The 72,089-nt window shown below is 38.5% G+C and overlaps 2 protein-coding genes across 2 annotated transcripts; both read left to right on the forward strand.

Annotated features, from left to right (window-relative positions):
• Positions 1-1,243: 1,243 nt before the first annotated feature.
• Positions 1,244-39,673, forward strand: LOC144001621 (general transcription factor II-I repeat domain-containing protein 2-like). The gene is made up of 4 exons (XM_077496108.1): positions 1,244-3,126; positions 38,321-38,511; positions 38,777-39,065; positions 39,590-39,673. Exons 1-4 carry the CDS (start codon positions 1,663-1,665, stop codon positions 39,671-39,673), a joined length of 2,028 nt encoding a protein of 675 aa, XP_077352234.1. The 5' UTR covers positions 1,244-1,662.
• On the forward strand, positions 38,794-41,605 carry LOC144001765 (transmembrane protein 121). Its single transcript, XM_077496318.1, has 2 exons — positions 38,794-39,767; positions 39,891-41,605. Exon 2 carries the CDS (start codon positions 40,063-40,065, stop codon positions 41,011-41,013), a length of 951 nt encoding a protein of 316 aa, XP_077352444.1. The 5' UTR covers positions 38,794-39,767; positions 39,891-40,062; the 3' UTR covers positions 41,014-41,605.
• Positions 41,606-72,089: the final 30,484 nt, after the last annotated feature.

A 72,089-nucleotide genomic window follows, 5' to 3' on the forward strand; every position in this document is an offset into this window, starting at 1 on the left:
TCCACTGCAGGGTGTGAAAACTGCTGCTGAACAGCAGTAAGTAAATATGATGCAAGCCTTATTCAGTCTTGCAGTGAGTCAACCAAGATATAATATTGTAATATTCTTAGATATAAACAACGCTTCACAATTGTGAGGTTCAGGGTTTAATACCTGTTCCGGTATCATGTGCATGGATCGCTATGACAACAGTGTGATTGGCATACACAGGCCTAAAGAATTGGCATTCTGATTTGGCTGACGGGATTTTATGTGACATTATAGGTGTATTTTGGAATTAAACCATCCCAGGTTCATTCAACTTACAATGGTTCACTATGTTTCAAATTGACTACTAATACCACTACTGCTGGTGCTGTCAGATAAAGTAAAAGTTAAATGCCCTACACAGACTGCAGCTGCTGCACAGACTGCCAAGTTCACCACTATCATTTAATCTTATCGGATGTGTCCGGTCTCTTTGCAGCCATGTGTTTGGAGTAGTGGCCAAATGAGCCTTTAACATAAAACATGTCCTCAATGCTCCCTCCATCGTGTAAGCAAGACCTCGAAAAGAGCTGACTGCTGCAGCCATTTCAAAGACTTTATCGCCGAGGTCGCGCCCTTATATCAGAACAAGGATGTTTGATGGGCAATGCTGAAAGAAAAATGGATTCGGAGTTAATTTCAGACAGAGCTGCAACTCTGCTACGATCTTAACTCATTTTACTCCCAAAAACGTATAAATACGTTCTATTTTAAATATTACCATGCTCCCAAATATGTAATTATAGGTTTTGGCTTTGATGCAACCTCTGAACTGAAGAGAATGCTTGAAACAATGGTAGTTATTCCAAAAACGGCCAGCAGATGGCAGCAGAGTATAAGAGATCAAAAAGCTCTTTTCCCCACTATTTTAAACAGATTTGTGAATAATGATGAAACTTAGCCATGTTCTAATGCTAATTGATCCAAAATGGAAACAGCTAGAAATAAATGATTGCTGAAAGATTTTCTCAAGATGACACTTGATGCAGGCACTGGGGAGACCTATTTGTGAACAAGCCATTAAAAAGTCAATTTCCCATGTATCCCTTTTAAAATGGGTTCACTGAAAACACAGGTAAATTAGGTTTTTATTAGTCTGCCTACAAGGATGACTGCATTCCAGTATCCCTGTGTTTTCCAAACGCAAGCAAGCACAGTAATATTAATCCTGCTGCTGCTTGAGGAACCATGAGCTATCCTAGACATGGGCATACTACGGCCCGCGGGCCATATACGGCCCGTTGGTCTTTTTAATCCGGCCCGCCAAACATCTCCCAGTTATATCAAAATATACCGGCAAACCTTGTTCATTTACTTTCCCCTGTAATGCCCACATTTCCCCAATAGATGGCGCGCTTGAGCATTTGCCCCCTTTTCTTCGCGGTTAAGCTTTTCCCAGGAGAAGCACTCTCCTCTGTTTCTGCGGTAAAGCTTTCCCCCTTCTAAAAACAAACATGAGTTTATCAAAGAAAAGAAAAGTCGACAGTGAGTGCCGAGTGTTTAAAACAGAATGGACAACAAAATATTTTTTCAAAGAAGTCCGATCAAAGGCTGTATGCTTGATATGTCAAGAAAGTGTCGCGGTTTTTAAGGAGTACAATATTAGCTGTCACTTTGCTACAAAGCATTCTAATTATGCCAGCAAGCTGTCGGCGCAAGAACGGGCAGCTACGGCTGAGAGGATGGCAGCCAATTTACTGTCCCAGCAAAAAAAATTTTCACCGACAAACTGCGCTTCAGGAGTCAACTACCAAGGCAAGCTTTTTGCTGGCATTCAAATTAGCAGCAGCTAGCAAGCCTTTCTCCGAAGGTGAGTTTTTGAAAGACTGCATGGTGGAGACTGCAGGTGTTCTGTGTCCGGAAAGTCAAGGCAAGTTCGAAAAAATCAGTTTGTCACGTCGGACTGTGACTCGCCGTGTGGAACTAATTGATGAACATATAGCTAGCCAGCTAAACAAAAAGGCAGAGTTCTTTCAGTTATATTCACTTGCACTGGATGAAAGTAATGACGTCAAAGACACAGCGCAGCTCCTAATTTTTATCCGAGGAATAAATGACAGCTTTGAGATAACGGAGGAGTTTTTGACCATGGAGTCCCTGAAGGGAACAACGCGGGGAGAGGATTTGTATGACAAGGTGTCTGCTGCAATCGAGAAACATAAACTACCTTGGAGTAAACTTGCCAATGTCACGACGGATGGATCACCAAATTTAACAGGAAAAAACGTTGGGCTGCTGAAACGAATCCAGGATAAAGTAAAAGAGGAAAACCCTGAACAGGATGTTATTTTCCTTCACTGTATCATCCATCAGGAATCACTTTGCAAGTCTGTATTGCAGCTTAACCATGTTGTGAATCCAGTTGTAAAACTTGTGAACTTTATACGCGCAAGGGGACTACAGCATCGTCAGTTCATCACATTCCTGGAGGAAATTGATGCGGATCATCAGGACTTACTTTACCACTCTCGTGTCCGGTGGTTAAGTTTGGGCAAAGTGTTTCAACGCATTTGGGACCTGAAAGAGGAGATCTGCGCATTTTTAGAGTTCAATGAGAAATCTGACGAATTTCCTGAGCTACGAGACCAGAAATGGCTTTGTGATTTTGCGTTTGCTGTGGACGTATTTTCACACTTGAATGAGCTGAATGTCAAACTGCAGGGGAAAGATCAGTTTGTGCACGACATGTACAAACATGTTACAGCGTTCAAATCTAAGCTCATTGTCTTCTCCAGACAAGTTGCAAACACATCATTCACTCATTTCGCCACACTTGACACTCAGAAAGAGGCGACGCGATACGCAAAGAAATACAGCAAATCACTGGATGACCTGCACAGAGAATTCAGTCGCCGGTTCTCTGATTTTGAAAACATTGATGAGTCACTTCAGCTCGTGTCTTGTCCCTTCTCACAAGACCCTGAAACAGTACCACATGAGGTGCAATTGGAACTGATCGATCTTCAGTCTGACGCCACCTTGAAGGAAAAGTTCAACACTCTTAAACTTAACGACTTTTATGCTTCACTGAACGAAGCCACCTTTCCAAACCTACGGAGGACGGCACGGAAGATGCTGGCCTTGTTTGGCTCGACCTATGTATGTGAACAGACATTCAGTGTTATGAACATGAACAAAGCCCGTCACAGATCCAGGATAACTGACCAACACCTCGGATCTATCCTGAGAATCGCCACAACAAAACTTACTCCAGACTTTGATGCACTGACAAAACAGGGAGATCAACAACACTGTTCCCACTGAAACTGATGGTGAGTTTTCCTGCTGTGTTTATTCAACTGAAATGTAATTAAATTAATCATTAATCATTAATAGGTCAAATCCTGTATGTAATTTATATAACACTCAATCCATCTGTTTTTGGCTCGGCCCCTCTGTCAAATTTTAGAACTCATTGTGGCCCGTGAGTCAAAAAGTTTGCCCACCCCTGAGCTATCCTCTCTATGACGATACTATACTATTGTTTTTAGTATTCAGTTCAAAGGTTTCATGGTAGTGAGACAACAAATGGAAGCGCAACAACCTGCCTCGCTTTGATGAGCACATTTTCACAGAACCAATGTCAGATTACGTTCCATCTATTCTCGACAGAAGGATTCGTGATATATCAAATCTGTAACCAGGAGCCTCACATGTGCAGATAAGGGATTCTGCTAAAGCCGCTGAAACAAAGCAGATTTTCTCCGCCGCTGAGCAGGAAATGTATGTGTAGGCTGGATAAAAAGTTCCCTTGATAGAAGCTTGAATGCATTCAGCAGGGGGTGGTCACAGCCCAATGTGGTTTTATGCACAGGAATGAGAAGAAGATGTCAAATACAGAGCCACTGCTGGGGCATGATTTCGCATAATTACTTTATATCATGTCGCTTAACTGGTTGTTGAAAAGTCCCCCAAAATGTTGAGTACACGTCTTTTCATATCTATTGCCATGTGCAGCACTTATACTACTACATTTAGCCTGTACCAATGCAGGTGTTTTTGTGGTAAATTCGACAATATGATCACTGTAAATGTACACGAGGAGACTGATCCGAGTTTTTTATTGTATTGTACAATATAATTACGATAAGGTTGATTAAGTATAGCTACTTATTACTTAAAAATCCTTAAAATAATTTAAACCTATAAAAGATGTTTAAATATACATAGTGCTCCATATTCTGATCTATTTACTGATCACTGATCGATGAAAAAAAAAAAAATCTTAATCGTGTAAAGCCCAATTTTCATCAACATTTTGATTTGTTATGCTACTGTATTTTATCCATCCATCCATCCATCCATCCATCCATTTTCTTGACCCCTTATTCCTCACAAGTGTCACGGGGGGTGCTGGAGCCTATCTCAGCTGGCTTTGGGCAGTAGGCGGGGTACACCATGAACTGGTTGCCAGCCAATCGCAGTACTGTATTTTAATGTTGGTCATTATGTTGCGACTTGGAGTGGTCAGTAATTAGGTGGTATCTGGTGTCAACGTTTTGAGTATGAGTGATTTAGATCTTTGCATTTAACCAGACATTGCATTATTTCATACATGCCCAAAATAGTCTACTTGATCAAATAAACTATGATCATTTTTAAATATTTGCTTTAATACACTCACCTGATGAAATTCAACTGCCGGACATGGAAAATCTCGAAATGAAAAAAAAACAAAAAAAACAAAAAACAACAACAGTAAATGTTGCAAAGGTTTCCTGATAAGATTGAAGCACCTTTATGAGATGAACACTTGGCCCTGCTGTTGAAGAATAAATTGAAACATAAAAATCCCCTTGGGGAAAAATGACACACAGTACACACAGACACACTCAGACACAAAGACCACTGCCCACCAGTGAGGGGGGAGAAGAAAAAAAAACAACACTGAATTGTGTTGGATCAATATTTCTGTTCAAATCTATCCTGATATTCCTCTCAGGCAGTGTCGGCAAAGAGTAGTTAGCGCTGCTGCCTTGAAGCAAAAAAAAAAAAAAAAAGACACTTAATTGGTCATGTACATTTACAACGAAATCGATTTTCTACATTCAACCCATTCCTGAAGAGCAGGGATATCGTGCCAGCACTTTTGTCATGGGACTAACTTTTTCTTTTTTTTTTAGGAAGAAAGCAAAACTACCTGGAATGTATGTATGAAGATTGCATTGATTCTCTCCAATCCTTCACTGGCTATCAATAAAATAGGAGGCGTGGAAATGGATCTTCCCATCACAGAGAAGAATACCGTCAAAAATTCGTAGAACACAGAGAGCTTGAACACAACAGGCAGAGATTTGACAGCCAACATTCTAAATCTTTAACTTTATTGATTTCTGATCCAGTTTGAAGAAGAGTGGTTGAGATTTTGAATGGCACGAGAATGGATGACCATACACACAACATATTTCGTAAATCCTCCTTCCTTTCTTAAAATCCAAATATTAATACCAAAACCGTAACTACAAGAGCACTCTGTCAAAGCTCCGAAGCCAAAAAAGTCATGTTTACAATCTAGTCCAGCTGTGCTTTGAGATACACGATATCGTTAAGCTGATTTTTTGAGATGCGAGCGACATATGATGGCAGTGAACTCTGCTCACTTCTCAACAGGCAGCTGTTTGGCAGATATTGAACAAATCTCCAAAAAGAAGATTCAAGCGGTTCAGTTTCTGCCAGTTGAGGTATACTGTCAAAATAAACATCAAAACAATTTTACATGCATTTAAGAGAGTGACATACTGTCGCTTCACTTTAGCTCTGCTTAGCTTAATTGTTAGCAAACGATAACAATATAGATGGGACAATTAACAGCAGCTATGTGGTGGTGTATTAATGCTTAAATCAATTGATGTTTCTGCGATTGGCTGGCAACCAGTTCAGGGTCTACTGCCTGAAGCCAGCTGGGATAGGCTCCAGCACCCCAGCGACCCTTGTGAGGAACGAGCGGTTAAGAAAATGGATGGATGGATGGAATTCATGTTCGAACATAAACACATGTAGACATTAGGGATGCAACGGTTCTCGGTCTTAAACCGCCCTGCACGGGACAGTACGCCCTTATGGACCGAGGGTTTTCGCAACAAATTTTGTATTGACGCTTACACACCACTGTGTGTGTGCATGCCTGTCCAGTGTCCACAAGTGGAGACAGCCTGCTGCAGAAAAGCCCTCCCCGTGAGGTAATGTCAGATCAATGTTGCGGTTCCGCCCACTCACCCCTCCACACAGAAGCGGAAAAACAAAATTGCAAGTGTGAGCTGCGGAGTTGACAGACTAAAGTTTGAAAAAGTGGTGTGGAATAATTATGGCTTCGTTATCAAATACAATCCCAGTTTGAGCCTGACATGCGGTGGCGCCCATGTAAGACTCTGCACAGCTGCTGCTCATCAGCAATTATGTCTTGTATATTTAAGAGTCAGCTTCTGATCATGTCATTTTACTATTCACTTGCTCGTGTCAGTCCAACATAGCATCGACTCCTAGACCTTGTTTACGACCTCGACTTTGATCTTGCCTTCCCTTCTTGAAGATTTTTGTTGTACTTTGCCTTGATGCTGGACTGGCTCAAGTGTGTTTACTGTTGTAAATTCACTTATTTGTCTGTGTTTTGGGATCCACTTGAAAACCTCACACTATGTTTGAGAAACCTACATTGTAGGAGAAATGTTAGCTTAGCAACTATCAGAGTTGTTGCTTTGGGGCCATATAGTTTGACTTTGGTGGAATTCACAATAATCTTCACATACGGCAACTTATTGGCAAATTCCATTCATAAAAAGATGTTAGAAAGGCTGCATACAATCAAACATCATTATCCCATGAGATCTGGCGTGTAAAGGTTGATGCATCTACAAGAAGAATATTAATGAGGCTTCTTCACTGATCCCGTGCCAAGGTGGGGTCAATTAAGTGTATATTTGATGTCCTTAGGCTGTTGGTCTAAATGTGCTGCGTGATTGGCTAGCGGCCAGTCCATGGTGTATCCCGCCTCTCGCCTAAAGGCAGCTGGGATCGGCTCCAGCACACCCACAACTCGAAGTTGCCTCAGAACTACATAATTATTGTCAGCTCGTAAAAAACTGTGGGAGACACTGACCATTCGCAAGCACCATCGTTATATTTTCGGTGTCTGTCAACCGCTCGCAACTAACAATTTAATGCAACATTAATTCAGCTCACGCACAAGACGATAGTAGTGTTTCAAATCGAATAAAGTGCTTTATATTTGTATATGAAAAACATTAAGATTACGTTCAATTTGCATTTGCTTTTTTTTTTTTTTTTGTCAGCTCAAACAGAGATAATTATATCCTCCACCTTGAGCACCTTGCGCTTGATAAAGATATTGACCAGACAGTTGTCTAATGAATCACATGATTGGCACATAAGAGCACAAGTCATTAAAATGTTAATGTATGCATATATAGGAGTTGGCATGCAGTATGTGGGCTGTGGCTCAAAGCTTTTAAACTGCTCAATATTCATCGTGAAAACTTGTTACCAATCTACACAAAACAAAAACAAGCATAGTTGTCAGAAGTGTCAGAATGTATTAGAATAAAATATATACATAAATTGAACATTGATAAAACAAATGGCAGAACATTAGAAGTGCGTGCAGATTTGAGAAAGAGATTCATTTCACTGCGCAAGAACAGAGAATGAGGCTAAAAGAGGATTAGCAAATGAGTTGTTACGTCAGAACAATGTCATTCAACATTTTTTCCAATGGATTGTTTTCGAAACAGGTCACTGATCTAAATGGTGACCTTGTGTTGAGTGAGCTTTGCTGAGTACAAAAAATAAAGACAATTAGGAATGCACACTCACACAGGAAACTATTGAGAACAACAAAAGTCTATTTAGAATTCGTTAAGAGCCGCATGACAACTTGAGAGCTTGGTAAGTGAGGAAGGCTTTATTGTCGAGAAAAGTCAAATAGAAAAAGCAATTCTTGTAGAAACAGGGTGAACGAACGGTATGGCCGTGTTGGAATGCCAAAGAACGAAATGATTTCAGCATGACATTGCTGGTTAATGTCGCAGCATATCATAGCACACCGCGTTAACACACAAATATGCCCCCTGGTGATGACATCAAAAAGACGTCTGAAACGGTCGACCCCGCTTTGATCATGCTTTGATATTCCGGACAAAGACTTGAACTGAGGTCTAATATGCTGGTTAATGCATCACAGCAGATGATATGTAGCATCAAAGGATTAGCTTGGCATGTTTGGCTTTTTCTTTGGCTTTTTGTGAGTTTTTGAAAAACATTCATTACAAAAGAAAGAGCCTCAACAGAAGATGTTAAAAGAAGAACGAACCTGATACAAAGAATAAAATATGGTCTGAAATGTGGTTTGATATTCAAAGTAATATACAGTAGATTCTTTGAATGTCACACGTGAAGTTGCAAATGCTTTGCAACATTCATTTATGTCCAATTCTCTGCTGTTTCTGACATTGTAAATTGCTTAAGTCAGGATGTCATGTCCATACGCATTGTGATGGGTCTTTTTTAGAATAGTCTCGCCCTCACTGCATTTACATGCAAAAAAAAAAAAAATGGTTGAGCACGTTGTAGGGCTGCAACTATGAATCAATAAAAATGATAAAAGTGTGGCCAACAAATTCATTATTGATTCGTTGTGTCACTTGATTATTATGTCAGTCACCCACTCCGTTGCTGTGTGGTAGTGGTGTGCAATAGTGAATATTTTGGTGTCTATCTGATACCAAGTAATTACAGAGCCAGTATCGCGACACCAGTACCAATTTTTTTTTAGTTTTTCTCAGTTGCTTTGGGACATTTCTCAGATCAGAAATGAAATTGAGTAATAATTAAGGTTATGCAGTGCTTCTCAATTATTTTCTGTTATACCCCCCTACGAAGAAGAAAACATCTCACCCCCCCCCCCATACGCTTCGTCATATTTCCTCGTCTTAGCTTTCGGGTGACTTTCGTTTGTCTCTTTATCTACGTCTCTCTCCGCCTGTCTTCTCATCCCTGTTATAATTTTTTTCATGGTGTCACTTGAGGGTCTGCAACACTTCGTGCCTACACCTCATACTCTGTGCTGTGTGCAAACAAAACCCCTACACCACCGAGCGAATGCTCCCTGCGCACACTCTGCCAATGAGCGCCACTGCCCCCTAATGAAGTGGAGGTGCAATTGCACTTTATTCTAAGACAGTAAAAAAAAAAATATATATATACATATATATATATATATATATATAAAGCCTTGCATCCCCCTGGGGGGACCCGCCCCACTATTTGAGAAGCACTGGGTTGATGCATCATCAATTTGCTAAATCTCAGTTCATTTTCATGACCTTGAAGTTCTCTTTTTCCATTTCCCTTTTTCATTATTTAACAGTAAAACAAAAAAACAAAAAAATGATAACAATATATATATATTAAAGTAAAAAACTGGGGGAAAAAAAAAAGTTAAAATGCAAATCTGTGGGTTCCAAACCGAAAGTATGCGGGGTCCACATGACTATTAAGTAATGACTGTCACTGTCATATCCAGAATCGAAACAAGCAATGAAACAAGTACTTTACATTCTGGTAACACTGACATTGACATTTCATTGCTCAGTGACACTTATTTACTTTTGAGAGATGATAAGGGATTTTGAGCAAAATACTGCATTGTGCAGGTAATTCATGATTCATGAGAAAACTGTAATAAATGGGTTCATGGGTCGACAGTGCTAAAGCCATAAAAATCAATTGCCCAGGGTACACTTTAATACTCCTGCAAAGTGACATTCTTGAGAACACAACTTTTATATCATGCTTTCACAACAGCTGCGGCTCTAACAAAGCAATTTATAGAACACATGACACAAAACATCAACCAATAATACACTCCATAACAAGCCAACAAAATCTTTTTATCAATTTTCAGACACTAGGAGCACCTCGACTTTTCTCTGGGCTACAGAGGGAACATGAAGAGACAAAGTAATTGCCATTCATCTTTCCACGGCGATTCACAGATGGAACAGACTAACTCATTTATAAGTGTACTTGTATTTTGGCACACTGCTTTCTTTATGTTGCTCTCAATTGTGACAAAAACAATAAATACATAATAAAAAAGTTCATCATAAAACATCATTACACTATACCACTGGGGGAAAAAAAACATTTATACATTTTCTATACTATTTACAATATTGGGTGAATCACGATACACGGATGGATAGATAGATAGATAGATAGATTTTTTTGTCATTAGGGAGCAAGTCAAACATGTCAGATGAAATCACTGCAGGAGCTATGGATCTTTGCAGCGTATCAGATGAGAAACCCGTCGCCAAGCCAACAGTGCAGACGGTGGATGAATGTTTGATTTAAATAGCGAAGGGGGAGAAAGGTATGCTCTTCTCTAAAAGATGAGAAGATATGGAAATGATGTAACACGAACCAAACAGAGGGAGCAGTTTTAGTATTAAGTTGGGTGTGATAGAAGCTTTCGAGTGCAAAAAAAATCAGGACAAGTGTATTACAATGTAGGCGTGAGACTGACTTGATCATCTTTCAACATTGTGATTTTTTTTTTTTTTTTTTTTAATAAGCACTTAGCGCAGAACCGCATGCAAACAATAAAAGACAAGATGCTATGACAGGAGAGTGCATCAACTGAGTCAATAGAAATGTTACCATATTACAGTCGATAAAAATGTGTTTTTTTTTCCCAAGGTAATTTGTTTCAACAAACAATATGTATGACAACGAAATACTAAAAAATATATCAGATCTATTATGCATTATAGGATACGAAGATAAATGCAAATGAAGCATGAATTAATATAAAAGGCAGTTTATTTACTACAATTACAGGTCTAAACTTACTAAATACTTTGACGTGCAGTTTAAGCGTTCACCATGACAACATACAGTAATTCTGCCACACAGGTGTGCTGTAAACATAACGACATACTATACTGTAAATCAGTAAGACACAAACTACAGTGCAGATTACAACAATAATATGAACAAATGTATGGCTTTACCACTTCCTACATAAGACTAAAGTTTCGTGAAACACGAAATGTAAACTTGGACTGCACCTCTTCATCATTCAACTTATCATAGTGAGACTAGAGACAGATGAATAAATAAAACATTATAAAGCTTACCAATCTCCAGCCAGTAACATCACACGTTAAGTACATAACATCTGTTACCATAACATCTATTTTGATAAGCATCCGCAGGCATTACAACTTGGCAGTATCTCATCGGTTAAGTGAGTAGTAACAAATTTTATCTTAGTCTGTCTTTCGTTTCATTAATGAAACATGTAGTCAAATTTAGCCTCTTAACTCATTCACTCCCAGCCATTTTCACAGAAGCAATCCCGTTCGCTCCCGGCTGTTTTACTGGATTTTGACTGATTTTGCAAGGCTCACAGAATATTGTGTTCTATTGCTATAAAAGCATGGAACCTACCAAAAGAAAGATTAAAGTCTCTTCTTTCATCAGGAAAAAAAAGTATGTTTCTATCTGTTTCCGTTTTGCAGCAATTAGTATTAGAAGAGAGCTAAGTTTCATCAGTTTTCACAAATCTATTTAAAATTGTAGGTAATTTAGCTTTTTTTCCTATATGGCCCTGGTTGATCTCCTTTGCTCTGCTGCCACCTTCTGGCCGTTTGTGGAATAACTACCATTTCTGCAACCATTCTTTGCAGTTGAGAGGCTGCATCAAAGCCTTCTGTATGCTCTAGCATAAAAAAAAAACAAATAAACGTATAAAGACGTCTTTGGAATACTTAGAACATTAAAAAAACGTATTTACACGTTATTGGGAGCAAATGAGCATTTGACTGCTTATCAAATTTCAGTGGAGATGTAATTTTCAAATCATGGCCAGTAGGTGGTGGTAATGCACCAAATGTTGGTTTGCCAACTGCCAAATAGATGACGAAAGAAGATTTTCAAATCATCTTCAACCGCCTGTTTTTTGGAGGCATGTCTGGTGCCACTAGTGATGGTTGTGATTGTTGTAGAAGAGGAATCAACCTCAAAACAAATTAAAAAAAAAAATACAACACAAAATAGTGAAAAGAAATTTATACATCTCGCTACTTTGTTCCATCCTGGTATCATTAACATGATTCGGATTCTTGCTCAAATTTTGGACTATACTTTTCTCACGAAGACTCCTAACTTGTTCCATTATAAGCAAACTCCAAAGAAAGGTTGACTAACTTTTCTGAGCAAGCGTCTATATAAATAACTACGCATGAAAGGAAAGGCAGGTGGATGATCACAGTGACTGAGATTACCTGAAATGACTGAGCTGCAGGCAATCAGGTAAACACAGCACCATACAGTAGCAATGGCCTGTTTACTATGGCAGGTGGATATGGGAGAACATGAAAGAGGCTTAGGTCTAAATACACTGAAACAGGCGCTGAGGAAACAGTCTATTCCCCCCGGAGTGGGCCGGGTGTCATGATGGTGCACTCTGAGTTTATTTAAGAAGACTCATGCTCAGGATTATAGGCTCAACCAGCCAAAACGCCTTCAAAATATGGTAATCCACGTCCTGTGCCAAACACAGCCCGTGTGCAAAGTATGTGTATACTTCACTGCAACAGGTTTCTGGTAATGTTGCACAATTTGTCCCGCGAACCCATTCTCTTGAATATTGCAGTTTATCGAGGATGTGTTGCTAGGGAAACAAATGCGTGGGATTGCTGTGTTGACGATGGGGGTCACATGAGAAGTCTCCATCCCGCTGCTGCAAGACATTACGGGGCATCATATCTGCTCATAATGGCTTGGCAGTCGGACAGATATTCTGCTTGCTTTAGTGCTCTCACAGAATATTTTTTCCCAGGGCAAATGATTATATTGGCTAGGATCACACAGCAACCTATATTGATGTTTAAGGGATAGATTTTATCTGGCAAGCCTTTTGTCATTATAACAACAAGGAAATAGTGAGCCAGATAACCTCATTTTAGTGCAGTGACGATGTATTATGAGCTTTTCAAGATATGAGCCATTTATTGGACAGTTTGTCCGCCATATTGGATGTGGCCAGTGTATTAGCCATTAAATGTACAAATCGTGTCGTGTCTGGATGTGGATTCAGAGACCATACTAATTCATTATTTATACAACTAAAAATTTAAATTTAGGGCGGCACAGTGGCTGACTGGTTAGCACGTCCGCCTCCCAGTTCTAAGGACTCGGTTTCGAGTCCAGGCTCGGGACTTCGTGGGTGGAGTTTGCATGTTCTCCCTGTGCCTGCGTGAGTCTTCTCCGGGTACTCCGGTCTCCTCCCACATTCCAAAGACATGCATGGCAGGTTGATTGGCGCTCCGAATTGTCCCTAGGTGTGCTTGTGAGTGTGGATGGCCATTCGTCTCTGTGTGCCCTGCGATTGGTTGGCAACCAATCCAGGTTGTACCTCCTGCCCAAAGCCATCTGAGATAGGCTCCAGCACCGCCCGCTACCCTTGTGAGGAGAAGCGGCTATGAAAATGGATGGATAGAAACTTAAAATGTAATGAATTGATGGAGTTTAACTGCCTTATAATAATATATAAAGCCCATCATAAAATTTTTACCCATTGACATACAAATCAAATTAAAAAAAAGGGAAAGTGAATACAAATTAAGAGGAACATATATATTTTTTTCCAACCTCAAATACAGAACAAAACAAAAAGAACGATGTACTTCAACTCAAGGTGTGGAACAATCTGGATTACATAACTAAATCATCTCACTCCATTCATACTGTATTTTTAAAAAAATGTATAAAAAGCTCAATTATTGGACAAATATATATAGCACAAGGTCATGCTCTTGAATGATTTAGTTTGTTACCATAACGGCATCTTGACTGCTTAATGTCATTTATTTTGTGTTGATTATTATTACTGATGATATTTATTTTATTTTCTGATCAGGGGCAGATATCACAAGTTTTACTTCTATTTGTCCCCTTTTCATTTCTTTTTTTAAAGAATTAAATAAAATTTGAATTGAAACAATATATATATATATATATATATATATATATATATATATATATATATATATATACATATATACATATATATATATATATATATATATATATATATATATATATATATATATATATATATATATATATATATACATATATACATATATATATATATATATATATATATACATATATACATATATACATATATACATATATACATATATATATATATATATATATACATATACACATATATATATATATATATATATATATATATATCGTTGTATAATGGTGCTACAATGACATAATACAATCAAAATAGTTTTGAGGTTGGGTGAATCTGTGACGAGTTTGCATCACAACCAAACTCAGCTGACATGAGCCCACCTCACACGTGGCACAAATGAAGACAAGTTCGATAGCAAATATAATCAAATAGCTGGTTGGCCAGTGGCAGTGGGTTGAACAAACTTCTCACTTTGGCTTCTAATATTCTTTTGCTCCTAATCTTCAGTAGAAAAGAAAGGAAGAACTTGAGAGACGGAGCAGCGGGAGAGATGGTTTCACAGACTGTGCATGTAGCCAAGTGCTTAGTTCTGCCCAAATAGGCATGTGCAAGTATTGAATTAGAATTCATATGGACATAAAATGCACGAAGGCTTTGGAGAAACTCACTGTTGGCAGCAGTCTTTCAGCTCTGTGGCAGTTCTGCGATGACTCTTCTACATGCAACAATGAAACATGAACTTTTTTCTTCACTGCTGAGCGGCGAAAGACGTGATGCAGGAGCCTCCGCGGTTGGGAATTGCATTAGCTCGTAAACAGGGAAAATGGAACAACGAACAAGTCAAACAAAAAGGACACAGAAATGACAAGGATGAGCCCGGTTTACGAGACGTGGATAATGTTGGCTGTTGTAGATGACATAGGATCAATTCCTACTCAATACAACATCTAGCAACAGCTCTGTGATTGACATTCAGTCTTGCGTGCGAGTTAGTCTGCCTTTCGGTTTAGGCTAGCCCAGTGCTTCTCAATTATTTTCTGCCATGCCCCCCCTAGTAAGAAGAAACCCCCCCCCCCCCCCCCCACTATAAATAGAATCATTTGTCTATAAAATTGTTATAAGCACATCTCTGCATAACACTGTATCCGTATTAACGTATAAGAGAATAAAAAAAGAAAGAATTATGGACCAACTTACAACAAAGAATAGCTTTATTAACTGTAACAGAAAAGATTTAAAGTGCATCTGAAATTCAAAAATAAAATTAAATCCTTAATTAAACTATATTTTGTGACTGACCATGTCAAACCATATGATACGGAAAAATAAAATTACATAAAATCATTAAATAATAATGTATTCAAACTGATCACCAACATTAACTCTAGAGCACAATATATATTAAAAAAAAAACAATTTTAAACTGCAAAATGTAAAATAATTTGTGCTGATTTTTTTTTTTTTTTTTTTTTTTGCTGTGTGCAAAGCGCACATGCTCAGTGCAAACAACCTCTACACCACCGAGCGAATGCTCCCTGCGCACACTCTGCCAATAATGAGAGCGGCACTGCCCCCTAATGTAGTGGAGGTGCAATTGCACTTTATTCGAGGACAGTAAAAAAATAAAATAAAATAAAAAAGCATGTTCCCCGAGGTCAAACAGGCCCCCCTTGATGGAGCCTCACGGCCCCCTGGGGGGTGGGGGTGGGGGGGCACTATTTGAGAAGCACTGGGCTAGTCCATGTGATGACCTTGAACAGTATTTGTGATATAGAAATATATGGATGGATTATTGATTATTACTCTTCCACAAGAACGTTCTAGTCAAGGCTAAAATGATGACTGAAAGATCCCCGCAGATGAATGAATTCATTGTCTCTATGGGAGCTCAGGTTCACTTCATGAGCGCTGGGCTACTGCTGGCTTCCACATAACTCCAACACTCCCTTAGACACTGAAACTGTGTAACCACACATAAAATAAACACCAAAGTGTAATTGTATGCAGGCAGATCGATGAAAGCCAAAGGAACATTAAAGCACATGAGTCAAACTCCCGGCCTGTGGGACACATTGAAACCTCAGAACCACTTGATAAATAATGTGGAACTGGCCTGCATAGCAAGCGTATAAGGGTTGTAAACATAAGGTGACTTTGCTATTCTCAGAGACACTTTTATTTGTCACAAAAGCACATTAAAGGTACCCTAATGCAAGGGTCACCAACCTTTTTGAAACTGAGAGGCTACTTCCTGAATACTACTCATGCAATGGGCGACTAGTTTGACACACACATCTGAAATAGATTCATGTATCCTGCAGTCCATCCTTTGAATCTCTTCTATAGCATAATAGCAAAGAAACATATCTCCATCCATCCATTTTATTGACCGCTTATTCCTCACAAGGGTCGCGGGGGGTGCTGGCGCCTATCTCAGCTGGCTCTGGGCAGTAGGCGGGGGACACCCTGGACTGGTTGCCAGCCAATCGCAGGGCACACAGAGATGAACATAGCAAAGAAAAATTTTGTACATATTTTAATTACTGACAATTACTGAATTTTTGCTTGGTTTTACAAGCCACACCTACTTGAGTGGAGAAAAAAAAGAAAAAAAAGAGAAGAGCAAAGTGTTGCCGCTGCTCTTTCCGCCATTTATTGAGCAGGACAAACAGTCAAGGTCACAAATACAGAATGAAAATACTCACAAGGAGCCACAGACCAAAAGTCACATGTCGCTCACTAGGCCACCCCCCCATAAATACACACACTGCACTACAGCTTGTCCCATTGCACAGTAATTATCTTTGTAAAATCAGTTCACTGTACTCCTTTCATTTTTCTTGTACATTGTTTTCATACAAAACTGGAATGAATTAACGGCATTTCTATTCAATTTAATGTGGAAAATTGTTTAAAATATAATGAAATCTAGGGCTTGATAACAGAAATAATGAAACTTATTGAACTGTATATTAATTTACTGCTACAACATGCCCTCTACAGGTTCCAGTATAAAAAAATTGATTTGAATTTAATAATTCAGTTGATCTTATCTCTGCATTTTTGATAGAAACTAACAAACGAAAGAACAGCTTTCCTTTTAAAATGAATGCAGTATCTGTAGACAAAGTGCGGGTTTTAAAACGTATAGAAAATGAATGAAGGCAGGTTACGAGAGTGAGGTTGACTGTGCTGAGCAGGTTAAGTTGAATTCCAGGAAATGGAGTCCAAAGCATAAGAGAAGACCGACCAAAGATGGATTGCAGCAGACAGAACCGCGGGGAGAGGAAAAGAGGATCTGGCTTGGGTACAGATGAAGAAAGTTTCAAAGATAGCAGCCTTAGGCGGAGGCTGAAATAGTTGGCACATCAGCCTGGCACACGTGGTCCCACTATGTACTCAGCCATCAGGGGCAACAGAAAAGCAATCATAAAAATCAGCGTGTCTTTTGTTGTGTATTCTTCTTCATCAGAGCAACACAAGTCGAACAAATGTTTACTCTTCCAGTCCGGAATTTGTAATCATGGTCAGGACACCAAACAATTGCTATCGTAAGTGTGAACTAATAACCAGGACCATCACTTCAGTTTGCAGTCCATCTGCTGTTCAGGAAATGATTCTGCCTTAACTGTCCAGTATCACAATAAGCTCATACACAGCCATTACATGATCCTGCTAACAGAGCGTGACGGTGGCCATTGCCAGCGTCTGTGAAGAGACAGTCCAAGCAATTATCTGCTAGAAGTGTGAAGAAAACACAATTTGAGTCAACAGAGACACAAACACTTTTATTCTTTCAATTCTAACTTTTCTCAGAGTGGAATTGTTTCAATGAAAGTACACAAGTCTCACAACATCATCTCAAACCTATTTAGAGTCTTCCTTTATGAAGAAAGTGATATAGCGCGAAACCTCCCTCTTGTAGACCGCATAAACCCGCATAAACCATTACAAATTAGGACTGAATGAATGTGTTTTATTTTTTAGGTGATGTATTAAGGTTAAATACAAAAATGTATACTTATATTTATAACCTCAACTAGCTCTCCAGATGTTAAGATGCTGTATGAGGCACTACAGTTCTACCTCACTGTCATCATTGTTTTTATTCATGTATTAAGATACTAACTGCAAGGTGCATTATTATTAATATTCTTATTGGAGGCTGAGTACCACTATAAATTCAAATCAAAGATTTGACCCTGAGAGACAAAGAAATGCAGTGGCATGGCAATTGAGTCATGGTATTTAAAGCTAAGCATGCCAAGCATCTATTCACATTGCTCTGATAACATCTCTACCTGCTCAATGCATCTTGGCTGTATATTTGCATGACACCGGGTTTATATTTCAAGGTTACAAACGGCACAAAGCATAAGAATTTGTTTGCATAATAAGCCATGCTTAGTTATCGGCATACTGAGAATATTTGGACCTTTGGGTGCACCGTTAGGCACATTTTTAAATATTAGGCATATTTTTAAACATGTTCTTACATAAGGCGCTTTGGGTTAGTTTTGTGAAGCACTGTATGAAAATATTTTATACTAATTGTACCATATGTTTATTTGATAGATTTAGCACTATTATGCTAGGTCAGAAGTGTCCAAACTACGGCCCGGGGGCCATTTGCGGCCCGACGTCCATTTTTCAGTAGCCCGCGACATATGCTAAAAATGGCTCAATGACTCAATTCAAATAAAATAAACAAAACAAAAATGTTTGGAGATGGTCAAAGTAAGAAGGGAGGGTATCGAAAAACAGGTGCCATTAAAGGTTATTTTAGTTAACTAAAACTAATGAAAAAACTAAAATTCAAAAAACAACATTGTTACCGGAAAAAAAATAAAAACAAAAATGCTTTTTAAAAAACTAAAACTAACTGAAACTACATTTTATGTGTACAAAACTAACAATATAGCAAACATGTCCTTCGTTTTAGTCATTGGTAATTAATTTAATGCATGAGCCTTTGGGGATGATTTTAAATGTGATTTTTAGTAGATTTATTTTGATATAAACCGGAATAATGACGTTTGAAAGTATGTCACGCAGAAGTGACGCCATCTTGCAGCAGCCAATAGAAAAGCACCTTCAGATGACGTTGCTCCCATGGTGTTTTTTTTAAATATTGCGCACAAGTAATACACATTTAAAAGAAAAAAAAACTAATACTGAAACTAAGAAAGTAAACAAAAACTAAGCATTTTTTAAATAACTAAACTATTAAAAACTAACAGAACCACACTGAAAACTAATAAAAACTAACTAAAATGAAAAATTCCAAAACTATAATAACCCGACTGCCATATTACAAATAAATTGGTTTATATACTGTAGCATTTTTCTAAATATGAAAAAGCACAAATAAATTATTTCTACAATTTTCAGGACTAAACAATTTCTCTTCATAACATTATGTGGCCCTTGCGTCGTCTTGATTTTCTGTATGTGGCCCTCAAATGAAAAAGTTTGAACACCCCTGTGCTAGGCTATATTGTCGCGCCATGTGTCGTGCTTGCTTTGAGCTGAGGTGACCCTCCAACAAATGGCAAAAAAAAGTTGGTTTTATTATTACTTCGGCTAATGCTAAATGTTATCTTGGTTCAGAGTTCAAAAGCTGTAAACCAGGCACTAACCATCAGACCAGCCAATATTGACGGAAGGTTCGTCAAACTGTCAATGACTGACGCCCATTTTGTTGATGATCGATGGGAAACTTCAAAATATTGACAAAATTAGCACTGACGGAAGGGAGTTTTCTTCCATCAATGTAATTGTCTATCCGTCAATAATTTCGGCAATCTATCATTGACGGACTTCCTATTTTTGTGACGGAACATTGACAGATGCCCACTTCAAATGACGGAAACATTGACGGACGCTCATTTTGTTGAAAATCGACAAACGACGGCTTGACGGTTCGGCTTGAAATATTGACGGACTGACGAGGACGGTTGACGATTGCCTAATGACGGATGCTCAAAATTCACTGACTCGCCCACCTCTGCTAAGCATTATCCAACCTTTCATGCTCTGTCGGTCCAGTTCCACACTGTAACACTGGAAATATGCCGCCACAAAAACTCGTTTTGCATTAGGTCTAATCGGTGATCGCAGCATTAGGCTAGTAACAACACGTTAACAGCGATTCTTAGACACAGAAACAGGAAATAGTTCTTGTTCCAGTATGACAAAATCATAGAAACCTTCACAATTAGATGCGGGTGAGAATGTGAACACAAAAAAGGAATTTGAATTAAAAACAACAAACTGAAAAGTCAACATCCATACATAAGGTGCTCCCAATTACAATTAGGCACTGTCAATTTTTGATATAATTGAATGATTTTAAGGTCTTTTTGGTACAAAAACCGTGGTACTGTAAATCAAGTCAGAAAGCAACACAGTTTTTGTAATAACCTCAACTGTCAAAATAACCATCAACCATTCCCGACAAGCCATTATTCCATGTTTGCTGGTAACCATTCTCCTGATTGCCGATGACATCAATGCAAAACCAAAACAGCGCGACAAGAAATGATTTTGAGAGCTCAATAATCCAGATGCTAAGATTGCTTCTGCCTCCGGCTATTTCCACATAATGAGTATAAATGAATTGAAAAATGTAAACGGACCTGAGCCGCCGCTGGAGAAATTGATTCAGCTCTGGCTGACATGTTTGTACTAAAACGAGAGCTGCAGTCAAAGAGGCTGAGCTGCACACCCTGAAGGGGGAGAAGTTAGAACACACACTGTGCTTTCACACCGAACGCCTCAGTGTGTCTTTATTGCAGCTTTAACTTGAATAAGAATAATCGTACTTAAAACTTAAGATGCAGCTCCTGTGCGTTGAAACAACTTGATTAATTACCCTTGAGTAGCCTTGCTGATGTTTAAGTCATTATATTTCATCTAATTGCTTATGCATGAGTCTGTGATAAACTGTTCACCTTTCGAAATGAGATTAAAGATTGTGCTCATGTGGACACAAACAATCCAGGTAATCAGAATTCAGAATGATAAATGGACAATACGCTGATATACAATGCTGCATTTACCCTCATGTCCTTGCATTGAACCTTCTTTTGTCACCCAATTTAACCTTAAACCACATTTATAATCAGAGAGCATAGGCAGCAGCTATAGCACTGAAAGCATTAAATAATTATTTAACTTGTTGAAGCCAATCTCAGGCTGTTGTTCGATCAAGAACATCTCACATGCAGCATTTGAACAAGGCTTAAAACTAGGCGTTGTTGATTAATTTAAATGAACTTAAGTAGAGCCGTGTGATTTTTAGCTCAACTTGTCGGGGGAAATATTTGAATTAATAATTAATTGTGTAAACTAGAAATGCTATTACGGGACAAGCACCACTTTTAATGGTGCTCCGTCCCTCAACCACCACTGAGAGACTGACTAGATGGAAATGTAGTTCTGCTAAAAATTATTCTGAAGGTGGTGTAATACACGTAGAAGAACAGAGAAGAGTAGTTCATATTTTTGACCAGGCTTCCTCAATCCTGGTCCTCGAGGGCCGGAGTCTTGCAGGTTTTAGATGTTTCTGTACTCAAGCACACCTGATTCCTATAATCATCTCGTCAGCACGCTCTGCAGAAGCCTGATAACATTCCTGATATTTAGTATCAGGTGCATTGAGGACCAGGATTGGGGAAGCCTGTCATTCAGTGCCATTGACGGCTATTCACGTCAAAGATCCATTTTAACTGGGCTGGCAGTGAATGAGTTAGACAGTGTAAATCAAGAAGGTTTCTGTATGAGCGTATATGTTTGAGGCACCTCACTGCCTGTTGAAATGCTGGCAATATTTAACCCGAATATGCTCTTGTTTGGGTTTTTAAAAACCAGAACAAAACCCTGTTAGGTCACATAACACATATTGGGATATTATACCTCCTTAACTTTAGCCTGTATTCGGCACATCCTCTATTGGCAATAAGTTTTTGAATTTCAAGTAGTGTTGTTCCGATACCGTTTTTTGGCTCCCGATACCGATGCCCAGCTTTGCAGTATCGGCCGATACTGATACCATACCGATACTTTTTTTTTTCCTTCAACATGAAAAAGCTGTCCTGCCGTTGGTTCAGATCATTCAAGGGCCAATAGGATATCTTAGATCGGCATGCAGTGAACATGTCACATATCAGTGAATGCCGTACACCAGCAAGACACAAGATGCTGCATCCAAAATCCTATATTAGCGTTGGAATTAATGGTATCGGCATGTTACTTGTGAGTAGTCACCGATACCGATACCACTGTTTTTATGCAGTATCGGCACCTCTGCCGATACCAGTATCGGTATCGGAACAACACTAATTGCAAGTATGCATGGCAGCCATCTTACATTGCTACTTGAATACATTGATTTCTTTGTGACATTTTCATGTTATTTTTTTGCCTCTACAGCAAAAATACCAGTGCATAATATACACACATATATACGTGTATATAAGTCTATGTGTCTGGCGCACAATAAACCGGAAATACGCAAGCAGACATGGCAACGCAGCACCTTTTTGGAGCTCGGTGGAAAGCGACAATGTTATTAGTGTGGTAAATTACGTGAATCTAATATTTTTTAATTGACCGTAGAAAGTTAAAAGTGGAAATGATGTTTATGTGTTGTCTGTGCATCGGTTTAGATTGGAATATGTATGCAGGAGTAACCCTGTCCACTCACACATGTAAACAGGTTATCCCGATTGTTTCAGAAACTGGAATTTCTACCTGCATGTAAACATAGTCCCTGCGAATCTCTTCAGGTAACACGAGGATGCTCATTTAACATTGGTAAGTGGTCAGTTAGGAAAGGAGCAGTCATTCTTATTACTTGTAGAATAGAAGGAGAAACAGCAGCAATAGATAGTTCTGTCCTCTTCTCTGCCGTCTGTTGCAGTAAAGAGACACCATTTTGCTCACAGTCTAAGAGGCAGGATAATGGCAGAGAATTGGCGCTTTCTATTTGGACTTTTCACCGTCTTGGTCATTGAAAACATGATGTGAAAGCTGGGGAGTCTGCCAAAGGGCCTCAGTGTCTGCCCTGCATGACTGAGAGGAAACGTTACTTCCCTTCAAGCCAGTTCATTCAACAAAAAGGGTCAGTAAGAGGAAAAGTGTCCTGGGGAAACTTGAATTAAGGACATCGCTTCAGTATTTCAGAAAATACTGCCATGAAAAAAACTCTGTGAAGTCAAAGTCAAAATTCATTTTCCCAACAAGTTCTTTCCACCAGTCAAAGGATTCATGAAGAAGAGAAAGGGTAGAATGCTGGGTGCTTTCAGCATCATTTTCTAGCATTAGGAACCACAAATGTGGGGCAATCCCCATTTACAATCCCCCCGTCTCCCTTGACTCTGCAAGCCGTAAAGGAGGCGTTCAAATTGCCCTGCTAACGCATTTTTACGTGGCCCAGGAATACAAACATCCTGTTGAAGAGAATATCTGGCAAAACAAACTTTCTTTTCAAGATGCTGCAATGATTTTAATCACACTGCTTGCTATTTGAGTCATTGTGGATTTTTTTTCTTCCCATTCCGCAGTGCAGCACCAAACATTTCTTGACATGATACAAGGCAGATTATCGCATCTGGTCATGGCTGTTGAATCATGCATCTGTCTCTGGCACAAGACTGCCACAGTTACAAATTCTGATAGTATTATTGGAATTTGATCGCTTACGCCATTTACTGAAATCACAAGAAAAATATGTGCAAGGCTTTTTGAAATCTTTTTTTTCCTTTTCTGCCTACTCTCATATTAAGGCACTCTACCCCCTTCCTCAAAATAGCTTGCATCTTTTTCTGTTTAACTGCTTAATGATGTCGGGTGGCAAAGCAGGGCAGTGTGGTGGCATTTTTTTTTTTTTTTTTCATACCAGGAAGACCACAGCACTCTCTCGTTTGATGTACTGTTGAAATTTCCACTATCACATTCTAAAAAGCGCACATACAAATTTGCGTTTCATCACAAAACTGAAATAGATATTTCATCTAGGAGATACAGCACTTCTCTGAGGTCATTTGTTGCTACACAGAATTTGTGGTGCACAATTTGCTCAAAAGCAGACATATGTCAATCACTCCTACTTGGCTGTTTTGAAGGGCGAATGACTTTCCACAACAGGAAATATTTAAAATGGTAATTATCCGTTTCCAATGTAACATTCATTTTATTTTTAACCTGTCCCAGCTGCTTGGTCATGCAGAATGGAGGCTATGTATACCTTTTGTTGCCGAAACACTTTTTCTGTGCGACGGGGGAGTTTGATAGACTCCCTCTGTGGTTATTAATATCATGATGGATGTCAACTGGAAAATGCAGTCGGACAGAACGAGGGTTGAAAGGGGATGGACAGAGGAGAAAGGAACAAGCAATAAAAGAAAAAGACAACAATAGCAGCAATGTAATACAATCTATTATAAAAACAATGATATAAATAATTATTAATGATGATGATAATAATAATTATAATAATAATAATAAATAATTCATTTTCACTGCACTTTATACTGTACTTGTTATGTGCTGTAGGTTGGATCCCAAAGCGCAGACACAAATAAGATTTATTCACATCGAAAGGTGTGGAACAAACTTGACTAGACGAGAAACAAAGAGAGTTGCACAGAGAGACAGTGGTAACAGAAGTAATAATCCGACAAAGAACACACACTTCTCAGACTGCTACTACAGACCGTGAATCGATCTGATTGGTTGTAACTAAGTAAAGGATTAAAGGTTGACATCATAAAGCTCATGACATCACATAGCATAAAACCAGTTGAAACATCACATGTTGTTTTTCCAGTTGAAACCAGATGATGGTTACATCAGCTCAAAACAGACACTGGTTACATCAGTACATAACAGACACTTGACCTCACGGTCATGAACCCAAACTTAACAGGCCATGAACTCAAACATTACCCCTGCATGACCTGAGTCATGACAGTATTATAGTATACATTTATCTGTAACCACTGGAAAATGGAGAGGCAATAAATGCTAGAAGTCTCACATGACACCTTCCAAAAATGGGCATTTTGTATGAATTTTGAGGCATATGTTTTTGTCAAATTATATCCTTAAGACCTTGGGAGTATTTACTTGCACCAAAAGAAATACGAGACAAGGTCATGTATACACTTTTACACTTTAATCACCATTCATCCATTTCCTTTCTGACTAGTCCTCATTTGGGTCGGGGGTGACCTGGAGCCTAACCTGGCTAACTTTGGGCAGGCGGCGCGGTGCACCCAAGACTGGTCGCCAGCCAATCACAGCAGCTTAATTATGACTCTGTATTTATTATAAAAAGAAAACTGAGCACCATCTGGTAGGGCAATCAATATTTGACAGTTTTTTTTTTTCCAATCGAGTAATCACCTCAGTTATTTGAATTAAACTTTTTTTTAAAGTTTTTTTTTTCCCCTTGTTTCTATTCAAGCTAATTCTCACATTTACTTAAATTAATTAAATATGTCTAACATTAAGCAACTCTAAATTTAGGGACTCATTTTTCATTACTTGATTAAATTCTAACAACCCTCCAGATGCTCCCAACGAGGAGCTTCACTTAAATTAACGCTCTAGATTACAACCCTGCGAACCGTCGTCGTCCGCTGCAGATCACTTTTACCGGTCATAGATTTTAGAATTATATTTGTGTAAGCTTCAATGATTATACAAACCCATCGCGCGTACACTGAGTGATTAATGGCTACTGTCAGTCATGGTGCAACATTAGCGCAGCTGTTTGCAGAGCCCCGTCTCTTGCGATGGCACATGCTGCTAATGTGCTTTGATCCCAAACTAAGGAGTCTGAGATATCTTGAATTTCTATCAAGATTAAACAAGGAACAACATGGATACGCAGGGTTTGTTTGTTGTTATGTCACGAAAGGCGGATTTGTCTACAATTCCTTTTTCTGCTCAAATAAATAGAGCCAAGTGAGACTTCAACACTATCCAACCACACATCCTTGTTGGTCCTTGGGGGCCTAACAGACGACATGACTTGCCCGTCCCGAGGATTATAGGTACATCTTTTCCGCAAATTCTAATTTAGGCTGTTGACACTTTGATTAATGCGGCACATTTGCATTCAAATACGTTTAAATGGGCAAATGGCCACATCATCGCGCTGCGTTCGATCGAGTCATGCCGGGACAACCGCGCGGAGGCATGCGTAAACAGAAAATTCATCAATGAGGCCAAATCTAATAAGGCTGTAAACAAATCACTGCATTACACAGAGCCGAGAAGGATCCGCTAGTTTGCTTAGACAACACAACGTTGTTTATCTTCATCGTAACACTGGCCAGACGGAGATCCATGGAGACATTGAGGAAACTCTTCATTTTATTTATACACTACTCTGTGGGGTTTGTACCATTGAGTATATTTAAGTGGCTGTACTGCATCCATCAGTGCGTAATCTTGTGAGCAGTGCAGAGAGCATACAGGTTAACAAAAAGCCTTTCAGGAGAAGGCGCAGCCTAATCACCTCATCAAAAACATGGCATCCATGAGTGACACGAAATTCACTACTGCCATCATCTCGGGATTTACTCTCAATAAAGGCCACTAACATTTTGACAAAGCAGACACCCATATCACATCAGTAAAGCACTCACAGGCATTAAGTTCCACAAATTGAAGTATAGTGGACTCACACAACTTCAATAGCCGAACGAGGCTAAAACATATGAACTGATCTCCTGTCAGTTTCAAGGTTTCTTGTGTACTTATTTTGATATGTGTGTAAGTGCTGACATTCTAAATTAGCTGTCTTACAAAGACATTAACTTGGGATGTTCATTCCCACTTTTTTTTTTTTAAACGGCAGTACGAGTGCTCTGATACCGATCTAAGTACTAATATCACTACTACTAGATCAGGGGTGTCCAAACGACGGCCCGGGGGCCATTTGCGGCCCGCCGTCCATTTTTTAGTGGCCCGCGACATATGCTAAAAAATGGCATTTATTTGACTCAGTTCAAATAAAATGAAAACAAAAATGTTTGGAGATGGTCAAAGTAAGAAAGGAGGGTGTTGAAAAACAGGTGCTATTAAAGTTTATTTTAGTTAACTAAAACGAAAAAACTAAAATTCAAAATAACAATTGCGTTAACAAAATAAAATAAAAACGAAGTTGCTTTTTTAAAAAAAGAAAACTAACTGAAACTACATTTTATGTTTACAAAAGTAACTAAGATAAAACTAACTAAAATTAGAGGAAAAATGTCCTTTGTTTTAGTCTTTGGTAATTAATCTATGTGAGCCTTTGGGGATTATTTTAAATGTGATTTTTAGTACATTAATTTGGATATAAACTGGAATAATGACGTTGAGCCCATGGTGTTTTTTAAATATTGCGCACAAGTAATACACATTACAAAAAAAACAAAAACAAAACCTAAAACTAATACTGAAACTAACTAAACTAAAACTAAGCATTTATTAAAGAACTAAAACTAATAAAAAACTAACAACCACCCTGAAAACTAATTAAAACTAACTAATTTTTTTTTTAAAAAAGCTCAAAACAAAATAAAAACTAAAATGAAAAATTCCAAAACTATAATAACCCTACTGCCATATTACAAATAAATTGGTTTATATATTGCAGCATTTTTCTAAATATGCAAAAGCACAAACAAATTATTTGTACAATTTTTAGGACTAAACACAATTTCTCTTCATAACATTATGTGGCCCTCGCATCCTTTGGATTTTCTGTATGTGGCCCTCAAATGAAAAAGTTTGGACACCCCTGTACTAGATACATAAAAGGTCAACTCATCATCAAGCTTTACAGAAACCTAAAAATGATCCTGATTATTTGATACAGGTATGTTGGAGGAGGGTAACATGGAAAACAAGCTGGACAGTGGCTGTCAAGACCCTTGCTTTAAAATAAGGCTAGTAATAAATCGCCCATTCCAAAAATTGACAATCTCTAATTGTTATACAGTAGATGGTCCTAGCTAGCCCATCAGTCAAAATGCACATGTGTATATTTTTTGAGTGAAAGTAATCCCCTCAGCCAAAATTCTGGCTCCCGCAGATTGGCAGGTGCCCATGTGGCATATTGCTGTTCTAAATCAACCATTTCCCAGTTGTCCTGATCTCAACTCGTCATGTGTATTAAGCACACCTCTTCTAGGAATCATTTTCTTCCCTTCCAAACCGGCAACAGTAAAGAGCTGTCATAAGATGCCAGAAACAGGATTATAGACCTGCATAAGGCTAGTATAGTTACACACAAAAACTATCGGCAATATGTTTGGTCTGAGGGTACAATTGTTGGGACGACCAACATAAAATACTGATGAGTTTCCGTTTTGGGTGTAAAATTGCGGAATTGGCTTGATCAAGATGTTTACTTCTAAAATTCTAAATAATCAATGCTTACCGTGAGGTTGATAAAATAAAATAAAAAAACATTTAACTCTTTGACTGCCAAAAATGTTTAATACAATGACAAATCACAATGTATGCCGCCATAAACGTTAAATGACAACTTGTTTTTTGTTTTTTGTTTTTGTTTTTTTCCAATCAATGTGAAGAGCTAAGTGTAGCGCTGCCTGGTCAATGGATTGTGGAATCAAAAACACCCACTAACTATGGCCAGCAGATGGCAACATTGTATCTCTTTTTAATGGGCTCAAGGCGTATGAAATTACAATGAAACATGACGGAATCTGACGAAATCGAACGTTTTAAGGGTGACATGAATGATCAAAGCCTTTGCTACATTGTTACATTTAATCTAATTCACAGAGCATCACCAAACAAAAAAAATATTAGTGTCAAAGGTCACTGTTGGGGATTTTCAAAAGGTGATTACTAAAGAACAGAATAAGTTAGAAACATACTTTTTTTTTTTATGAAAAATGGAATGCAATCTTTCATGTGGTACCCACCTGGGTTATGTAGTAAAAGTACACAATATTAGTTCAAATGCTTCAAATCGGCTGGCACTGTCGTTTTTTTGTTTTTTTTTGGGATAACGTGTGGCAGTAAAAGAGTTTTAAGAATTATAATGTGAGTGTAGTAGTTATTTATTTTGTTTTGTTGTAATTTTATGTGACCCATGGGACTTACTGGATAGCCTGCTGCTTCCTTCCTGTACATTTTTCAGTTAAATGATTTGTTTGAAGGGATACTTGTGTTTTCTTTTCTGTGTTGTGTGTGGAGCAAAAAATAAACCATTCATTCATTCAAAATGGGAGCAGCTTTAAAGCACTATCAAAGTAAACAGGAAGTACTCATTAATGATGATAAACCAGAGGAAAGAAAGAAAGAAAGAAAGAAAGAAAGAAAGAAAGAAAGAAAGAAAGAAAGAAAGAAAGAAAGAAAAAGAGAGAGAGAGAGAGAGAGAGAGAGAGAGATTTTCACTGGCATAAATCATCATTTGAAACAGTTAATTAGTGTGGATGCTTTTGTTTCTGCTGACATGTGGCTGTATTTTATTCAACACATCAAAAGCTCTTTTTCAGAGGATATGTTGTTGACTGAACAATTTGCTACATTTTGTGAAGACAATCTGTGCTTATGAGTAATAATTAGGAGCTCTGTTTCATTTGGTTTTCCTGTGAACGATACAAATTACACATCTGTCATGTAAAATTAATCAATGTAGAGTCTTGAAACTCGAAGTGAATTTTTTCCTCTCTGATGAGTTTTTTTCACATCCTTTTGGCAGTTTTAGAAGTCCTGTATGTGAAACGAACGGCCCGCAAATCTTTTGATTTTATGTGATTGCGGCATTAAAATTCCAGTTATTCTCTTCCTTAGTGAATAGGATAAATCTGCCAACAGCTGAATACAGAAATAGTTCAATCACACTGATTTCAAATCTTGTTGGAGTTAACTCTCAAATCAGAGAGGCTAAAATCCACCTTGAGCATCCTGGAAGTCTGACGGGGCAGAGGGCAGTTCATCTCTTTGTCGGCCGTAATGGCCCCATGGGAGCACCTTAGCTCATCTATTTCATGTTTCCCAATTGGTGGTTAGAAGCCTTATGGGATTGTTTAAGATGGGAAGCCTTAACACCCCCATTTGTTTTCCTGTCGGTAATCGATGGCAAAGTGTTACAGCTAATGTGATTTATGTGTCCCATTTTCACAGTTATGCTTCATGTACAAATTGTCTTTGGTGATGTAAATTCTCCATTCTTGCACATTCTTTTTCCACCATCTGCTGACACACAAATTCTGGCTGCCAAACACCAATAAGGAATTCATGAATCTCGACATTTGGGACGTAGTGACATCGGAACTTCATTTCTTGCTTCATATTGATCTCTCTTGTTAATATAAAGGTAAGACTGTATATTTTGTAAGTCCTAGGATAATAGCTCTTTCCTCCACTCTACTCTCTTAGCACCAATACAGAAAAGTCCTATACGTGATTAGTGTGTTAACCTAACCTAACCTAACCTATCCTAACCTAACCTAACCCAACTCAACGCAATGCTATAATTACTGATAGCTAACATGTTGCTTGATACAAATATATGAACTCATTTGCTCCCAAAAACATTTAAATATGTTCTATTTTAAATATTACCATGGTCCCACTGATGTATTTATATATATATATTTTTTGCTAGAGCATAAAGAAGGCTTTGATGCAGCCCCTTGAAGCAATGGTAGTTATTACAAAAAACGGCCAGTAGGTGGCAGCAGAGTATAAGAGCTCAACTAGGGCCATGTTTTTTCCCCACTGTTTTAAACAGATTTGTGAATAATGATGAAACTTAGCTATACAGTATTCTAATGCTAATTGCTGCAAAACTGAAACTAATAAAAATACTTTTTTTTCCTGATGAAAGAAGAGACTAATATTTCTTTTGGTAGGTTCCATGTTTTTATAGTAATAGAACATAATATTCTGTGGGCCTTGAAAAATCAGTCAAAATCCAGTAAAACAGCCGGGAGTGAAGGGGGTTGCTTCAGTGAAAATGGCTGCGAGTGAACGAGTTAAATTGGACTTCAAAATGGTGAATAATCAAAAATTCTCTCACTGAGAGATGCTGTGGACTTGTCCGCTGAATGCGCTGAAAAGATGTCAAACTTTCAACAGACAAGCAAATACATTGGTACGTACAGTATGCCAACGCATTCCTATATGTTTGAGCCGCAAACCTCCAGTGCCTGGAATATATTCCACCATGTAATTGCCAGAGGTGGGCGCATCATTGAATTTTAAACATCATTCATTTGGCCATCGTCATCGTCAGTCTGTCAATATTTCAAGCCGAACCGCATTGTAATGTGTAATGTGATTGCATCAGTCATTGACGGAAAGCCCGGATCCGTTTTGCTTTCGATCCAACTATCACTCTTTCCATGACTGTGACCACGAGGGATGTAATGATATCCAAATATCACGATACTATATTATCACTAAATGAAGCCCATGATACGATAATTATCACGATATTGTGGGGAGGTTGACAATATTTAAAAAAGGTCATAATATTGTCAAAAAAATTGGCTCATACTAAAAAAAAAAAGCACAATATTGTGCTTTTGTACATAACAGCAATACAAATAAACAACCTCCAATCACTTATAACACTTAATATTGAGGCACTTACTCGCTAATGCAAGCCCACATTGAGTTCCTCCACGTACTGACTCGCTTCACAAGCATATTACAAACTCCTTCATCTGACAATTAGTGTATTTTAAACATAGAAGGGCCAAAACATACCTAATGAAAATTAAACTGCACTAAAAAAACTAGCCACCAGAGGGTGCTATAACTGCACAAATGGAAATCAACCTGACTTTTTTTCTAACAGATGTGTTGCGTTTAAATATTGTGAACATGACGGCGACGATATTGTGGCAGTTTTAATACCGCGATATCACGATATTGCCGGTATCGTTACATCCCTAGTGACCACTAGGAGTGACGAATCAGGGCTCAGTATTTTTATCATGGAATTTTTTCATTTTAGTACGTGAGAAAAAACAACAACAACAACAAAAAAACGTGTGCGTTTACTGCTCAAGTAGTGTGTGAGGAGAACCTAAGAAAACAAACCCCACACGACAATATTGCGACAGACAAACACGAGTCACCTAACCAGACCGCCACAGGGCACCCACTGCTGGAAAATACAAAGAGGAATGATGTTATAAATCAGACCCTTCAGTGGGTTATCTTTCAATGGGCCGACATGACACTGCATGACACTCGCACAACACAGCTCGAGGACTTAGATGATGAACATGAACTGCTGGAAAGAAAAAGGCCAGTGTAAATCTTTCTCTGTAGATTCTCAGTCATCGAGGAAACTGGATTTTTCTTGCTTGTTGAAGTTGTTTCACCTTAAAATCAAGCGACTTCATTCAGTTCTACATCTTAGAAGTGGGTGAATCTTTTTCCTTGTCAATATTGAGCCACAAGTGGACCATCTTGCTGTTGAACTGTTGAGCCGAATCGCAGAAGCAAACGTCTCAAACATTCTCACAAAGCTGCTGATCAGTGCTACTGTTACCTACGCAGCCATGTCAGGAAAAACAAAGTTGTATGTATCCCTGAAGTCATTGCACAGAGGTCAAATGTCATGTTAATGTTATAATGCTACAAAGATTTGCCTGCGGTGGATTCACTAAAAGCACCGTATTGACGTCTGTGTAAAAGGGACAGATGGGACACAGCAGAATGATTTTTCTACTTTGGACACATCCCTGTTATTAAATACTCTTCAATAACTTCAGCAGCTGAACTAATTATCAACAACGATCTGTATTTGAAAGTTTATGTTGTTACACTAGGGTCGAGAATTCAAAAGTGGCAGAGTACAGCTCTGGTGTACAGGCCCTGAAAAAAGATTTCCTCTTTCATATGTTGGCCACTTTTCATCCCTTTAATATCATGATACAACTTATTGGTCAGCTCAAACTCTTGTTCTAGTTATCCACAGCTGCATGTTCCACCTCTTTCTACTCAAAGTCGCCAAATGGGCCAATCACATTTGCTTGAAGGTCGCCAAGATGGATTCGTGACATCAAACACCTGTGCTCTCGTAAATCCCACTACCCTGTTTGTAAACAATACAGAATAATAGGAAGGTCAATTCTGTGGCGGTGTTGCACAATCAAACAAAGACCCCTTTTCTCCTCAACCAAATAAACAGGATTGAAAAAGTTATTGAAGACTTATTCAGTTTCACTTCAAAAATATAAACAGCATTATAAACGCCCACCATCACTTGGGGGTACATTAACTTCTTTCTCAATTATGCTACAAATAGACTGTACACGAAGATTTTCATGGGACATTAAATGGTAATGTTCAGTTTGGTTCATGAACATTATTTGATTTAATACAAACATTTAAAAGTGCTCTTGTCAAGAAATGGAAGAAAATATGCAGTATGAATAGAACAAAGGGCCACTTGAACTTGGCCACTGATTAATAGGAAAATAATCATCTAAAGCGGAAACCACATTTGAGATCCTTTTGCAAAAGAGGGAAAACCTGACAAAACGCATTTTCAGAGTTCAAGGAGAAGCATGCAGACTTGAATTGGCAACCACATTTTGACAAAGGAGTGTACTAAAGCTTTGAGAAACCACGTTCAAATATTTGCAGAAAGCCAAATACCACATTTAAGAAGCAGGGAATTGAATTGAAGATGGTGAAAAACCAGCAGGGGAAGCCAGCATTGCTACCGTAAGGATTGCTTACGTTGCGTCCTCTGCCTGTCTTTTGTGGATGCTTTATGTAGTAGGGAATTTTATTATCAATTTTGTTGTTTGTTTGCTGAGCTCTACATAGATGAGGTAGTGTCCCTGTCCATTAGCCAAGGACAGTAAAAGGCGGCTGGATGGGCTTGAGAGGGCGACACCTCCTAAAGTTTATTCAGATGAAATCGTCCACCTTATACATACAGAATACAAAATTGTACGTCGCATACTCAATTATGTTTAAGATTCTCACTTGACCTGATCAAATCCATTCAGATGGTTGCATCAACAACGTCTTTGTGATTTATAATATTTCACCTTTCCTGTAAACTACTACTGTATGTAGCCCTAAATTTAGGAAGGAGGATCCCCGAGATTAAACTCACAGATGAAAGTGAAATTTGGCGAACCATCACGTTCACAGTTGGTTCCAGAATTATTTAGCCAGCTATATAAATAAATAAATAAATAAATAAATAAAAATGTGTTGTTACTGTGAATAATACAGTAGTTTACAGTAGTTGTGAGACTTTTTTTTTTTTCGTGTGTTTGTCTCCTTAAGAGTATATTGTACTCTGTGTGTGTCTCCCGGTGGCCAAGTCACACACATCAGATGGATTATAATGAATTAAGCAAGATGTGCAATGGTTTTATTCAAACTATTTTATTACTCTGCTTGTATTGTAGAGTGCCATTTTCCTTTTGGGATTTTTTTTTTTTTTTTTTATGAAGTTGAAACAAATTAATGACGTTTCCATTTATTTCAATGGGGAAATATGACTTTGAGATGAGTGCTTTGAATTACGAGTGGAGTAAAAGAACATATTAAACTCGTATCTCAAGGGGATATGGTAATACATATATGTTTTTGGATGAGAATATTATGTGCCTAAAGACTGGATTTTTATTTTTTTTTTGCCTGGAATGCTTTGCAGCCTCCTTTGGTTGTGTCTTGATATCTTCACTTTTTCAAAGAACTGAAAAGTAAGACAGCTAAAGCGAATCCTTTCTTTGATGAGGAATACAATTGAGAAAGCTTTGGAGAAGGTAGACATTGATAGGAGACGCCGTCCTGACTCAAAATTTGAGCAAGCTAACATTGAAGAACAGGAAAATCTAAATGAGTCTTATGTTCATTTTTGGAGAGACAAAGTCAACTGGCATCAGAATGAGGAGAAGTATGAAGAAAGAAAGGAACAGCTCATGTTTTAAAGTATCTGTCAAACATAGGCAGAGGCTATAATATGAAATGTAGTATGTATGAATGTTGTATGGAACAGGCTTACAAATATTAATTGGTGGTGCGGATCTTACAGGACGATTGTCACGAATACCTTTAGTGTAAAGATGACCAGGCTACTTTCCCAAAGAAAACCTGCTTCACTTCACATTAAAGACTCATTGCACATTGTTGTCCTCTCAAGGATATCCTTTCTATTTGCGGCGTGACTGTTTTGACCCAAAGTGGAGTCTTGTCTTGAGAAGTTTGGCTGCCTTCGATTTAACCTTCACAGACAGAGTAAAGAAAGACAAAATAGCAAATGCTGAGTGTGCATAAATTTGGATATTTTGGAGATGAGACTTTGCCGTCAAGCTCAGGTTAACTGCCCTTTTTAATAGAGAGGTTAACATTGTGTTGGCCTCCATTGTAAATCACAAAAGGCATGTAAATGAAGACATAAATTATAGATTACAAGGTGCCATGTGGAAGGAATAACAAACGCGGACTTTGGCGGTTGCGTATCAATCCCTCGTACTGCTGTTATGGGAGTCCAACTATTATAGTGACAGGGATAGCTCCCCTGTGGTTCCGACAAGCCAGCCAGTCATTTAAATTTACAATTTAGACATTAAAATGATGCCGTTAGCTCGAGTGACTTCGTGTACATAGTTGAACAGGAAGCAGTTACACGTCTGGCTCAAGGACAAATTCTTGTTAGTGGCTGGGATGACCTGTGATCATTCATTAGACTGCCGTTTCACCCCCCCCAAATACTCCCCGTCCTTCTGAGCATTAGCTTATTTTAACATTTGGACTGCAGAATATATGCCAGGCCTGTCACTGGACTCATAAAACCAAAATATATAATGGCACGAATCCTAGTTTGCTTATTCATCTTCTTGCATGCCATGACTCAGTAAAGAGCCATTTAAAAAAAAGAAAAAAAGAAAAAAACAGGAAAAACCAAGAAAGCAGCAAATGCCTTGATTTGTCCCACTTTCTTAGGCATGAGACCACCATGTGCTCTAATGATAAAGACACGAGGATAGAAGACACTGACATCCAGGATGGCAGATGTTGGCTGTCACTGCATCCGTGGTGATCATCTGCATAACTAAACATCTGCATCTTCTGCTGGCAATGATGTTAAGTCACAGACTGATGAAGAGTGTCACCAAACTGCACAGAAAAGCGATACTTGTGACCTCTCGGAACGTGCGATTCATGAAGCGAGTAGTAAATGACTTCTCACTGTCATCATGAAAGCAGTTTGGTTTCTCTAAGGAGGGATTATCACTAATTGGCCCAGCTGGCAAAACGACACTAGTTGTGTTATCATTCTGCATTGCAGAGTGAAACAACCTCTGTTACCGCAAGGCATTTTAGGACACTCATATCAGCCACAAATATTATAACACGCCAGAAGGTCAGAATATATCCGGCAGATCCACGTTGCACATCTCCTGCACCACAATATGGACAAAATAGATAATTTTTGTTAACATTTCTTCTACTTTTGGGAGTTAATCTCCACTCTGCAGCTACAGCACAATCCACTCTGATGGGAAGACATTTTAGACAAGATTTTAAGAGTTGGTCTGTGGATTTTTGTCCTCTATTCATTCATAAGAAATACAGACATGACTCCAAATTGTAAAGATGAAAAATGATAAGAACCTTGAGAGGTCAAACCATCATCATGCAAGGGAGGTAGGTGGACCGGCCCGCAATACAGAAAAACATTCTTATCACGAATTATCTGAAAAATATGTTTGTTTTTATTTAACAAAAGGAACACGTACAATATGAATACAAACTAAAAAACCTGAGTATACAAAAAACAAAGAACTAACACGAAAGCGAAACGTATCGTCAAATGTGCAAACAGAGAAATAACTCATTCTAACTCCAAACTAAGTTAGGTTGAAAGAGCCACGTCAAAATAAAAAACCATCAACCACGGAAAAAGCAAAAACTCAAAGCCAAAAAACGCTAAATAAAGCAGCAGTGGTGCACCAAAGTCATGAAACAGTAAGTATAAAGGTTCAATCACAGAGAAGAAAAATACAGAAACTACAACTGAACACATGGAGATATGCAAGTGCATAGTCCGACATCGGCAGTCTGCCAATGTTGCACCGAAAAGCTACCGATGCGATTCGCGACAGGTGTGTCGCCGAAGGCATCACCCACCATAGCTCTCCCACGCATTGAAACAATAACAACACAACTGCAAACAGAGGCATGAAAGAAATCCTCCCTTATGTTCATTACTACTGTTAATGATGAGTACACTACACATACTGTGATAATTTTAACGTTTGGCGAGACAGCAAAAACACAACTTGTACACTAATAAACGTCTTCTAGATAATTGCCATAGTTTGCTAAAGCCCGTTTCCCATCGAGGAGGCGAACATTTGCAAGTGTTTGCAAAAGTAGCAAATATTGGTTTCTTGTCAAGGTTTGTTCAAGGTCATGAACAAGAACAAGAAAAAAATTGAACATTGTCGAACATTTAGTGAACGTTCAGCAAACCGTGCGACCTTGATCTAGTCCTGATGAATCCTACGAGAAATCATCATTTGCTACCTTCGCAAACGCTTGAAAACATTCGCCACTTCAGTGAGTTACGGGCTTAAGGGGAAATAGCTTCAAAATGTGAACACATTGGAGGTCAATTATTATTCTAGAATGGATTTTTCAACTGTTTTTATGAGGTCAGCGATTTTAGAGAGGGCTTGGCTCTCAATTTCTGCTATAATTCATTTCTAAGGTGATAGATAGGGTGTTATCCAGACATGACTTTATGGACTTTGATTTGTGCACTGGGATAAAAGATAAAGAACCTTTCCTAAAATCTTGGAAAGTAGTGTTGTAGTTCTTGAGACCGGTCTTATTTTCAAGATGACTTTGTAATGCTCTTGGTCTCATCTCGAGTTGGTTTTGTCTCGGTCTTGACCTCCAAAGGGTTTGCCTCGGTCTCCATACCCTCTAATCTCGATAACGTCTTGGTCTTTGTTGGTGTGGTCTTGACAACAAAGCAACTTGGAAGCATATAATTTTCTTTCCAAGACAATTTAGAGTCAACGTGAACAAAATAATCCAGCTCTTGATCAATTAAGGCAAAGATAAGGTGTATGTCACAAATCCTTTGACCATATAGCGTACCTTTCCAGCCATATAAGAAAATCATGTCAGTTAGCTTCAATGACGTCTGTTTTTTATCTTTTCTAATTGTATCTTTCCACAATTCTCCTCAACCTTTCTTTTCACTATCCTCACCCATAGTCATGTGACGCACTGCTCTTTTTCCAGATCAATAGGAAATCTGCCGAGAGCCAATCTTGGATTCCCCCTTCCCTAATTCCTTACATGGCATCCTTGATTGCGGATGCTGTTTGCAGGGAAAACAGATTTCTGTATTCCTGTTGGAAAGGATCTCTTCTCACCCTGTCCTCCCTCTTTAGATCACTTCTCATTCTCTACCTCTGCAACAAGAATTCACAGTGCCTTAATCAGTTGCTCACTGAAGGAGGTTACCAGGGCTTTTTTTTTTTTTTTTTTAAACGAAAAACAGCCTGGGGAAAAGGGATACCAACACCAGACACAATTTGGAGGGGGAGACACATGCGAAAGGAGTGACTGGAAAAAAACAGCGAGACTGAGAAGTTGTGCATTCAGCTAAGCTGCAAAAGTCCTCCCTCCCCCCGCATTTCATCACCCCATGGAAAAGTCTCTCTCTCTTCTCTCTCTCTCTTTCTCTCTCTGCAGCTGTGGTGTGCCGAGCATCACCTCCACAGAGCAAGTGCCTTTACTTGAGCAGAGGAGGGAGAGGGGAGAGGAGGGTGGCAGCACGAGCAGGAGAGAAAACCCTCAGGAGCGTCCGCCAGGGAACATCTACGACTTTGCAGAGAGAGCTGGAAAGTGCACAGGGAAATGGGCAGAGGTGTTGGAGTATAAAAGTGGCCGCTGGAGCTGGGAAAGCGTGCCGAGGGAGAATCAAACACTGTCGCTGTTGATCCCGGTGTCCCTGGCACAGCAAAGAAGCCGGAACAGGAGAGTGAAAAGGTTGCGGGATCTTGCAGGGGGGGCTCAGGGGATCCTTTTACAGTGACAACCGAGCCTGATAAATTCTGCGAGACACAACTGACTGGGGAAAGATTGCGACACATTTTGGCGCACATTTTCCTCCTGTGAAGGCGTCAAAAGGCTCGGTAAGGAAGACAAGATTGACATTACTACTTTTGGTTTCACTGATGCTGGATGATGGAGAGAAAAACTCCTTGAGAGGAAAAAAACATTTTCAAATCCAGACTTACTGCAAAGCTCTTTCCACTCTAAATAACTTTCTGGGCTTTTGCACGCTCAACAAGCACAACATATAAATAACCTCCATTCTCCTCAGTGGCTGAAATTGAGACCATTAAGATGCCTCCTGCTGATGCAGTCTGAACTGTAAGTGGATTACAACGGCAATATTTTGGGACTGCTCTTTGGAAAAAAGGAAGAGGAAAACCATAAGTGGTGGATTTACATCTGTCAGAGTGGAAGAGGATCCTTTTGTCTTTTTCCTGTGGATTACAGATGGGCTTTGTGATCTCTCGGCACAGTCTCATGGATGACTGCGCACCGGTCATTAGGATGAAGTACAAAGGGGGGCTCAAGTGAGGACTGACATGAATCTTTATCTCTGAAGATTAGGCAAACACAGATGTTGAAAGCGAATCTGCAATGTAATGTTTTGTCCCTAATAGTAGGACATGTAAGTCATTTGTTCAAATGTTGCATTGCATTTAATGAGGGTTTCTCATGCTGACATCCATTAACTTTCTGGCACAGTGGTTGAGCGTCATTAACTAAATGAAGGCTTCTGTCTACCTGGCAGGTGGCTTGGACACAAGACAAGATTGACTGAGGTGATTTGTGTAACTCCCGTTGCCTGGAGTCTGGCTAAACAGAAATCATTTGGGGAACACTACTATCTTATCTGTGTTGTCATTGGACAACTGAGGACACTCCTCTTCAGGACTTAGCTCCTCCCCCTGAACTGAGCAAGGATGGTCCCCCCACCTCCCACCAACAAGCCTCACGTGTGCCTGTCCACCATCCTCATCATGAGCAGCATGGCGCTGATTGACGCCTACCTGGTGGAGCAGAACCACGGCCCGCGCAAGATTGGCATCTGCATCATGGTGATGGTGGGCGACATCTGCTTTCTCATCGTCCTGCGCTACGTGGCCGTGTGGGTGGGCGCCGAGGTGCGCACGGCCAAGCGAGGGTATGCCATGATCCTTTGGTTCCTCTACATCTTTGTGCTGGAGATCAAGGTCTACTTTGTGTATCAGAACTACAAAGCTGACCGGAAGAGCCTCGACGCTCTCGCCAGGAAGGCGCTAACGCTGCTGCTCTCCATCTGCATTCCGGTGCTCTTTGTGGTGCTGGTGGCCATTGACCACATGGAGTACGTGCGTGCCTTCAAGAAGCGCGAGGAGATCCGCAATCGTCTCTTCTGGGTGGTGGTGGACTTGCTTGACATTCTGGACATTCAGGCCAACCTGTGGGAGCCCCAGAAGAAGGGACTCCCTCTGTGGGCGGAGGGCTTGATGTTTTTTTACTGCTACATCCTCCTCCTCGTGCTACCCTGTGTGTCTTTGAGCGAGATCAGCATGCAAGGTATCAACATCGTGCCCCATAAGATGCTCCTGTACCCAATCCTCAGCCTGGTGACTATCAACATCATCACGCTCTTTATCCGTGGTGGCAACATGATTTTGTACAGGGACGCGAGGGTGTCGGGGATCCTGATAGGAAAGAACGTTCTGGCTATCATCATAAAGACCTGCAGCTTTGTCCAGTACAGGAGACAGTTACAAAGCGCCCCTCCTGCTTTCGGGGTTGAGCTGCAGAAAAACTCGCTGGCCCATGCCCGCCCTACCCCCACCCCTCCCCAAGCGGTTATCCAGGACCAGACTCCCCTGCCCGAGGTGACGACATGCGAGCACACGTGACAAAATGCTCTGCGGGACCCCCAAGATGCTGGCAGGGCACAACGTTTTACATTTTTTTAGGTCATGTGCACAATCATCTGAACACGCCGAATGCTGATGCACACAAGATGGTTAGCCGGCATCTTCAGTTCAGTCATGTTGCAATTTACATCTTGTGACTTTGTTGAAGCGCTTTTCTCCTGTGAATTCAGTTGACTGCGTATCTTTCCAATGGTACAGGAAAAAAAAAAAAAAAAAAAAAACTGTAATACAAGATTATATATTTTTGAACTGGCTGTTTCATTCTAACGTGTGATGTGGTGTGTATTTGTTTTGCTTGAGTCTTAGTAGTTGAGGGCTTTATAACAAAACTTGAGCAAACAAAGAGGGAATCCAACTAATGTGAAAATAACTGTTCAAAACGATGACATAAGTGTCTTTTCTATGTGACTTTTTGATAAAGTACTGCCCTTCTTCTGTACGAACAGGGTTTGCATCATGCCATTTCAAAATCATTGGAGCAGTTAAATAAATGTGCTTTGTTTTTAAGTCAAATTCAGCAGGTCTTTAATTAACCTGTGCTGCAAAATAAAAAAGGCATTTTTTTCACTCATTGCTGAAGTGGTGATTTTACAAAGTCATCGGTGTTCTGAGTGGGCGCACTGAGAAGAACATCTGCAGTTAAAAGTATTACTTGACTGACAGTGGCTACAAACATGAGGTAGAGCACCAGGTGAATACAGATTCTCCAAAATAATAATAATAAAAAAAAATCTATCATTGAAAGGCCCTGGAACCTCCACTCAAATGCTCTGAACGACATAACTTGGAACGCCTGTCTTCTCATCCCTGTTAAATATTTTTTCATGGTGTCACTTGAGGGTCTGCTACACTTCGTGCCTACACTTCATACTCATACTCTGTGCTGTGTGCAAAGCGTGCATGCTCAGTGCAAAAAAAAAAAAAAACCTACACCACCGAGAGAATGCTCCCTGCGCACACTCTGCCAATGAGAGTGCCACTGCCCCCTAATGTAGTGGAGGTGCAATTGCACTTTATTCTAAGACAGTAAAAAAAATAAAAATGCATGTTGCACGAGGTCAAACGCGCCCCCTTGACGAAGCCTCATGCCCACTATTTGAGAAGCACTGCTGTGGCATGAGACAAAAAAACAAAACAAAAACATATCTTGAGGCGTTTACTGCCCAAGTAATAAACCATTGGATGGCGGATTAATTCATGTTTTGCCATTTCCTAGCATTTTTTCTTCCCTCCCTACCATTTAAACTAGCATAAATCAGAGTACTTCATTATGAGATTCCGTTGTATATTAAATTGGGGAAGTGAAGAAACTGGACCATTCACAACAAACAGCACGGGGAGGTCAATTATAAAGCAGCTAATTGGGAAGTATGAACTAGATTTAAAAACAGGATTCTCTATAGAATTCACACATTTGATCTTTTTGCCTTTCTCATTTGTGGCTCCTTACATTATTTAAATCACAGTGGCTTCTCAAGGGTGAAGTAGTTGGTTTTATAATTGAGCCATTGAGAACGGGGGGTGGCTAAGATGAGTGAAAAGGCCTATTTCTGATGAATATTGGTTGAAATCAAGTTTTAGTAGCCATTTTGACATATAGGGGAAAGTCTGTTATTCATTCAGTACATGTTTTTTTTTAAACTGTTGCCAGTGCATCTGTATGTCAGTAAGGTGAACATCATTTATCACCTTTCAATTAAATCTGTGCATTATGTGAGTGATGACACATTGTTGCAAATGCAAACCTACAGAATATGTTTACACAGTTTGTGCAAACAAAGAAACACATTCACTCTATAGTATTCAAATTATGGACTTGCATGAACGATAATTAAACTTGGTGAGCACAAACATAATTATGCAATTGACAATGTCAGTGAAAAGAGGTTTGAAAATAATTTCTCAAGTAGCCAATAATCACATTTACATGTTAACAGTGTGCATTTGTGCAATTAACTATACATTCATATAAATAATTGTTTCAGCATTCCACAAGCACATGCTCTCATTTTTTATTATTTTTTTTTGTCTCCAGATGGAATGTCACAAGTGTCATTTGTAATTAAAAAAAAAACAATTACCACCGCATTCTGTGGGTCCACTTGATGCTTATGAAGCATGTGATTTGCGTCTGCTGAATGAATAACTCATTAGACGACGACATTTACGCCTCCACATCAAATCATCAACTAATATAGAATGTTACCATTTTTTTCCAATTAAATCAATTTCAAATTATTCAGACCACTTCCAGCGAATCTGGAAGAACATTGAACATTGGTTTGTATAAGTGCACAGATTGCCAACCGGGATCCAAAGATGCTCAAAGGATGGTTAATTTTCGTTGGTCATGTGACCTGGTGATTGAGACGCTATAATGAAATATTAAAATAAAGGAAATAGCAACAGAAACCATAATGAGCTCAGTTTAAACTCTGCTGAGTACAGTGTTTTGATTCGGTTAATAATACATGAGCATTACTTTATGATGACACACCACAGTGTTGCGAGTGAACTGAAGAACTGAAGAACCAACCTATTGATTGATAGACTGACGAATCAAAAGAACATCTTCAAAAAGGTGTCAAAGAATACTGCAGTCATTCAGGTATCCTTGTTTTATAAATGCATCACATTCCCTGATGTTTAACTGTGAGTGATATTGGGTGCACCGACCCACATTAACACTGACATAACATAGTGCCCTGCGCCCAGCAAGAAAGAGAAACGGCAGCAGTAAATTCCCAGCTCGACCTTGGGCAGTCTGGGATGGCAGCACAGCCGGGAAAACAAATCTATTTTTCATGGAACTCATGTTAGGGCAGAAAAATAACAAAAATAGATGCTCATCAAATATTGAGTTCCTTGTATTGGGGCTAACCGATCACAGATTTTTGGAAGACTCGGCAGAAAAAGATGTTTTTCAATATTAACAAAATGGTCTGTGATGATGTTGCATTAATTTTTTAAAGTCCCCTTAAAGGTCCAAATTTTAAGCGCCGTGTATAGTTCAAAGTGTGATGGTCAGTTCACATGATGATGGATGCCTGAACCAAAAATTTTGATTCACAGCACACAAGAAAGCCAAGTAGTGTTGAAAGTTATTTTGCAGAGTTTTAAAATTAGCTATTGGAAACAATTTACTGAACATTTGCAAATATCCATTCCCCCGTTCAATGTGCAGAATGAATTTGTTTTCTCAAACATTGTCTTGAGACCAGTGATGCCGGTAACTCGTGTAATGCAATGTCAAGTAATCAGATTATAGTCACACACCTGACTCCTAACGCTTTTGTACTCCCTAAATTCACTAAACAAACAACAATACATTATAGAACATGTAAGAAAGGGAAACTGGTATTTACAGCTTGAACATAGAAAGGTGTTGGTTATTCACATGACATCATAGTTTGCAGCGCATTGGCAACTCTACGTTCTAAACAGCAATGGAGGAAGGAGTCAGAGTGATTAGTGTTTTCAAGCTGGAAGTCACTAATTTGAGTATGTGCCAGTGCCAGCTAATAACAAAAATATTAAGGTTTATTTCAGAAAAAGCCCCAATAACACTATGTCAAAAAAAAAAAAAAAAATCGCAGCACTGTATGCATTCAAGCTTTAACGAGACAGTCACACCAGATTGACTGCAGGAGGTTCCCAAATCCCCATTATATTTATAAACAATCGATGTACATTATTAATGTTATGCCATCCATTAATAGTTATATATGCCAAGTAAAAAAACAACTTTTTTTTATTTAAAAATATATTTATGTTAAGTGCATTCCAGAGAGACTGCTTTTATTTTTATTTATTTATTTATTTTTTATTAAAATCAAGCAGACCATTTATGTTTAGCAAAATCCATTAAAAAAAAAAACAACAAACTATTTTATTATTTAAATAATTATATGTAGACAAAAAGATTGTCCTCATTTTATTTTTTAATAAAAACAAACTTTATTCTTAACCGTCACTGGTAAAAAGGCACTCACCAATTAAGTTGTAAAACCGGGTGTCATTTTTGTTAAGCATGAATGTCAGTATTAATTCTTACTGTAACTTGCAACTTAACTTAGTTACTTATAAAATCAAGTCATCAGTAAAGTAACTAAGTTACATTTTAAGCAAGTAATCAGTAAAGTAACCAAATTACTATTTTTGGGTATCAGTGGCACTGCTTAAGTCACTCATAAGGGATTACAAATATGGTTTACTTTGCTGTTAATCATTATCATACAACAGGACTAATACAATCTGTGAATTTATTTGAGGATCAAGTCAGACTTATCTTTTGCATAATAAGATCCCTCTGTTGGATTCCTGGCAACTGAACTTTCCGATGAGGCAACAGGCAATTTGGTTGTTGCTCTGACGTTTAAATACAATGTTTTTTCTCACGTTGGAAGTTGTAAATATTTTCATATTTCTAACAGGCTCTGTTGACTCATAAAAGATTTAGAAGGTGTGCTTACAGGGATATTCTCAGTCATCTGTTTACGGTGCTCCGCAAAGTCCCAAAAGGCTTCAAGAAAAATAGCTGTTGGTGAAAGGAAACATCAGTTTATGTGTTCTGTAAAAGTGGCTTCATTTATTTAAAAAAAATGTGTTAATACTCTCAGCGGAAAGACATTTGTTGAGTCTAATTGAGCCGTCTACTTGAAAATAGCATCACGATAAGGCTGTGACTGAAAATTGTGGCATTTTAAAAGACTGCAATGAGCAGTTCTTAGCTGTCTTTACCTCCTGAAGTGGTCCATTTCTAAATATTCAATGCTGGAATTTGCTCATCAGCTGATGACTATAATAACTGACAGTGCCCCTAAAGTAATAGAATTCTAAAAAAGCCAAATCCTTTGCCTATTTCTGCAAATGCCTGAATAAGACATTCTGCACTTACCCCCACTCTGTTATGTATGTACCAGTGTGATTTACATACTAACCGCCTACAAACTGAGCTTCTCCACCCATGATATGCTCAGCTCGGCCGGGCATAGATCTAAATCCACTTTCAAGGAACGACCACAGTCAGGCCATTGGACTTCATACTGTCTGAAACATTGTCATGCAGAAACACCAACATCCCCCAAGGTTAAATGTAAGCAGAGCTGCATTGAGTTCTTTTGGATGAACACTTGGCTTGTCGAATCAGCAGCACACACTTGATTGCTTGATGATGTTGCCGGCCGGCACAGTGGTGGGTTATATGTTTTTGGTTTTGTGAAAAATATTTTTTCTGTCCTTATGGTACTCACATTATTTCTACAATCTGGGCTCTATTCCCTCAAGTAGAAGACGCCGCTTGCCTCCTGTCGTCATGGTAACGAAGTCTGTCCTCACCAGCAGAAAACTATAGGGTTTAGCGTTTCGAGTGGCTCACTTGCATGTGGCAGGGCCGCCCTTTCAAACAGGCTTCGTTTTAGAACTTTATTTTGACCAGAGCATGTCCAAGACAATTTTGAGGGGGAAAAAGGCGCATTACTTATCTTTAAAAGTTGGTAGCTGTTAAATAAATAATCATTTTCCTTACGCAAATATATGATGTTCAGAATCCAAAGTCAAGAATACGAAACAGTTTGGAGTTGAGGAGAAAACCATCCAGATATTTCCTCTGAGGAGAAAATGAAATGGGCCAAGAATAAATCTTAAAGGTCAGTGATCATTGGACTGTCTTTCAAGTTCAAACCTTTCATTTTCACAGCATAGCATAAAAGACAACTTGTCCGCTCGCCTGTCGAGCTCTTCTCCTCACTACACAATCTGCAGTTAAATGGAGAAACCTCTGCCATGTAGCCTATATGTATGTATGTGCTCTTCTACTCGTCACGCAAATATGCTGCTCTTGTAGACACAACATATTTAGACAGTATTACAAACATAAGCACACTATGTCGCTCTTTCGAGTACTTAACTAAAGTAAGGTGAGCCGCTGATGGCTTTTGGCAATACAGAATGCAATTCAGCTAAACGTTCCCGTCAATGGATATCAGTTTTGAGGTTTTCAAATCATCCACATGGGTGCTTATAATTGTTTGGGTTGGACATACTGTTGGAAGATATCATTTCAGACTTTTTATGACTGTTTGAATTTATTGCACTCATCCCGAGATGTCAATGTAATATAAAAAAGGGTTTAATCATCCATTCCACATATTGTGGGAGGCCATCACTACCACATGGAAAGCTCCCCTAACAGGAGTTAGAAAAGACCTCTCAGGACCTCTTGTTCTTTAAATAACAATGACAACGGATCTTTTCACGGAACCCAGAAAGCGACCACAACAATCATTACAGTAAATGTGTGACGTTGTCAATACACGCAACTGGTTGTTTGATGTATAGTTCACCTTCATGTGTGCATGTTATGTCTCCTGTATTGTTTGTGATACTTGAATTATTAAAGGCGAACCACTACACTTAAACTTGCTGCCTAAAAAACTAAAATAAGAACTGTGGGGAGAGGCCAAAAGTGAAATTAAAGTGTACCTCTGGCAGCCTATTTCGAGGTATTTATGGGGTATATGGATTTAAATTGTTGTAATTTGATTAATATCTGGTGTCCCCATCTTTGTGTCTAATCTTGTATTTGCCAAATTTGCTCAGTGCGTTGCAAACTTTGCGCTGGCTAAAAATTCCACATCCAATTTGAGGAAACACAGCACAGCAATTTATGTATTACTAAATAGTAACTGATAAGTTACTTTTTGAGTAACTTAGTTACTTTGACAATAAAGTAATCAGTAAAGTAACTCGATTACTTTGAGGCGTAATCAGTAATCAAATTACTTTTTCAAGTAATCTGTGACTAATGTAGTCTGTAATAAAAATAAACAGTAAACAATACTAAATTAATAAAGCCTTTAATTAGAAATTGAACATCTAAGCCTGAAAAAGTAGTTGAAAACATGCAATGCTTAAACTTTTTTTTTTTTTTTTTTTTTTAATGTTGGAAACAGTTCAGAAAGGTAAAGCTTGATGGTGTTAGTAACATTGTGCTTTGGTTGTTTTTCTTCAGCTCAAACTGGGGTTAACGAGGGTCAAGGTGGACACAATTATGAACAAGTCGGGTCCAAATTCTCATCTGTCGTGCCAGAAAACCTTCATATATCTGCTTGAAAGCCTGGGTGTAATTTTACCTTACATCACACCAAAAACTATGAGCTAAAAATCACATTCAAACAAATGGAGGATTATACCAAGTCGGACTGAAGGATAAATCTGGTGATCTTTAGCGAGTTGGGCACACTGCCACAATCTAAAAGATTTTGATGCTCATGTAAAGATCTGTAGAAAATGTTTGCCAAAACAAGACGAGCTGTTGATGCTGACTCAAAAGGACTGAATTAGTTTACGTTTAAAATAAAAAAGCGCTTCACAAAAACAAAATCCAGAAACTCAACTGTGTGGGCAGACGTGCTAACCATGACTCAACTGTGCTGACATGTTTTAATTCCTCTGTGTTGGCTTTTTTTTCTTTATCCTTGAATTGGTCTTTTGTCTTTTATATAAATATTTGAACTTCTAAATGTGGCTTTAAAAATACAAAACCCTGGATTTTAATAATATAATCAGCTGAACTCCAGTTGAACCTCAAAGTGTGTTAGACCACGGGAAGTGTGATTCCAATACGATCAAAGTCCAATTGAACATCAAAGGAGTGTTTAACGAAAGGGAGAGTAACACAACTGGAAACGAAACAGTGTCATTAAAGAGTCACTAACATCACAGAAGGCCTTGAACAGGGTAAGTGTAAAAATGAGGACTCCAATAATCGCCAAACACTTCTGATGATAGTCATGACAACAATACTTAAGACGGATGACAAATTTCAGGTGTACTCAATTTTTTCATGACTATAAATCAAAATAGTATCATTTTGTCAACAAAATTGTTGTAAGTACTCCTCTACAGAAGAGCTAATACTCCTTCCGCACTCTCTGACAATGAGACCGCCACTGCCACCTACTGTAGTGGATGTGCAAATACGCTTTTATTCTAGCAAGGCTTGATCGATGGCCAGTCTTATCTGCAAAAACCATCATGGCCTTACTGAAAATAATGTTAGGTACGCTGGCTTATATGCGACAAATACGTCAATGGTGGTGCTGCGAGAATTATGTACATTTTTCATAGTGAAGCTGCAAGTTTTTTTGGTTGGTATTGTGTACTGTGGCAAGACATGTCTGAACATGTACATAGTTATAAATAAGGAGTTCTGAGGACGCTGGCGCACAGGACCAGCCTACGGCAAGTGAGGAGGGACATACTACATTTGTGTTGGCAACTAAAGAGTCACTTGAAATAAGAAACCACAAAGCCACAATTGTTTTTTTTTGGGGGGGGGGCATCTAAAATGTGGTTGGAATATGCTTTCCTATATTAGATTTTAATTCTGCTGCAGACATCGTTCAAACTGGTGGCCTGTTCGAAGCTATATGTCAGCGCGTCCACCATATTGGATGTGGCAATCATATACACCATTAAATGGGCAAATAATTAGTAACATTGGGTTAGAAAAGGATAATACAATCAAAGGTAATGGTTCCTTATTCATCCAATGAGTTGTTTGATTAAGGAGAAAGTGAACGAGGCATCTTTACATTAGCTTCACTTTGCCTCATCCAATATGGCTACGACAACCAATTCAGGGTGTACCCCGCCGAAGGCAGCTGAGATAGGCTCCTGTAAGGAATAAATATAAATGGTTAAGAAAATGGATGGATGGATGGTAGTTGTAAATGGTTACATACAGTATATAGGACCCACCAGGCTGCAGGATCATAAAGATATAAGTGCATCCCAGTCAGACTGATGCAATTGGTTGAAATGAAGGCAAAGAAGAGCTGGTGGTCTGGAAGACCACAGTTTGTTCTCACACAGTACTTCTACAATGGCCATGTTGTGACTGTCCAATACCGCCTTTGTGTGTGCAGGTCACAAGGGGGATTACTTCTAATCTTGTTAAACCATACATTTTGAAGCACCGTGAGACAATGAGCGCGAAGCATCGGCAAGTTGTAGCTTTCAAACTGTTGTGTTAGTGCTCCCCTTCATTCTGTATACTGCAAGCGAAAACTTCTGTCTTTGACGCCTGTATGACCTTGTGAGATAGAATCACTCCCCTCCTCAACGAACCCGTGTCCATGTAAACTAATTAGTGACAGGAAGGTAGAAAATCAAGATGAAGCATGGTGAGTGACAGCCGAGGGTTGCTTGCTGTTACTTCATAGTGAGATGAGGTCAGAGTGACACAGATGAGCGCTGACATTAAGAAAATGGATTTTATGCAGCTCAGTTAAGAATTCTTGCTCACTGGTGTTAGTATTAATTGAAAAGCGCATGCAAAATGATGTTTATTAAATTAATCACAGATTGATGAGCACGGAGGTCATGTTTACATGCTCAGTCAGCTTGATGCCATTCCATCATGACGTGAGTGTGACTTTTAATTATACGATCAACATGAATATTTGCTGATTCCGCAGACAATGTTAATTTATTGATTATTTAGGAATCAAGGCCTCAGAAAATGGGTTCTTTAGCACAAATAAGATTGAGCCTCCTTTTGTTTTTGTTTTCTTGTTTTCTTTGTGTTTTTTTCCCCCCATCACAGAAACTTGGTACGTTGACAGGGGACCACCAGGCTTCCCGGTCTGTCGCCCTCTGTTGTTGTTGTTTTCATATATTTTTTTTTCTTCTTTTTTTTTCTGGACAGGTTGTGATTGAAGGAATTTGCCATTTTAGGGATCAATAAAGCAATCTGAATCTGAATGACAGTGACTTCCAGGAACCAAGTCTGCTGCTGTTTATGGAGCCATGGCTGGCAGCACTGACACCGGATTCGATCATTTGTGAGGCACTGCAGGAATCTCATTTCCCTCCGCAGTGTGCGCAGGTTCACGTACAGTGCAGTGGGGGGAAAAAAAAAAAAGTATTTGCCCATTTCTCCAATTCTTACTTATTTGCATAGTCCCCACTTTAAAGTTTAAGAACATCAAACACATGTAAATATCAGAGAGAGATAAGACAAGTAAACTTAAAAGCTGTTTTTAAATGTTTATTAAGGGGACAAAAACCTCAAAGCCACCTGTGAAAAAGTACTTGCCCCCCAGTTAAATCATGAATTAACTGGGACTAGTTAACCAAGCTTTGATAAATTGCCGAAGCCATCTCAGATGAGAGGTGAAAACATCTTCGAAGATAAACAAAGCAGTTCAGTTCGATTTAAAGCGAGAATGAAATGGCCTGGATGGTATATATTTATATATATATATATATATATATATATATATATATATATATATATATATATATATATATATATATATATATATATATATATATATATATATATATATATATATATATATGAAGAAAATGTAACGTGAGCTATAGGCGTAAATGTTTCCTCCATTGTGCAAGATGTCTAGATGGTGATGCTTTGTGGCTTCAGCGTGATCTCAACATGACTTTTTGCGGCTGTGCGATGTGCGAGGGAGTCTTTGTTGTTACATTGATGACATCCTGAGTAAGTAGTGCTGCCATGAATACGATCACGTGATACTATTGGGACTTACTGTGGGAGGTTGGGCTCATTTTTAATCAACACAATTTCCACTCTGCTGTACAGATAACCCACTTCTTTGCGAAGCTATTGTAGATCAAACGCACACTACAATCTAGCTTTCAACTCAAACTGAATAAACTCTTTTAAAATTCTTCTATTAATTTCAATGTACACATTTTTTATTATTTTATGGATGGATAGCATATTACACATAAAGGGAGGCAGTTACAGATACTATGAATAGAACATTAATGTTGTTTATAATTTGTATATGAATCAATTTAACAAGCCGACATTAATCTTTTTATGTTCTGCACTCTAAAAGCAGTTGGGTCAAAAATAACCTAACTATGGGACAAAAATGGGCCTTTTAGTGTAAAAAAAAACCTCATAAATATTGGTTAAATCCTTTATTTGGGTCAGAAAATTGGGTCATTTTGTACAAAACAACCCCCCAGAAAGTTAGATCAATTGAATCATAAAGTGGATTGATCCATTTTTTTTTTTAATTCATAAATGGGTTACTTTTGACTCAACTGTTTTTAGAGTGTATAGCTAATATTGATGTTGTACGGAAGCAAAGAGCTGCCAATGTGGAGTAAACATTTTTGGCTGGCGAGTATGTTCGAACATACTTGCTTGCAAATATGTTTGAACGTATTGAAATATATTCGAACATAGGCCCCGACTCGCAAATACGTTCGAACATAGTCGCAAATATGTTCGAACATACATGTAGGCTACATGCTACAAAGTTAGCATACCTTCCCATAATGCTACGGGGTGTGAAAACAAAACCCCATTTTTTAGGCATTTGGGCCACATTACCAATTCATTAGAAAATTAAGTAGACAAAAAGAAGTGTTCATTTGTAACTTTTACGATTTATTATGTCTTCCGTGCATGATTTAGGTTCATCATATTTCGCCCCATAATGCAATGGGGTATTACGCTTACGAATACCCCGGGGCATTATGGTAAGGTATGCTAACTTCGTAGCATGTAGCCTACATGTACATTCGAACATATTTGCGAATATGTTCGAACGTATTTGCAAGTTTGTTCGAACATATTCTCAAATATGTTTGAACATATTTCAGTATGTTCGAACATATTTGCGAGTATGTTCGAACACATTCGCCAGCCAAAAATGTTTACTCCACATTGGCAGCTCTACGCTTCCGTAATATTGTCAGTTGCACACAACTGCATTCCACAACAATAAGCATATTGAAAATGAATACTTCTCTGACAATGTCAATGTAAATCATATTTTTAAAACAAAATGTGGTTTCTGCCTCTTACTATTGTGACCAAGTTCAGGTGGCAGGTAAATGCCAACACAGCACCGCCACACAGACCCTTTGCCAAACAATAATGCCAGAAACTGCATTTTTGACTTTTTTTTTGTGTTCATTGCATTGTTTGTATTTGTTATTTAAGTAGTACATTTATTCTAACATTAACTCATATTGTAACTTGGCATAAAGTACCTTGTAAATCACAGGTCTCAAACTCCAGTCCTCAAGGGCCGCAGTCCTGCACGTTTTAGAGGTTTCCCTCCTCAAACACACCTGATTCATCAGCAAGCTCTGCAGGAACCTGATCATGATCCTCATTATATGATTCAGCTGTGTTTGAGGAGAGAAACCTCTAAACCATGCAGGAATGCGGCCCTGGAGGAATGGAGTTTGAGACCTGTGTTGTAAATGATCTAAATAATCAAATCAATCAAAGCTGGCTGACACAAAAAAAGTGAATTACTTTTGTTTTAAGGTCTACTTAATCACGATTACAAACAATCTTGCCGACGTCATTAAAAAGTTTTCCTTCCGGGTCTGGTTTTAGCTCCTTGTGTAATATTGTACACTGGAGAAATGAAGCAGAAAACAACTGAGTTTGCAGGAGACAAACCAAGCAATTTGTGAACTCGCTATTTCAATATGTGTAAGCAAATTAACTTCTTAAAAAACAAAAGCAAATCAACATCTTTGTGGTGGACTACATCCTCAGTCTGTTTATTTGAATACTTTGGTCTCTGGAGGGTCAAGCAATGGCTGGAGTCTGGTGTGTGGGCGGTTATTATGTAAATTAGCCCCACTTCAGAGTGCCTTGCTCACAGTAACATTTTCAGGAATAGGCGAATAATGAAATATTTGGTTGGTTGGTTGGTTGGTTGTTTGCTTTCACGCTTGATGTGTGGGGGCCCTCCAGAGACCCAACTACAACATAGTTGGATCTCTGGAGGGCCTGCCCACCTACAACAGTACAAATAGTTGTTATATACACGGCATTACACCTTTTACACCCAGGATGAGTTTAAAATTGTGGGGGAAAAAAGTATCGTCTCATTTAAAACAAAATAAATCGCTCCATCACATCAGCTGTCTAAAAAGGACAACTCTGTGACCATTTAAACTTTAAACTTTTTTTTTTTTTTTGCTGAGCTCCGACAGCACATTCTTTCAAGAGATTGGGCTTTTTTTAAGAGATTGTGATTCCTGTTAAAACAGCTGTCTACTGCATCTTCCAGCAATAACTATAATGACATTATAAACTATAAAAGTGGACAGAGTCATCCAGAGCCGTAAAAGTTGCAGCTGGAGAGTTAAACAATGGGCTGGAACTTTGTTATCAAGTTCAGAGTGGAGCTGCTGACAAGTTCCTGTGGGTTTATTGCTGTTTTTATGTTAACATTACTGATTGGCTCCCAACTTCACTGATTTTACACACTGCCGAAGCTGTGGGGATCCTAAAGTGCAGCGCACATGTAATCAATGCACATTCTTTCTCTGCTGATGTGCAATTTAACTGGTTGAGTACCAGTTAACTCTTTTGTGTGTGCCCACCGTTACACATGACACTGATGTGCTTGTCAAAGCATGACTACAAGGTTATTATCTATTGCTGTATTTAATAGCCTTTCAACAGCATGCCCATTAACGTGTGTCAAGTCATCTTTATTTACATAAGATACAGTTAGGCTTGCAGTTAATCAAGCAACGTTGCCGCACACAACTAAAGTGAAAAAAACAAAACAAAAACAAAAAAACAAAACATAGGTTTTGTTTTACAATTGAGCCCTGCAACAGAAAAACTCTTGGGGCTGCGTTGGGTTTTGAGACTCCACATAGATTGATCAGACATCCCGTTTGGAACGGGACAGTCCCGATTTGAGCCTTGGCATCACTGCGGTTTTCGCTACCCTCATTATTTTGTCTCGATATTACACAGGTAAGGCCCCGCCCCGTTTTTTTTGGGGTTTTTTTTGCCATGTATATGTCAATCACACAGTTGTCATGGCGATTTAGCGATTTATATGATAACAAACACACGTTGGACGTCTTTAGCAAGTTCGAAAATGAACATTTATTTTAAGTTTGTACATTTTGCAAATAAACGTAATTTACATGACTTGCTTCCTCCACAAACTGCAAATCACATGAGGCATGAGATTCGGATTAGTCAGTTACTGTACCTAGTTATAAATACTATTATAGGATTACACAAAATACATATTGTAAACTCATCTACTTGGTTGCACTTGTAAACCGGTTAACAGATTGAATTCCATTTTGACTGATGTTCACCTCTTTTTTTTTTTTTTTGGATACAGAGGATGGTGGCTGTAGGCAGCATGGTTGAGTAGTTCCTTGCTACTAGCTAGCTAGTTTCTTAGCTTAAAGAAGAAGTCACTATAATAATAGGTTCTATGCAGCTCAACTGGTCTGGTATTGTGGTTAATATTGCGTTAGTGGAATATGAGTTAAGCAGCAAAATCCAGCAGTTTTTACCCATCACATGGGACGGCCATTTTGCCACTTGCTGTTGACTGAAGGTGACATCAATGTTACTAAGGGCTCAGGCAACGACCAATCACAGCTCACCTGTTTTCTGAAGCTGAGCTGTGATTGGTTGTTTCCTGAGATCTATCACAGGTCAGCTTCAGAAAACAGGTGAGCTGTGGTTGATTGGTCATTGCCTGAGCCTTGAGTAAGATTAAAAATGGCCGCCCCTTAAGATGGAAACAAATGGTTGAAAACACCGACCACTCTAGAGTGCTTGTTTTAACCAAAGGACACATAAATACCAGCTAGATTGGTCAAATTTATTTATTTTATTTTTTATTTTTTTGGCAGATTTGACCAATCCATTTTTAGGGTGCACTTCCCCAAAACGGTTCATTTAAATATCTCTTGTGTATGGGCATGGGAGGGGGGAAAATTCATCAATGTTGGCCTGGTCTCACTAAAATTCTCTCTTGCCATTGTCACAAATGTTTCTCATCTCTCTGAGGGCTCTCGTCATCGCTTGTGGAGTAAGACTGGTGTGGACGTCATGTACTGGCATCCACCATTGTTGACAAGAGGCTCACGCCGCGAAGCTGGCACAAGGCTGCTGCCATACGCTCTGCTTCAGAATGGGCTTCCACATGGAGGCACAAATGTGACTGAGGCGGGGTGCTTGCTGTCCCTGTGATTTAACAGTGTGTGTAAATCATGAGCGAGTCTCAGCTCCACCAGCCAGTCTCATTTCAAATCTCTCTACAAATCATACTTTGCAGGCGCCGTGCAGGGCGAGGACCATAAAAATGCCCCAAAATAATCATCCACCGCAACTCTCTTTCTTATGCTTTCATTTATTAAGTAGACGAGTAGAAATCGGACATCCATCATTTAAGACAGTGAAAATATGGTCTGGACCAACCAGATAACATACGTGTGTTGGCAAGTCATTTGATCGCATATGCTTTTCTCTGTGTAGGCTAATGTTCCCTTGTGCTAAATGGTGTGGAACTTAAGTTGGTTTGTATGATTAAAAAACAAATTCTGGAATAATACCAGTGTTGTAGTACTCTCGTCTCAAGACCACTACGACTAGATTAGGCTATCTTGGAATTGGTTTTAACTCCTGGTCTAATCTAGACCAAAACTGCAGTGCCAGGTGCAATAAAAGATATTTGTTTGTGACTATAAGGACGAATTGAGGATTCAACTCTCACGACAACAGCTAAGAAAATACATTGATCTATGACACTGACATGAGATCCCACATGACATTGACATGACACAACGTGTCATAGAGTTGGTGTCAGTTGGCACATCTATGTCACAGATAAATTTCAGCTCAGATCTTCTTTTCTAGCTTTTGCATGCTTCCCCCCCCAATTCCAAAAACAAGCATTTAAACATGGGCCAATATTAGATCCCGATGATGATGATAACTATTAGCAATAATATTATGCTATCACAGTATTAAAATTACAGCTCTAAAATGACCTTTTTAAATTTATTATTATTATAATTATTATAATTATTATTATTATATTTGGGTAAATAAAAACAACATTTCCCCCAATGGACACACGCTATTTCATTTTTAAACAAAATATAGAATATTAAATAAATAAATAAATAAATAAATAAATAAATGTTAACCTTCTTCTGTTTTAATTAGGGAGGGGCTTGTACCGATACCAGCTTTATTTAAGCTATCGGTACCCACAGACTTTGTGGTATCGGTACTTGTGGGTGTCGGTATTGGTGACTTCCCAAGAGTTGAGTACTCGTATTGGAATTGGTCTGAAAAAGGGGGCATCAAGCATCCCGAGTTTTAATTCTTAGTGAGTCACAGTGGCCTATCACTGGTGAGATATTTTTAGAACAGGCCGGTGAGCTATTCATGTTGTCGTTCGGGCTAACTAGTACCTGCTGGCACTGTTTCTTTGTTTCTAGGACAATGCACAATCAGAGCAAAAAGGCATCAACGATTGTCCTATCTGTTCTTGCTCCCTCTCTCATTGTCCCGTTACACATGAGAAGAAAAAATGGTCCATGGTTAATTAAAGCCAATTACCTTAACTTTGCAAGCAGCCAATCATATTGTGCAATGCCCAGTCCGCTCAAAAAAGAAAAGAAGAGCTTATTACATTGACTCTTTAAAGTGGGTGGGTAAACCCTTCAAACTGCTACTAGGTTTAGATTCATGGAAGACTCAAATTTTCTGCCTCTCTCCAAATTGCAGTGATATAGATATAGTGACACAGTAAAAGTGATATAGAAAATTGAGTGATGGGGGTATAACGAGGTATAACAGTACAGTAGCGAGTGAAACCGTTGCTGTGCAAGAATTGCGTTCACAAAGTTGACAATCTGATAATTAGACACATTGCAACGTCATGCTTTGAAAGAACTTTAAAGTTGCACTTTTTGTACAATAGCTTTCAAGTGTGCTACAATGGAGTCATTAATGCACTCCAGATTTATGATCCTAATGATCACATATATCAAACAGCTTTCACTGTGTTGAAAAAGATTTTGGAAAGCAATAAATCAATTCACCAAAAATTGCTTCACTGCACTTATAACTGATAAAGTTACGTACCATATGGAAATGAATAACAATCGGGACGAGGTTCCAATTAACACCACAGTTTATCTTTGCGCGAAATAGGAAAGAGAATGTTTATAGCGCATAATATACTGTAGATAAACACATTCGCCATGGGCTCAATTAATTGTGACATGATTAAAACTCTGCTTTGCTGTGCCCACTAACAAAGTCTGACTAAAAAGCTCAAGTTCATCAGTATTCTTAAGGACCAGCTGCAGAATTTAATGAATTCAGGCAAGCATCTCCTCTATCAAGTGGTTTTAACGAAGGCTGTTCTCATTTTATGAATGGTTTGTTACAGCTCTATTTTAAGTTGACGTTAATACAGCGGAGATAGCCATGTGCACTCACGCTATATTGGACAGTCGGGTTACACTTGATCTTATGGGAGGTTTCATAACTGCTGTTAATGCACCTAATAAGGAGTGTGGACCTAGTAAAGACAATCATTCTGATCTGTCTGTTTCAGGGGGCATATTGTTAAAAATCCATTTTCTGTTGCGCTTGTCCTCATTTGGACTATATGTGAGACAGGCACGCTGACCACTTACCTCCATGCTGGCCATTGTTCAACATTATTAAAGAAAAAACAATGGGAACGCAAAGAGAAGTGTGCTATATGTGATGGAGCAAAGTGTCTGTCGTGAAAGAATTGGCAAGCTCCAGCAAGTGATTCCTTTTAAGCTTGGAGAACTAATTCAAAATCCACAGACGCTTGGAAAGCCTCCAACGTGATTTCTCATTCCGTGAGGCTTCTTTACAGTCATACAAGTCAGTAATGACAAGGACATTTCAATGTCATTTGGAAAAATGCTGAGTCTGAGCTCCTGTTTAATATTCCGTGAAACAATTTTGCATCAGTCAAGTTTGGCGCAAATAACTTGCAGAAGTTCATTAGAACATAACAAAGGAGCGTGACAATGGCCCATTAGGCAAGTTCTGCAAATTTGCTGAACTTTATAATATAATTGCTATTGGTTTATGACGTGTTTTCTCTCTCTGTTGTGTAGAATGTAGCAACATAATTGCATATGTGAAGTCAAGGCCCAAGGAAAGCTGTTTAATCAACAAAAACATTTGAAACAGTACTATAAAACTCTAGATCAATTTCATATAACTGAATGATTGTAATGTTCCCTTTCATCACTCTACCGGGCACAATTTGTACAGAATCTTCTGCAGTTTTTATTCAGTAAGAACTCAAAAGACTATTAAACAAATATGACAAAGGAGGTTTGAAGTAGCTGCGCTCGTAGGGTGCAACGCTTTTCTACTCATCATTGACGAAGCACAGCTTGATTTAAAACATTGTACCTCCCCCGGGAGCTCTGGAGAAAAACTCTCAATTATCATGCTGCAGATGCAAACTTTCTCCTCCAATTGCATTTTTGGCCCAAGCGCTCCCACCAGACTGATCCAATTAGAGGACGAATTGAGATTCACAGATTGTCTACCAGTAGGCACTTTTGCAAAAGCATAACAAAAGCTATTACCAGTAGTGAAAAGGAGGGTCCAACGGCAAAAAGAACTCAGAACATTCCTTAAGTTAATGATTGTGGCTATATGAAGGTGTTTATATTTTTGTCATCTCTAAAACAAATTGTATGTTATCGTTATGTTGAGTACCCGTACTGCTATCCGTCTGAAATATTGTGATATCGAACATCCAATTTCAAGACGCAGTCTTAAAGGGTAAACCTCAAACAACCATCATACAGCAATGTTATCCTAAGCAGGCATGAAACAAAAATTTTCTCATAATAACAGCGAGTTTTAAATTCACCAATTAATTATGTGTTCCTTTGGTACGATCAAAGTCATGCAGATGTTCTGCCGTTATAGGTCTCGAAAAGCCTCTAATATGGTCGACAACGCTCTACTTTAATTAAGCTTCTCTCTCTCTGTCTTTTTTTTTTTTTTTTTGCTTTGATTAAACTGCTAAAATAATACATAGCTTAATAACCAAAAGAACAGCTCTGCCTGTTTCTCATGGCTCTCAACATTGGCGCATTTGTCGTGTGAGCTTGCGAGATGCCAACACTGGGGTATTATGGTCATACCTCAATGATCCAATAAAAAGTGGGCTAAGGACGGAGCCCTGTTGGACCTGCTGAAGTTAACAAGTTTTGATAAATCACACACACATACACGTGTTTGTCTTTCCATCATTGTGGGGGTATTTCATTGACATCATGCATTTCCTAGTAGGGATGTAACGATAACCAAACATCACGATACAATATTATCACGATGTGAAGGTCACGATACGATAATTATCACAATATTTTTTGATATTTAAAAAAGATCACAATATTGTAAACAAAAAAAGAGCTCATACTTAAAAAAAGCACAATATTGTGCTTTTGTACATAACAGCAATGCATTTAACAACCTACAATCTCTAATAACGATACTGAGGCACTTACTTGCTAATGCAAGCACACATTGATCGCTTCACAAGCAAATTAGGTTCCCCTTCATCTGAAAATTAGCATGGATTTTAAACATAGAAGGCCAAAACATCCCTAATGAAAATTTAATTGCACTAATAAACTAGCCACTAGAGGGGGCTAGAACTGCACAAATGGAAATCAACCTGACTTTTTTTAACAGATGTTTTCCTTTTAAATATTGTAAACATGACGACGACGATATTGTGGCAGTTTTAATATCACGATATCACAATATTGCCCTTATCGTTACATCCCTATTTCCTAGTACCTTTTCCTAACCCCAACCATCACCCCCATTTCTTACCCTAACCTCAACCATAACCCAATTCAAACCTAAACTCTAAAACCAAGTCTTGACCCTTAAAAAGAGGTCTGATCCAAAATGTCCCCACAATTTCAAGTCCCCACAATGGTAGTTAAACCAGGAAAAACACTAGTGTATGGGCCCCACAATGTAGCAAAGACAAAGACACACACACATTATGATCTTCCATACAGGTAAGCCTCATCAGCCATTTAAGTTTTTCACAAGTCGATAAGTTGTGAAAAGTGAAAAAAAAATTGAATTCGTCCATTTTCAATGAGTCAACTGCAAAAGATAAAGTGGCGGTGGCCCAATTTGTCATGTTTAGCTTTTCCATCAGAAGGGTGAGGGACAATGTCCCAAAGCAAAAATACGACCCATCCGACCTATCCATCTTTCCAGCTATCAGCAGTCAAGACCCATTCAAGTCTGTAGGAGGTACGTGAGCTTGTTCTCAGCTTGCTGGATCATATCCAAGCACTTAAATTCTCACACATACCACCTGCAAACTTATCTCTGACAGAGACGAATGTCTCAGCTCCCTGCACACACTTTACATTTGACCTCCACCATCTTTAGTTTTCTGTCTTTGGTGAACCAGCTGTACATACTGGAACTGCAACACAGGTGAAGAAGAAGAAGAATGGTTGAGTTTCAGTTTGGAGATCATTGGACCTGATTCGATTCGATCTGCTTCAATTCAGTCGATAATCATTAATTATGGAATATCAATTCTTCTTAAAGATCAAGGACATGATTAAAAACGCCACAAAAAAAAAATCCAAATTAAATTTTGCAGAGGCAGTAACTGGTTAAATAATTCAAAAAATTGTAAAGAAAGATTCTGAATGGTCTTAAAGTGCAATAAGTCAAGTCTTTCATTAATGTAAGAAAAGACTTTTGAAGTCATATGACAATAAATTTCAAGACATCGAAAAAATAGCCTTTCAAATGATATTTAATTCTGAATTAATGGGAAAACAGATATTAAAATAATCTACTAATTCATCTATAATTCTATAATTCATGCTTGTATGAATTGATATCGGGCTGAAAAAGGAAAATCGATTTGATATCGATAATTCTCTATTTTTATGCATCAGTGTTTAGGTATGTATACTCAACAAAAATATACAGTAATCCATCCGTGTCGTTGTTGGGATGGGTTTGGGTTGATTTTGTTACTTTTGTCATAGCTCGGGTTTGATTTTGGTTTGGTTAGATATTGTCCTCATGTTTCTTTGATTTCTTGTCGTGAACTGTGTTATGTTGTCCTTGTGGGCTTCCACCGTCTCGTCAAACCAGAGTATGTCCACCTGTGTTTGCATACCCCTCCTAACGTGTCAACCAATCAGCATCCTCTGCCACTTGTGTCTTGCCCAGCTGTATCTCGTTGTGTCAATTAGTGTGTGTATTTAGTCTCTTGTCTCCCCTCTGTCTGTGTCGATTCATTGTCATTTTCCTTATGTCATACTGCCGGTTTTGTTCCGTAGCTTGTCTCGTTTACCCTTTTGGACTTTTTGTTTCTTAGTTTGTAGCTTGTTTTTGCCTCCTCATTTTTGTTTATTAAACTTCTTTTTTACCTCATTCTTCGCCTCCTCGCCCTGCTTCCCTAAATTTGGTTCCACCACCACACCTCAGTCTTGACAGTCGTACCAGCTAGCAAGTGCTAAAATTGTCTGGAGTTACCACAGATTTGTGCACAGCCCTATTACATATAATAAATAAGTTAATTGTGTTTGTTTTCCTTTCAAATGCATTCAACTTGATAGTGACAGAGTATACAGTATATGCCAGTCACTACAAATCCTCTTGAGGTAACACTATTATCTGCCACAAATTTCTTTTCACTGGCATGGAAGTGAGTTGTGTCAGCGGTGAAACATCCATGAGTCTATAGTTTATCGTGTTCTGCTGGCCATATCTTCACCTTGAAAAATAAATCCAAGCAGTTTGAGGAAAGGACATCTTGTACTGTCATGCTTGAGTAGCAAACGCAGTTGTTTTTAAATGTGCTCCATAAATACATTTGGTCTGGATTGCATTGGACTGCAAAAATGTAAAAAGGATAAACGGCACTCAGCCTTGATCTCTTCCTCCTACTTATCATCCAGCAGGTGAGATTTCGCGATAAAACTTGCTAAATGTTCCCACAGAACTGAATTGGCATTGCCGCCTACGACACTGAGCTGTCAGATTGAGTGTCGTAGTGGCCCAGACTCACACTGACAATTCTGTATTTGTTGATGTCCTCATAAATATTTATAGCGGCCGCAACACTGTGTTGACTCTGCAGTTATGTAAATGTTTCACATATTAGGGGTAACTAAACCTATGGATTATTTACAGTGATTACATACTGATAAGTTTTCAACATATTTAAAGGGATGACACATTTAAAAAGAATAAATAAATAACACATGCGTATATCAGTCCTCTAAGTTTCAAACCCTTAACGCTACTATGAAAATGATAGGTTAATGGGGTAGCAGGATATCGAACATATTTCACTAGATCTGAAGAATTTCCCGAGGGGGCTAACAAATCGTCCCTCCCTCGTGCACTAAGCATGGGCGGCGAACGTGGGCATGCATACAAAGCAGGATGGAAATTGAACTTGGCTTCCCGCACCCACTGAAAAGCAGCCTGCACGTCCCGCCATGCCTTGCGCTCGCCGAAGCCTCACATCTCGGTGACATGAAAGGCCTTGCCCGCCGAGGTTGAAGTCTCTCGGGGCTGCATGTGGCACAAGTTAAATACACGGGATGGCATTATTGATCCTGTCACATTTCCATGAACGGCTATGTGAGCAGGCTTCAGCTTTAACAAATCAGGGTCAGATTGACTGCAGTGAAATAAATAGACTTAGACTAATTACATACTGTAGATAAGGTAGACGCCGAAGGCAGGCTGAGCGATGACTGGCAACAGAAGGCGCATGAGGTCAAACGATAGATGATAATACGTAGAACACGGAGTGAACCCCAATTGGCTTTAGTTTATTATGATTAGAGTTAAAGTAAGTTTTGTTACATAAAACACCATGTTCCAATATTAATATAATCTCCATTTATATGATTGATTTCTTGCCAACACACGAAATGTCCATAACATTATAACATTTGAATAATTGAATGAGCTCCAGTACATGATGTGCCAAACGTTCTGTTTTTACAAAGATAACAATGGCATATTTGGCCCATGTTGAGATCTCAAACCTTGTTACAAATGCAGGCTAATGGGGTACATAACAAAATGCTTGTTATGCGATTCAGTTGTGCTTTGGAAGTTGGTGTACCCAAATACACACACAAAAAAGAATCCACACATGAAAATAGGAGGCCAAAGGCTTTGTTGAAGATAAACTCTTGCAAGAGCTGACTACACTGACAATAATCCTTTTTGACAACAAATAGCAACAGCAAATGGCATTGATTCAACAAGATACTTAAATATTTTCCTACTCCTTTTGAACATAAATAAATGATAAATACAGTTGAATGGTGAAGATGAGATGAAAATCCAGGTGAAGGAGATACAGTAATTGGCTGACACAGAAGTGGAGGTGAAAGTTCATGAGACCAGGTCAAATGCAAGCTTGAAAGCAGAGGTGGGCGTGTCAATGCATTTGGAGCGGCCGTCATTCATCAGTATTTCAATAGGAACCACATTGTACCGCAAATGGGCGTCCGTCAATGTTTCCATCATTCGTCAATGCTCCAGTCAAGACTAACAGACACTTTACCCAAGGCATTTTTTTTTTTTGTGATTTATTGTAATTAAACTTGAAATGCTAAATTTGTCCCAACACTGACACAGTTTCCACTAGGGGTGTGAATTGCCTAGTACCTGACGATTCGATTCGTATCACGATTCACAGGTCACGATTCGATTCGATACCGATTAATCCCGATACGAATGGTCACGATTCGATACCGATTAATCCCGATACGAATTTATAAGTCGATTGTTGCGATTTTTTTTCATTCATATTTAGAAAATACTAATCAGTAAGCTTGTAGAGTGTAAGATTTATATGAAAATGTATTATTTATTTATCTGAAATTTCAGTCTTATAGAGGTTGTAATCTGTTTCATGTTTGAACAGCATTAAAATAAAATATTAAGGCTTAATGTGCCGTTCATATAACATTCTTCCATGCTCAAGGTGTGAATCCTAAAAAAAAAAAAAAAAAAAAAAAAAAAAAAATCGATTCTGCCGATTATTGAATCGATTCGAGAATCGCGCGATGTAGTATCGCGATATGTCGCCGAATCGATTTTTTTTTTAACACCCCTAGTTTCCACCAAAATCCAATGACTTTGATGAATTTGATGTCTATGTGTGACGAATATAGATGGGTGAAAAAAAAACAAAAAACAAATGTGTTCAACCTTTTCAAGTGAGTAGATTATCTTTATCAAGCCATACTACATTTCCTTTGCATCTGCACTTTTGTCTTTGTATGCCAGCAGACATTGACTGACACTGAATGAATTTTCAAAAAGGATTTCTTTTTTTTTTTTTAACTACTTCTCCAGTCAGCAAATTGCTCTAAAATGGCTCGACAGAAGAGAAGGTTGATTGACAGCACGAGAGGGTGAGAAATTTTAATGGCTTCATTTTTGAGGAATATCGAGAAGTCGGCGCTGTGGGAAATGGAGCAAACATGAGATTGAGGAAGGCACTTGAGACGGCGATACAGCACTGAGAACAGCGAGAGATTGAAGGAGATCACATGCTGACAACTCAACTTTGGGCTGACTGTGGGCCGCTGCAGGGATTTATCGACGATGTTCCTCTTTTCTACAGCTCATTTTGACGCTTTTCTAAACATATTGCAATCAAGATGCCTTAGATAGACGCGTATTCTATTTCGATACCTACACGACCCCTCCAAAAGTAATAGAATATTGAGTGCCATTCCTTTGTTTTTGTTGTAGACTGAAAAAATCTTCTGTATTTACATTTGGATAAGATACAAAACATACTGACACAACATATTAAAACATCAATTTAATCACAGACTTGGAAAATACAACAATTTGGAATTCCATGAAGAAGAAATAAACCACTAATCTACCAAGAGGACCAGCAGTGAAGGTCATGAAAAAAATTGCAGGCTACAACACAAGATGTTAATTACTGATTAGCGAGAATAACACGAGGGAACAATTTGTATTTTAAAAGAAATGTTGAGCCATATATGCTGATTAATATTGGCACACTGATTCCAAAATTGCATTCAGTTTTGTTCTAGCACGTCAACTTTTTTCTCCACAGTTTACCTTTCAGATAAGCAAAATTCTACTGTTTAGCTGTAGTAAGAAGAGCTGATTGGACTTATCTACAGCTACGTGACCACTTGTTTGTGTAGCCACAATTGAGTGGTGAGCGGTGTGTGCAGCTACCAATAGGTCAGTACTATCAATATCTGCAAACATAAAGCTAGTATAGCATGAATTGAGAGAATTAGTACTGACTTTTAACCTTGTTGTTATCATGGGTCTACTGTTCTAAGTTCTTTTGTTACCGTTTTTTTGTTTTTGTTTGTTTTTTGTTTTTTTAAGTTTTCAAAGCTTGTAACTATTCTTAGTGTTTTGTTTACACACGCATTTATTTTGTAAGAAAATGGGGATCCTACAGCCCATTATAGCAATGAAAAGTTCATATTTTTTCTAATTTGATACTTTCATTATTTTTCACATACATTTACATCACAGTTCACCTGTTTTCTAGGTTTGGTCATGTGACATTCACAAGCTGAGCTGTGATTGGTTACCTGAGCCCTTGTGATGTCATTTTCAGTCGACAGCAAGTTGCAAAATGTGTTTTTAAAGGAACTAATTGTACATGAAAAATAATGAAAATATAAAATTTATTATAGGCAAAATATTAATGCTTAACTGCCAAAAATGGCTAAATAAGTAAAGTATCCCTTTAATGTGACAGAGAAAAACTGGGATCAATTGTGGATTCCGCATCTCAAAAATTAGTTAAAAACAGCCTTTAGACCATACTCAACAAAAATTGTTACTCACTTACCGTACTCACAATAATTGAAGGGCCAGGGTGGAATTTGCCATAATTTACAGATATAAGGCACAGTTTTTTGGGGAAAATGTATTGGATTTGAAACTAAACAGCAAGTCGTATTCCTTTTGCTCTATTGCAAGTCTATGTTATAAAAAAAAAAAAATGTTACAAGTAGTGCAAATCATTTTTTAATTTCTGTTTCTGATCCATCTGTGAATATCCAAATAAAACCTGAAATGCACATCATTTGCCTCAAATTCCTCTTTTCACATCAAACCCACGTTCTGACTCGACAGCAAAAGTGAATGAACTCACCTCCACTGTACTAATGCATGCTGCTCTCAGCCAAATTGCAATAAAATGTTCTCTAAAGTCCATTTTAACACAATGCCGCTAGCACTCATTTGTTTAATGCTGTTGCTGTGGTCCATCTTCAGTGATAAAGTCACTGCAGGATGTCTAAAGCGAAGAGATAGCAAACAGTTGGCAGAGGTCCTCCTTTGGAATAATGTGGGCGTGTGCAGAAACTGCTGATGACTGCAGACAGTAATGTGATTAAACACTAACTTATTATGGGAATATGTTAAATGTAGTGAGGACGAAGACGTGCGTTTCAGTCATAATCAGATGAAGGAGGGGCATGGGGTTAAGAGTTAAGTGAGAGTGAACTAGATTATTGATCAACATGGCGTAAAGCAGCAAAGCTGAAAATGTTATGAGAGCGGAAAACATGGCAAATTAAATTTCAGTGTGATTAACATCCTGCAGGGTCAGTTACACTCAAACGCATTTATTTTTATCCTTGTCACTGACAAAGAGTTTTCAGCGTATAACCCAATAATGAGCTTGGCGCCAGCACGCACTGAGGCAAAACAAATTCATTAAGCAGGTGAAAATAGCACAACTTAATGTTAATCAACGCTGTAACAAAGGACCTCTCCATCATTTGCATGACCACAGGTGAACCAGCAGTAGGCAGCCGCTGTTTGTTGCTATGGTAACGCACGTCAGCCGGCAAGCTTTGTTTGACACAGCGCCGCATGTGCACACATGACAGACAGTGACAGTGATGTCTTTGTATGCAAATGAGATGCCTGCTTGTAAGTCATCCACTTGTGCCATTAGTCTGAGCTTCAACAGTCTACTGCAGTGGTGTCCAAACTACGGCCCGGGGGCCCGCGTCCACTTTTTAGTGGCCCGAGACATATGTTAAAAATGGCATTTGACTCAGTTCAAATAATAAAAACAAAAATGTTTGGAGATGGTCAAAGAAGGGAGGGTGTTGAAGAACACAGGTGCTATTAGTTTATTTCAGTTAACTAAAACTAACGGAAAAAATACAATAAAATAAAAAAACATTTCGTTAAAATAAAATAAAAACGAAAATGCTTTTTTAAAAAAGAAAACTAACTGAAACTGCATTTTATGTTTACAAAAATAAAATAAAACAAAATAAATATTGCACACAAATACTACACATTAAAAAAATTAATAAATTTAATACTGAAACTAACTAAACTAAAACTAAGCATTTATTAAATAACTAAAACTAATTAAAAAAAATAACAGAACCACCCTGAAAACTAAAACTAACTAAATAAAAAAAAAAAAAAAACTAAATAAAAACTAAAATGAAAAATTCCAAAACTATAATAATCCGACTGCCATATTGCAAATAAATTGGTTTATATACTGTAGCTTTATTCTAAATATGCAAAAGCACAAATAAATTATTTGTAAAATTTTTAGGACTAAACAGAATTTCTCTGCATAACATTATGTGGCCCTTGCGTCCTTCTGATTTTCTGTATGTGGCCCTCAAATGAAAAAGTTTGGACACCCCTGGTCTACTGGGTTGACAAAAAATGCACTGAGGGACACAGACAACAGAACAATATCATTGGTAATTTCATTACATTGTTGAGTAATTACTTTTACAAAGCACTAACTGAATTACTTTTCATAATAAGTAATTTGTAACTATAACAAATTACTTTTTTCGGTTAACATGCCCAACACTGATTAAGTGTCATTTGATCACACCTTGGACTGTCTGCCAGTCAATCACAGGATGTGTGGACACAGAACTACCGTAACTATGAGTGGGAACTGAACCCACGGTGCCTGCATTTAACTCAGGTAAATGAACGACTGTGCAATCAGTGACCCAGCCAGCGGCATATTCTGAAAAATAAATTACATAGCATCAAAATGTGACGAAGGACGGCCTCACTGAAGAGAAAACGAGAAAAAATTTATACAAATATGGAAAAGTGAGTCCTTTTAAAACACTCATAAATTACTTCTTGTAATCCATTTTTCCGATTTTTTTGTGTTTGGGTGAAATTTTACATAAAAAATGAATTTACACTTGGGGCCCAATGAAAAGTAAAGTGTACAGCTTATATAACAGTGAAAGTTTATTTTTCCCTCAAAATTACTCAGTATACAGCCATTAATAGCGAAACCTCTGGCAACAAAAGTGAGCACACCCCTAAAGGAAAATGCCCACAACGTAAATATTTTGTGTTACCATTCTTTTCTAGCACAGCCTTCAGTTAACGCTCTTTGTGCATGGAGTTCACCAGAGCTTCATAGACTGACACTAGAATCCTCTTCCAGTCCGCCATTGACAACATCACCGACCATGAGGTTTTTGTTGTTGTTGTTGTTGTTGTTGTTGTTGTTTTTTTTGTTTGTTTTTTGTAGCAAGGCAGTGGTCATCTTGGAGGTGTCTTTGAGGTCAATTTAGCACACCTGCTCCCTATTGACACCTGAGACCTTTTAACACTAGTGAGTCACATGACACTAGGGAGTGAAAATGACTAACTGTGCCCAGTTTCGACATTTTCACTCAGGGGTGTACTCACTTTTGTTGCCAGGAGTTTAGATATGAATGGCACTATTTTGAGTTGTTTTGAGGGAACAATACATTTACACTGTTGAATAAGCTGTTGTGTCTCTTTTTCAGTGTTGTCCGATGAAAAGATTGAATATCTGCAGAAATGTGAGGGGTGTTCTCACTTTCTAAAGTGGCAAATTTGTGAGACCAAAAAAAAAAAAAACTTGCAAATTTGCGAGTTTAGAAAGTGTCAAATTTGCGACTTTCTAAACTGGCAAATTTTCGAGTTTACAAAATGGCAGATTTGCGAGAGAAAAACTCAGAAACAAGAAGTAGGCTACATGTAGCATAGCTATAGTCTAATCATTTGAGGATTTGTTGGTGGTGAATGAGGCTGTTTATAAAATAAAAAGGCAGGATGGAGATGGATTCATTCGTAATTTAAACTTTACTCGTCATAAACGGCAGCTAGACTGACAAGTTACTTCCTGATTCCCTAACCAATCAGAAGCTAGCATACTTTAGGTAAATGCAAGTAAATGACGGAGAGCAGCAGATTCGACATATCAACTTAGATACTTGTACAAAAAAAACAAGTATGAACGTGTAAATAATAATTCTAGAAACATAAATGTATAAGTAAATATACATTGAAACAAATTAACTTAAATGTTTGATCCTCAGTATGTGGACCTTCGCAAAGCAAGATGTCTGTCGCTGGCTGAACCCAATGCTTCAAAGAGCGAATGCTTAACATCATACGGTTAATCTCTGATATCTCCTCATTTGAAAACCCGAAAAGTATTGGCGCAAACATTCAAGTAGTACGCTACGTGTTCTTTTTCTGCCATTTAGAAAGTCGCAAATTTGCCACTTTCTAAACTCCCAAATTCACGAGTTTTTTTCCTCCCAAATTTGCCACTTCAGAAAGTCGCAAATTTGCAAGTGTTTTATTTATTTATTTTTTTAAATATAAATATTTAGGCCCACAGGCTTCTAAACTGGATCTTTTTGGGAATGTTCTTTGGTGTGAACGTGAGCATGGATGCTTAAATTATTTGTGTTGTTATTTTTTCCTTCTTCTTGAATTCTGCCTTGCAATGACAGTGACAAATAAAGTATTATTCATCCATCCATTCATTTTCTAAACCACCTGTCCCCATTCGAGTCATGGCTAAACTGGAGTTTCCCACCTGACTGTGGATGAGAGTCTGCGTGTACGCTGTACTGGAGATGAGATTCAAATCCAGAATTTCAGAACTGTCAGGCAGACATATAAGTTCTTGCTGTCAAAAAAATAATTTCAGACGTATAGTTTTATAATAGATCACAGACGACTGAAAGTACAGGGAAACCTGGGACACCAGTTGACCCAGATTTATTTGGCTCGTGAATAAATTCCCCACTGGAAATAAAAGCGGGGATAAGAAATGGAAATGATCTGTTCTAGGGTCTCCATTGTTAAACCTCTCTAATTATAAATAAAATATGTTCATGCAACCAACATTTTAACATTCTTAAAAGGGATACTTGACTCATTTAGCCATTTTCAGCAGAAAGAAGATACTTTGTCTATAATTAATGTGTGAGCTTCATTTTTTATTTTTATTTTTTTTATTGCAACTCAACAACAATAACCATTCTTTAAAAAATACAGACCAATAATTGAAACAATAGTTCACTATACATGACTATACTGTCAAGAAGATGACATCACGCCTGCTCAGGAAACAGATAATGACCAATCATGGCTCAGTTTGCTAATGTCACATGACCGTCATCTACTTGTTAAACTACTGTTAGTATGAAAAGGTACAACCAATAATCTTTTCTTAAAGTAATGAGTCTTCCTTTTTTTTTAAATTGTTGTAGCCCTGGGTAGTGTTTCTTTAATTAAGGCCATTTAGAAAAATAAATAAGAAAAAGTTACTTACACAGAGTTAAACCTACGATGCAAGCCGAACTGAGCACTCTCGAGAGTTGCTGACATTTCACGTCTTCATGGTGGTTTGAACTCAAAAGTTTTGTGTTTTATGACAAAAACTGACAGGAAGAGAGTGCTTGTTGCTTTATGTGGCATACTTGACTTTATGCAGCCCTGCCATATTTTTCGTCATGAAAAAATAGCACTGCCCAACAATCATCCTCGTTATACGTCGAAGCAGTTTGATCCCACGAAAGCACACAATTCAGATGCAGATCTGCTATGAAAACTATCATGGAATTGAACATGTCATTGAACACAAGGTCAGGAACGGCACTCGAAAAACAAACTGAGGCTGAGGTTGTTATTGCTAAGTCATGATGACAGTGGAACACTACAAGCAGTACGTTGAAAAAGTTGTGCTGGTTATGTAATCCTCTCTGCTAATTGCCCATAACTTGTCAGGCAAGATCCTGACCCAGCCAAATTGTAAATGAGTATCTCTTTATTTTTGCCATTCTTCGCACATGACAGCCAC

Source organism: Festucalex cinctus, chromosome 14, assembly GCF_051991245.1.
Source record: "Festucalex cinctus isolate MCC-2025b chromosome 14, RoL_Fcin_1.0, whole genome shotgun sequence".
In the NCBI taxonomy this organism is placed as follows: Eukaryota; Metazoa; Chordata; class Actinopteri; order Syngnathiformes; family Syngnathidae; genus Festucalex; species Festucalex cinctus.

Bases quoted from the DNA above. Each gene is read 5' to 3' on its own strand.
- LOC144001765 (XM_077496318.1), top strand. From the start codon at position 40,063: ATGGTCCCCCCACCTCCCACCAACAAGCCTCACGTGTGCCTGTCCACC.
- LOC144001621 (XM_077496108.1), top strand. From the start codon at position 1,663: ATGCCAGCAAGCTGTCGGCGCAAGAACGGGCAGCTACGGCTGAGAGGA. The intron at 3,127-38,320 runs GTATGTGAACAG...CTCTTTTTCCAG, and splicing joins CCTTGTTTGGCTCGACCTAT to ATCAATAGGAAATCTGCCGA. The intron at 39,066-39,589 runs GTGAAAAGGTTG...TGTGGATTACAG, and splicing joins AAAGAAGCCGGAACAGGAGA to ATGGGCTTTGTGATCTCTCG.